The sequence below is a fragment of the Symsagittifera roscoffensis genome, chromosome 3 (assembly GCF_963678635.1).
Source record: "Symsagittifera roscoffensis chromosome 3, txSymRosc1.1, whole genome shotgun sequence".
Classification (NCBI taxonomy): Eukaryota; Metazoa; Xenacoelomorpha; order Acoela; family Convolutidae; genus Symsagittifera; species Symsagittifera roscoffensis.
The window spans coordinates 28,471,846-28,543,934 of record NC_087064.1 but is presented as its reverse complement, the minus strand read 5'-3'; the positions used below and the strand labels follow the sequence as shown (position 1 = coordinate 28,543,934).

Genomic DNA, 72,089 nt, shown 5'->3' with positions numbered 1-72,089 from the left:
TGGTTTTTTTAGTCAGTTAGAAGCAGCGTTACGCCGTCTCGACACGCTCAATAATCCTGGTAACCGTTTTCGCAGAGGTGAAAAGTACCCACTAGGTTTGAATAAAGCGCTGTATCTGCAAAATGATCTCAGCATCCAGATAGGCAAATTACAAATTTTCTCATACATTAGAGTATAAAATTGGGCTGAAAATTTAAAATCATTTGTTCTAGCTTCTTATAATGAGGCGAAAAATTTTTTGAAAAAAAACCTAAAATTTTTGCGCTCAATTTGGCTGCCGAAAAACTTGCAAGGACGGGGTATTTTTTTCCATTTTTGGGCTGAATTGAAGGATTTGAACATTTTTCCACTTCGAGTTCTGTTGGCGCCAACCAACAAGGTTTCTTAATCAGAAAAGAAGGGTACATAATTTTGTGTTTCTTCTTTGCTAGCTTTGCTTTTTGTGCTCGACTAAACCAATTTTAGTACCCAATTACACACACAAAAAGTACTCTTAATACTCATTGAATTTTTTGATAAAAATTTCAGATCCTTCAAAACAGTCCAAAAATAGCAAACATATCCGGTCTCAACAACGAGACTAATGAATAATACTAGCGTTTTATGTATGAATGAGTGTGCAAAAATTGATTCAACCGAGCACAAAGGGCAAAGCTAATAAAGAACAAACACAATATTACGCACCCTACAATACAGTACAATTATAGTTTTCCTGGTTAAGAAAATTTTTTTGCACCACTTTTGATATCACTAGATTTATTCAACAGGCAGACCACAGTTGAGGGGAAAAATCCAGACAATCGGATCAAAATCATTATCGGCACAATAATAACCAAGCGGTAAGAGAGACGGAAATACCTGGCAAAAACTCTTCATGCCGGTTTTTTCTTATATTCAAAACTAAGATAAACGATTTAAGTCCACCTTCCCCTCAGAACACAAGCACGCACCTAAAAAAGTTTTCTGCTTATCTAAAGACCAAAAAATAGGCTAATAAACCGATATAAAACAACCCAAAATCTGTTCAATAAAAAAAACAAAGCCGACAAAGAAAAGCAAGCACTTAATAGGCTGAAAATTTCATTTAAAACAGAATATTATTTCCCATTGACAAAAAGATAGTTCCTGATCAGATACAAACTTGGGATCTTCACTGTGTCAGTCGTAGTCTTTACCTTTAGGCTCAGTCAGTGTACAGTATTACTTGAAAGATTGTTAAATAGATCCCCCGATTGCAATATCCTTGCCAATGCCATCTTTAAAAAATAATATGCGCTAAACTTCCAGTTTTCAATAAAAGCAAACAAAAAATTACGCGATCGACTGATATGTTTTTCTCCGTGTGTTTTACAAGCTAATACATAAACAAGATTGCTTGTATCAGGGCGAAGCCCTGCAGGTTTCGACTGCCTTTTTTATGGCGCAGTAATAACATGAAAAAATTAAATGTAACAAAAGAAAATGAGAAAAATTAATCATAAAAATGCGATTTTTTTGTCTTGTGAAAATCATCCTCCATCATCCTAGTAACAAATAAATTATGCAAAATAAGCTTCCTTCAACCAATTCGGAACAATTTCCAGGGCGAATTAAATCTCCGCTTACGCGTTAATAGCGCGAAGTATATCGCGCGTTAATTGTCCCAAATTAACCAAAATGGCAATTTTTAAACCCCCATAACTTTACAAAAATTGAGCACAGGTGAGATATCTTTTCACGTTTAAGTTCAGAACAACAATACCTTTTCAATTATATAAAAAATTTCCGTCAAAATGGCTGGTTAAAAAGTCGAAATTTGTCTAAAGAAACCCCTCCCCCCTCGAGCACAAATATTCCGTTACTTTCGTTACGAAAGTCAAAACAACCGTTACTTTCGTTACGCAAGTCGAAACAAAAAGTCATAGCAAGTCGAACCAGAATTGGTGTTCATTTACACAAGTGATTCTAATCTAAACAAAGTTCCACACCAATAGAAACATAGATATCTCATATCAGCAAGTAACGTTCGTGCTTTGTACAACTGGCTCCTTTTACCAACAAAGCGTTTCGGTTTAAATGGGCCCTTAAAATGCCAGAAGAACAAATAAAGCGAAAAATAAAAAGAAAAACAACAAAAATGACCAACAAACAAGCTTTTGTTTTTTTTCTGGCTGTTGTTTCCCTGAGAAGATTATTTTTAAAAGGAGACCTGTTAAAAACTAAATCTACCTGAAACGGTTGATTGATTTGACTAAGAACCATAAAGAACAATCAATTGTCTAATCTGTCGTCAATATGTCGACTGGTCATATAATTATACTGCAACTTTTGGTTAATTTTGGGTGCGTAATCTGGTCGAAACCTCAAGCATTGATCACGGATCATGATGGGCCTCAAATATCCGACTTCTCTTCGGACACAGTCACTTCCACTATTATTTCCTTATAAACAATTTGATTGTCTGGAAAGTGAGCCATGGCTGTGCTACTTTTCTCTGAAATTTCCAAACCAATTTTTGTTTTCATGAGAATTGCTGTTCATATAATGAACGGGAAAAACTTGATTTAGGCAGATCAGAATTAAAACCGGCAAACAAAAAGTCAAAAATTTATTTAGTTAAGTACCCTCCGCTAACTATCTGAAATTTGCAGATAGTGTCCTCGAAAAGCAGAAATAACATTTCAAGCTAATTTTTATCAGATGTCTATAAGAATAAACAGAAGGCACGCAAGTAGCTCAGAATGTTCCGACCACAAAATTATTATCAAAAAATTTTAGTCAATTTTAGTCATAATCACTATTCACAACTGAAAGTAATTTGACATGATGATATCATTCCACCCTGGGATGCCTAAAAGCTTATTTCTTGTGAAGTATATTATGCAATAAATTTATTCCAATAATATAATATTCAAAAAATTTTTGAAATTCTTTTATTTTTCAATTTTTCGGATCTACTTAACAATATCTTCCCTTTCTTAACAAGGGTGGGGGTGGGGAGATTGTTAAAAAGATCCTATTTTTCATTCGATCAAAGTAAAATGATATATTTTTTCGGTTTGAAATAATTGTCACTATCAATGACAGTCAGCCGCGAAAAGCTAGAGTTTCTGGGGGTGTAGCGATTAGCATGTGCGCCTATTAGCATGCTCTAACTTGGTGTGCTTTAGACAAAAGACAAGTAGGCCTACAATTTTAGGTAATTATTTCGCAAACCACTTGATTTGTTAGAGGAGAGTCAAAGTAAATCAAGTTAACACACCCCCCCCACCCAGACAGACCAACTAAATATCTTCCACCCCAGTATTTCATTCATATTGCTTTAGGGAGCGGGGGGCGATTTTTTTAGTTCGGTCCGTTTAAAACTTCATTTTCGCTTAAATTAAATTTCGGCTAAGAATACACTGTTGAACATTACTAATTTAAATAAACAAAACGTTGAAATATCGAATCTTCAATCTACATTCTTTAACATGGGCATGCACGCATGCTAATCGAGACACATGCTAGTAGGACGGTACCCATAGTTTGTTGACTCGCGCTTGCTGACTGAATTGCCGCTGTTTATTTGTTTGCCTGGCGTCTATGCACTGGAAGAAAACTATTTCTTGCTGCTCAATTGAGAGTATTGGAACGAAAAAACGGTTCAATCAATAGTTGCGAATGAATTTGAGCCATCAGCATCAATTTCAATTGAATTTTTCTGTCGAAACTTTCTCAACTAGATTATTGGCACAATTCTTGCAACATATGAAATTTTATACTTTTCTTTCTTCAGAAGTAAGATATTTTTTTTTAAAGCAGAAATGAAAATCATACTTTTTGGTGTCCCTGATTCCACCTCATCTGGCGCTTAATTGAAGCATCTGGAATCGAACGCACTCCAAAACAAAGTTCTTTCACACCTTCTTTGGTCGGAACAACAACAACTCACCTATGTTTAAAAGAAAACCGAGGACCAGCGCAGCTGTGGTGAAGTGGGGTAAGGCACGCGTCACTTAACACGAGAGGGCGTGCGTTTGAATCCTACATCGGTCAAGGTTGGAAGAGTGTCAGTTTTATCTGCCTCCTCAAGGTGGGTCCGGCTGCCGCTAAATTGAATGACAACCCCCTCCCCCGCGGTTGAGCTTGAATTGAACAGGACAACTTTTCTATTTTCAGATGGTAAAAAAATTGAATAAGAAGTGGCATGTCTGGAAGGAAAATATGCTTTGCATTGATTAAATCGTTTTCCTTTGTCTGCGTTGATTGTTCACAGTTGAGTCGTCACAAAACTCGGCCCTTTTCGGACGTCTAGGAGGAGCGAAAGATGCAAAAAGTGTGGTTTTTGTTTGTTTTTTACTCTTCGAAGCGTCTAAAATCTGACTTTCTGGTGGCGGAAAACTACATTTGTCAACTCATCGCGAAAAAAATTTTTTTAGCCAATAGCTAAAATAACTCATTTTAACGGCCTTTTGTCGGCTGATTTTGAAAAGAAACCAGCTGCTCCTTTTTTAACAGAAGATTTCTGAAAGTGCACTGTAAAACGCGTTGGAAACTCAGATCTCAAAATCATCCGTAACTTCTAAAAACAATTCAGGCATGCTTACACAATATAAGCATATTTAATGATTGATAAAGGGACATGCAACTTAATGAAATGTTGAATAAGGGTTTTTTAAGCTAAGCAATAACCATAATTTGAGGTCTACGAAAATTTCTAGCAAGAGAATGCAGAGCGGATTACATTTTCTGAATAGCCTAACCCGTGGATGGTGGCTTTGGTTTTCCGATAACTCAGCTTGATTGCTGTCATCGACCTAGGCGCTATCTGCAGTTGCTACGTGAACATTTGACCGTTCCGCTCAACCACGGGAGTCTCACTTAAGTCCGGCATTTCCGACTTAGGCAGTTTTTAACATTCAGGTCGCTTGTATGTAATTCCGGTCGCTTTTGCTTTTTTTCGCGGACTTAAAAAGTAAACTCTCATTAGTTTTTTGTGAGGTTGAGCAATTGATCCACCAGTTTGCGACACTTGAGTCTTCTAAATGGCTGGTGGTATCTGCGTCTTTTGCTTTTTGAATTTTTCTGTCGAAACTTTCTCAACTAGATTATTGGCACAATTCTTGCAACATATGAAATTTTATACTTTTCTTTCTTCAGAAGTAAGATATTTTTTTTAAAAGCAGAAATGAAAATCATACTTTTTGGTGTCCCTGATTCCACCTCATCTGGCGCTTAATTGAAGCATCTGGAATCGAACGCACTCCAAAACAAAGTTCTTTCACACCTTCTTTGGTCGGAACAACAACAACTCACCTATGTTTAAAAGAAAACCGAGGACCAGCGCAGCTGTGGTGAAGTGGGGTAAGGCACGCGTCACTTAACACGAGAGGGCGTGCGTTTGAATCCTACATCGGTCAAGGTTGGAAGAGTGTCAGTTTTATCTGCCTCCTCAAGGTGGGTCCGGCTGCCGCTAAATTGAATGACAACCCCCTCCCCCGCGGTTGAGCTTGAATTGAACAGGACAACTTTTCTATTTTCAGATGGTAAAAAAATTGAATAAGAAGTGGCATGTCTGGAAGGAAAATATGCTTTGCATTGATTAAATCGTTTTCCTTTGTCTGCGTTGATTGTTCACAGTTGAGTCGTCACAAAACTCGGCCCTTTTCGGACGTCTAGGAGGAGCGAAAGATGCAAAAAGTGTGGTTTTTGTTTGTTTTTTACTCTTCGAAGCGTCTAAAATCTGACTTTCTGGTGGTGGAAAACTACATTTGTCAACTCATCGCGAAAAAATTTTTTTTTAGCCAATAGCTAAAATAACTCATTTTAACGGCCTTTTGTCGGCTGATTTTGAAAAGAAACCAGCTGCTCCTTTTTTAACAGAAGATTTCTGAAAGTGCACTGTAAAACGCGTTGGAAACTCAGATCTCAAAATCATCCGTAACTTCTAAAAACAATTCAGGCATGCTTACACAATATAAGCTTATTTAATGTTTGATAAAGGGACATGCAACTTAATGAAATGTTGAACAAGGATTTTTTAAGCTAAGCAATAACCATAATTTGAGGTCTACGAAAATTTCTAGCAAGAGAATGCAGAGCGGATTACATTTTCTGAATAGCCTAACCCGTGGATGGTGGCTTTGGTTTTCCGATAACTCAGCTTGATTGCTGTCATCGACCTAGGCGCTATCTGCAGTTGCTACGAGAACATTTGACCGTTCCGCTCAACCACGGGAGTCTCACTTAATTCCGGCATTTCCGACTTAGGCAGTTTTTAACATTCAGGTCGCTTGTATGTAATTCCGGTCGCTTTTGCTTTTTTTCGCGGACTTAAAAAGTAAACTCTCATTAGTTTTTTGTGAGGTTGAGCAATTGATCCACCAGTTTGCGACACTTGAGTCTTCTAAATGGCTGGTGGTATCTGCGTCTGCTGCTTTTTGAGTTGTGAATCATTCGTTAACTGCAAATCATTCGACTTCTTTCAGTTTTTTGCTCTGGGTTTCAAACTTTTTTCTCTGTTCACCTGAGAATTACACCATAGACATCTGCTAGCTGTCTACTTTTTGCCCTTTCACTCAAACTTTTACCACATACATTTCACAATATCATCCATTTAAAAGTTCCTCTTGAAGTTTTCTGCATTTAAAAACATATCCAATTGAGATGAGTAACGAGCATCTAACACACACTGGCTAATTTTGGGCACCAAAAAAAAGTTTCGCGTTGAAAAAATAGTATTCCTGTGTCTGCCTTGATTGTTCAAAATAATCACAAAACTCGACACACCACTTTTGATAAGAACAAATTAAAACTTTTACCCAAATTCGGCGGACATCCCAACCTCGTTTTTTCCGTAACCTAGAAAATATTTCCACAGACACTGCAGTAGCTGCAGAGCGCCATTGCTAAAATTGATGTTATTATCAGCTGCTGCATTGTAAAATTGACAAATTTGGTTCCAGTTTTTGTGGTTTGACGAGATTGTTATCACTATGGCGATTTCCGGATTTTATGCGAGGGATCTAATGAGACAAAAGACGTCTTGAAAAAAAATTGAATCGCTCAGTGGTTTCGGATGAATAGCAAAAAGCCAGAGATTTTGCTATTTATGTTTATATAATTCACTTCTATAATTTGCTGCTCCATGATTCCCTGTGAAACTGTTTGTGTTTTACCGAAGAAACTGAAGTCTGAGAAAATTTTTATTGGTTAAAAAACACCCTGGATACATTGTCACGGAGGGCAGTAGCTTCTTTTTTATATAATTTCTCGTGACAAGTAACTTGATTAAATGTAGCAAGCTGCTGCTTTTATAATTGGTCAAAAAATCTGAGGAAACATCTAATTCTCAGTTTACTGGTCTTTAATTGGAGCTATTTACTGCCTCTAGTTTGTGTACGCAGGATGCGATTATGGTTTTTTGCCGAGCCTTCAATGCCAAAAGGTCAAACGACTCTGCGGCTGATCATCATTTGTATTTCTTTTATGTATGTAAGTTTGATACAATTGCACAGTTTGTGAGCTATATTGCAGGGGACACACTTTGCTCGTTTTTTAATTTTCGGACAGTCTAGAATGAACCTTAGGGTGTGTGGTTTCCTGCTGGTCTTTTGGTCCTCCAGGGCGTTTAAAAGCTTATTTTTCAGTAGTGGAAAACTAAATTACCAAATCATAGTGAAAAATTGCTTCGTTATTCAACGATTTGCTAAAATAACTCAATTCAACTTCATTGTGTCGGTTTATTGTGAAATATAACTACAAATTGCTCCCAGTTTGAGCAGAAGCTCTTTGAAAGCGCTCTTTTAAACTGAGTCGAAATTCAGACGTCGAGAACATTCGTGCTGCGTGCAAAGTTCAGGCATGTTTGAACAAAAAGAGCAAATTTAATGATTGACTGAGAGTTCTGCAACATGCTGAAAGCTTCCATGTTGGTTTTTCAAGCTGTGCAATAACTATATTATGAAATATACCAAAATTTCTTGCAAGATTAAGCCAAGTGGAAAACATTTTTTTTTCAAATAGTCTAACACAAGATTGGTCGCCTGGATTTTCCAATAACTAGCCTTTTTATGTTTTTGATATCGATGCTGTCATCATTCGAGGCACCATCTACAGTTGCTAAGAGATTTTTTGACAATTCCGGTCAGCCAAGGGGGTCTCACTTAATTCCACCAACTTCAGTTTAACTGGTTTAAAAGGCACTTCGATTCATCGGTACACTGAAGCAGGGGCGGATTTAGGGGGGGGGGCGGGGGGGCGGACGCCCCCCCCCCCCCCCCTCAGGGATTCGACCCCCTGCCGACCCAAAGGGTCCCCCCTTTGATACTTTTTCAGAAATCCATTTTTGGCCGACCGACCCTAAAATTTTTCTAAAGGCGCCTTCGGCGCCAATATATACTAACTTTGAGGGGGAGCGCATGCCAAAAAAAACGCTATTTTTTTGTCAAAATTTTTCAAAAAGTGCCCAAAAACGGCTTTTTTTTTTTTACTGTTTTTTCAAAAATTTGCCTGCGGCGCAGAAACCTTTGCCAAAATAGGGGCAAAACAGTGCTTTGGGAGAGCTCGAAAAATCAATTTGGTCGACCTAAAAAAAAAAAAAAGGTCGTCAAAATTTTGGAAAATTTTTTAAAAATCCGCCCCCCCCCCTCGAGAAAATCCTAGATCCGCCCCTGCACTGAAGCTTAGATTTTGATAAAAGGTCTGATCGGATGTTGCTTTGTTGTGGTTTTTCTAATCTGATTATTTTCATGGGTTTTTTTAGTTTGTAACAATAACGATAAACCTTTTGGTCGGCTCCTTTCGTGTGGATTGTTTTCTTTGTTTTTAATTGAGCTTGCAAGCAATCATCTTCTTGCGAGCCTGTTGAAGTTTGTTCTGTACAGGTGTTTGGGCGAGTTGTCCGGGGTCAACCTTTTGGGCTCAAGAGCTGGTACGGCTCTGGTTTTTGTCTTCGCGCCATGAAATTGACGGGGAAAAAGGGAGTCTCACATAATTCCGGCGTTTCCAGCTTAGCCAGTTTTTCAACAATCAGGTCGCTTGACATTCACGTCGCTTTTGCTTTTGTTTCAAGTTGAAATTTGGTTTGTTCAGATTATATTTTAGATGTTCTCCTTGCCTCGATATTTTGACGCTCCTAATTTTTAGTTTTGGCTTCTTGCTTTTTTGCTATTTTGATGTCTGGATTGTAAGTCCTTCTCTCTACTTTCATTTACGAAAATTAGTTTTGTTGTGAGGTTGATAGGTATTGATCGACCAGCTTGCGACACTTTAGTCTTCTCAATGGCTGTTGCTATCTACTTCGACAGAATATTTGACCTCTTCTAGTTGTCTACTTCTTGATTCGTCATTTTGAGATCAGTTGTTTCTAATATTTTTGTGCAGCTCTGTGATCGTCTCAACAAAAAGCTTACTTCTTGCTGTCCTTGCTACTTGCTTGATCAGATTATCAAAAGTTGCCTCCAGAGGACCAATGTTCTGTCTTGCGCTTGTTAGTTAAACAACTTTTATTAACTTTTCAGTTTGCTTCAGTTTTTCAAAACTCTTGTGCAATTCTTGTGTTTTCTCTTGTGTTTTCTTTTTGCGTAAAATTCTCGCTGAGCAGCCTCGAAATCTGGTTTCTCGTTGCTTCCCGCTTTTTAAGTAGTGGGATTCTGAAGATTCCGAAAACTTTTTTTTTTAGGTTTTCTTGAAATCTTCAATCTTCAAAATTGTTGTCTGAACTTTGAATATTAGGAAAAACAGACAAAAATTTTGAAGATTTCAAGAAAACCTACAAACAAAAAAGAGAAACTTTTCGGAATACTCAAAGTTCAATTTGAGTTGAGAATTGTAGTAGGAGGACAGTTTTTTCATTTGGCGTTCATTTTTGCGATCTGAAAACTGATGATATTCAAACTTAGAGCAAAAAATTTCGCCTAGTTTGTCGAATATATGCCATGTGAACATACCAAAAACCTTCATCTCATGATATTTCTTTTCAGAAAGTTTTTAAATTGGTTATGTCACTTTTTCGTTTGATTTTTTTGAGAAAGCAAAAGGTGATCAAAGTTAATTGTCTGAGTTGTCAGATTAGATGTTTTGGTTTTTTTTAGTCAGTTAGAAGCAGCGTTACGCCGTCTCGACACGCTCAATAATCCTGGTAACCGTTTTCGCAGAGGTGAAAAGTACCCACTAGGTTTGAATAAAGCGCTGTATCTGCAAAATGATCTCAGCATCCAGATAGGCAAATTACAAATTTTCTCATACATTAGAGTATAAAATTGGGCTGAAAATTTAAAATCATTTGTTCTAGCTTCTTATAATGAGGCGAAAAATCTTTTGAAAAAAAAAACCTAAAATTTTTGCGCTCAGTTTGGCTGCCGAAAAACTTGCAAAGACGGGGTATTTTTTTCCATTTTTGGGCTGAATTGAAGGATTTGAACATTTTTCCACTTCGAGTTCTGTTGGCGCCAACCAACAAGGTTTCTTAATCAGAAAAGAAGGGTACATAATTTTGTGTTTCTTCTTTGCTAGCTTTGCTTTTTGTGCTCGACTAAACCAATTTTAGTACCCAATTACACACACAAAAAGTACTCTTAATACCCATTGAAATTTTTGATAAAAATTTCAGATCCATCAAAACAGTCCAAAAATAGCAAACATATCCGGTCTCAACAATGAGACTAATGAATAATACTAGCGTTTTATAAATGAATGAGTGTGCTAAAATTGATTCAACCGAGCACAAAGGGCAAAGCTAATAAAGAACAAACACAATATTACGCACCCTACAATACAGTACAATTATAGTTTTCCTGGTTAAGAAAATTTTTTTGCACCACTTTTGATATCACTAGATTTATTCAACAGGCAGACCACAGTTGAGGGGAAAAATCCAGACAATCGGATCAAAATCATTATCGGCACAATAATAACCAAGCGGTAAGAGAGACGGAAATACCTGGCAGAAACTCTTCATGCCGGTTTTTTCTTATATTCAAAACTAAGATAAACGATTTAAGTCCACCTTCCCCTCAGAACACAAGCACGATCTAATAAGCAGAACACAAGCACGCAGGCTAATAAACCGATATAAAACAATCCAAAATCTGTTCAATCAAAAAAAAACAAAGCCGACAAAGAAAAGCAAGCACTTAATAGGCTGAAAATTTCATTTAAAACAGAATATTATTTCCCATTGACAAAAAGATAGTTCCTGATCAGATACAAACTTGGGATCTTCACTGTGTCAGCCGTAGTCTTTACCTTTAGGCTCAGTCAGTGTACAGTATTACTTGAAAGATTGTTAAATAGATCCCCCGATTGCAATATCCTTGCCAATGCCATCTTTAAAAAATAATATGCGCTAAACTTCCAGTTTTCAAAAAAAGCAAACAAAAAATTACGCCATCGACTGATATGTTTTTCTCCGTGTGTTTTACAAGCTAATACATAAACAAGATTGCTTGTATCAGGGCGAAGCCCTGCAGGTTTCGACTGCCTTTTTTATGGCGCAGTAATAACATGAAAAAATTAAATGTAACAAAAGAAAATGAGAAAAATAATCATAAAAATGCGATTTTTTTGTCTTGTGAAAATCATCCTCCATCATCCTAGTAACAAATAAATTATGCAAAATAAGCTTCCTTCAACCAATTCGGAACAATTTCCAGGGCGAATTAAATCTCCGCTTACGCGTTAATAGCGCGAAATATATCGCGCGTTAATTGTCGCAAATTGTCCAAAATGGCAATTTTTAAACCCCCATAACTTTACGAAAATTAAGCACAGGTGAGATATCTTTTCAAGTTTAAGTTCAGAACAACAATACCTTTTCAATGATATAAAAAATTTCCGTCAAAATGGCTGGTTAAAAAGTCGAAATTTGTCTAAAGAAACCCCTCCCCCCTCGAGCACAAATATTCCGTTACTTTCGTTACGAAAGTCGAAACAACCGTTACTTTCGTTACGCAAGTCGAAACAAAAAGTCATAGCAAGTCGAACCAGAATTGGTGTTCATTTACACAAGTGATTCTAATCTAAACAAAGTTCCACACTAATAGAAACATAGATATCACATATCAGCAAGTAACGTTCGTGCTTTGTACAACTGGCTCCTTTTACCAACAAAGCGTTTCGGTTTAAATGGGCCCTTAAAATGCCAGAAGAACAAATAAAGCGAAAAATAAAAAGAAAAACAACAAAAATCACCAACAAACAAGCTTTTGTTTTTTTTCTGGCTGTTGTTTCCCTTAAAATGCCAGAAGAACAAATAAAGCGAAAAATAAAAAGAAAAACAACAAAAATCACCAACAAACAAGCTTTTGTTTTTTTTCTGGCTGTTGTTTCCCTGAGAAGATTATTTTTAAAAGGAGACCTGTTAAAAACTAAATCTGCCTGAAACGGTTGATTGATTTGACTAAGAACCATAAAGAACAATCAATTGTTTAATCTGTCGTCAATATGTCGACTGGTCATATAATTATACCGCAACTTTTGGTTAATTTTGGGTGCGTAATCTGGTCGAAACCTCAAGCATTGATCACGGATCATGATGGGCCTCAAATATCCGACTTCTCTTCGGACACAGTTACTTCCACTATTATTTCCTTATAAACAATTTGATTGTCTGGAAAGTGAGCCATGGCTGTGCTACTTTCTCTGAAATTTCCAAACCAATTTTTGTTTTCATGAGAATTGCTGTTCATATAATGAACGGGAAAAACTTGATTTAGGCAGATCAGAATTAAAACCGGCAAACAAAAAGTCAAAAATTTATTTAGTTAAGTACCCTCCGCTAACTATCTGAAATTTGCAGATAGTGTCCTCGAAAAGCAGAAATAACATTTCAAGCTAATTTTTATCAGATGTCTATAAGAATAAACAGAAGGCACGCAAGTAGCTCAGAATGTTCCGACCACAAAATTATTATCAAAAAATTTTAGTCAATTTTAGTCATAATCACTATTCACAACTGAAAATAATTTGACATGATGATATCATTCCACCCTGGGATGCCTAAAAGTTTATTTATTGTGAAGTATATTATGCAATAAATTTATTGCAATAATATAATATTCAAAAAATTTTTGAAATTCATTTATTTTTCAATTTTTCGGATCTACTTAACAATCTCTCCCCTTTCTTAACAGGGGTGGGGGTGGGGAGATTGTTAAAAAGATCCTATTTTTCATTCGATCAAAGTAAAATGATATATTTTTTCGGTTTGAAATAATTGTAACTATCAATGACAGTCAGCCGCGAAAAGCTAGAGTTTGTGGGGGTGTAGCGATTAGCATGTGCGCCTATTAGCATGCTCTAACTTGGTGTGTTTTTGACAAAAGACAAGTAAGCCTACAATTTTGAGTAATTATTTCGCAAATCACTTGATTTGTTAGAGGAGAGTCAAAGTGAATCAAGTTAACACCCTCCCCCAGACAGACCAACTAAATATCTTCCACCCCAGTATTTCATTCATATTGCTTTAGGGAGCGGGGGGCAGGTTTATTAGTTCGGTCCGTTTAAAACTTCATTTCCGCTTCAATTAAATTTCGGCTAAAAATACACTGTTGAAAATTATCAATTTGAATAAACAAAACTATGAAATATCGAATCTTCAATCTACATTCTTTATCATGGGCATGATAATCGACACATGATAATAGGACGGGTACCCATAGTTTGTTTACTCGCGCTTGCTGACTGAATTGCCGCTGTTTATTTGTTTGCCTGGCGTCTATGCACTGGAAGAAAACTATTTCTTGCTGCTCAATCGAGAGTATTGGAACGAAAAAATGGTTCAATCCAGGGGCGGATTTAGGGGGGGGGGCGGGGGGGGCGGACGCCCCCCCCCCCCCCCCCCCTCAGGGGTTCGACCCCCTGCCGACCCAAAGGGTCCCCCCTTTGATACTTTTTCAGAAATCCATTTTTGCCGGACCGACCCTAAAATTTTTCTAAAGGCGCCTTCGGCGCCAATATATACTAACTTTGAGGGGGAGCGCGCGCCAAAAAAAACGCAATTTTTTTGTCAAAATTTTCAAAAAGTGCCCAAAAACGGTTTTTTGACTGTTTTTTCAAAAATTTGCCTGCGGCGCAGAAAATTTTGCCAAAATAGACGCAAAACAGTGCTTTGGGAGAGCTCAAAAAATCAATTTGGTCGACCTAAAAAAAAAAAAAAGGTCCCCCCCCCTCGAGAAAATCCTAGATCCGCCCCTGGTTCAATCAATAGTTGCGAATGAATTTGAGCCATCAGCATCAATTTCAGTTGAATTTTTCTGTTAAAACTTTTTCAACTAGATTATTGGCACAATTCTTGCAACAAATGAAATTTTATTTTTTTTCTTTCTTCAGAAATAAGATTATTATTTTTTAAAAGCAGAAATGAAAATCATACTTTTTGGCGTCCCTGATTCCACCTCATCTGACGCTTAATTGAAGCATCTGGAATCGAACGCACTCCACAACAAAGTTCTTTCCCACCTTCTTTGGTCGGAACATAACAACTCACCTATGTTTAAAAGAAAACCGAGGACCAGCGCAGCTGTGGTGAATTGGGGTAAGGCACGCGTCTCTTTACACGAGAGGGCGTGCGTTTGAATCCTACTTCGGTCACGGTTAAAAGGGTGTCAGTTTTATCGGCCTCCTCAAGAAGGGTCCGGCTACGGAAAAATGAATGACAACCCCCTCCCCCAAGGTTGAACTTGAATTGAACAGGACCGGTGGCGACAAAAAATAAAAACTTTTCTATTTTCAGATGGTAAAAAAATTGACTAAGAAGTGGGATGTCTGGAAGGAGCAAGGATGCCAGGGCTTCGAGGAGAGCTCGGACGAGGAAGACGAGGACGCTAAACGAGAACCCGATGAGAAGTTCAAAGCACGAGTCGCCTCACTCACCCAAACTGCCATCGAGTGGCGCCTCAAACGACAGAGCTCACGTCAATTCAGTCGGAACGGAAGCGCCATAAATCTACAACAGCAACACCATCAGCATCAGCATCAACAGCAGATTAAAATGAATTGCAGTAACAACTTACTGCAACCCCCAATGACCATGAGTCCAAGTGGAATGTTTATTGTAGACAAGGCTAAGACTACCCAAGTATGATCAAACATCAAACTAAATGTTGTTGTTTATATTTTGTGACTTATAGATTTCATAGATCTATAGAATGATTTGCGTGATATTAATATGCATGATACTATTAAATTTACAAGTCAAGACAGATATGCGGACATCAAAACTTTTTCAGTTAATTTCGAACTGCTGTCTCTTTGGAATCTAGAGGGGAACCTCAAAAACTGATACAGTATGACAGTCAACCTGTAAATTAAAACAAAACTTCGGCTGTTGTCGGTAATTTTCTAAGTTAACACGAACAAATGAACAAAACTATCTGGTTGCTTTGCAAGACGATCAGACAATGTTTACACCAAAATCACATCTGCGTAACAAAAAAAAATAAAAGTTTTCATCGAGCTTAAATTATGACTGGAAAGGGCCTGCTATGATATCACTCGACCTTATCAGATGACTATCAGTAAAACATAGAATTCTGCAAAAAAAACACAAGTAAATTTACTAAAATTTTTTTGCAGCTTCTCTGGTCAGAGCAAAAATTAAAGTTCAGAAGTCAGGCGACGTTAAGAAGCTTCGCATGGGGTCGAGTCATAGATCATTTTTCAGATCTTTTTTATAATTAACAAGATTAAGAAAAACAATTCCAGTGTCAAAAAGCTCGGAAATAGGTTTCTCGAGTTTCGGATTTAACAACTGCCTTAAAAACACAAAATTCAAAAAAAAAATAGAAAATTAGACTTGATTTGCTTCAGACCACAAAGTATTTTGATTTTTCTGCGTAAAATTAGGTACCAAATCAACATGTCATTCGAGGTTGAGTGATAGATATATCATTTTGATAGATAAACTCTTTCAGTCATGATTGAGTCCATATTAGAAGGTTCGAACGATTTATCTGAGTGTGGGAAAACGGTCGAAACGTCTTTGAAACTCTAAGCTTCTTAGCTTCAATGGTTCAATAACTAGCATTCAAGCAATGGTTCTGTTCAAAAAAAAGATTGTAGTTTTTGCAACTATTTTAGTGACGGAAATTTTATTCTCAGGTCATTACGAGGCCAAACTGTGCTTTTTCGGAAATTTAAGCGGATTCTGCAACAAGTACGCTCTTTTTGTTCTTCTTTTGGTCTTTCGTTTTCTTTGATCGTTCCGACACAAATTTAACATGTTTAAAGACTTGTTTCTGGAATCTAGGAACATACAGACAAAAAAATGTGCGCCTATCCAGTGCACAGTTTGGCCTCGTAAGGGTTGAATTTTTGCTCGGTCAAATTTTGACTTTTTAATTTTTTATCTAGTTTTAACGACAATTTTTTATAACATCCGAAACATATTGTTGTCTTGAGCTCAATCTTCAAACAAGTTTCTACTTGTTATTTTTTTAAACTGCTAGTTAAAATTAATTATCGCCGGAAAAAACGTTCATATAACACGCGTAAGCCGCAAGGTAAGCCATTCCAAACTGAATTGAGGACAGCAATTTGGTCTTGTTTCAAATTTCGTAACGAAGTAACGGATTATTTGTGCTCGGGTGATTTTTTCTTCATCAAATTTCGATTTTGTAACTAACCATTTTCGACGGAATTTTTTTTATATCATTCAAAAGGTATTGTTGTCCTGAGCTTAAATTAAAAAAATATATATACTTCACCATTTTGTTTCTATTACTTGTTTAGTATCAATTAGCCCGTAAAAATTAGAAATTTTTTTTTTCTGCTATTAGACCTATTCTGCTCTTAGACCATTCTGCTTACTCAGCCTCCATTTCGCGCTATGAAAGTGTAAGCGGAGATTTAAACCGTCTTGGAAAATCGTTCTTAATTGGTAGAAGGAAGCTTATTTGCCATAATTGATTTATTACTAGGAGCAAATCTGTCACTTTGTACTTTATATGGCGTGTGGAGGGATGGTTTTTACAAAAAGTCTCAAAATTAAAAACTATTCGTTTTATTTTTTTACATTTAATTTTTGCAGAGAATTGCATCAGTCCTAAAACTGACAGCATTAAAAGTATTACGTATAATAAATTTCTAATCATTCCAAATTGAGTAGCCGCAATATAAATCTTTCCAACTTGAGTTGAGGACATTGAATTGGTCTTATTTATCTTTCAACACTATTATAACTCAACCGCAATTCCGGTCTGCAAAGAAAATTCTGAATTTTTTTTTTTAAAACGTTTGAATCAGTTTGGCTTTCAATTTGGATCTCAAGAAAAACTTGATCAAAACTCCAGTTTCGTGATTAGTTGAAAATTGGTTCTATTAGCATTAGTACAAGTAAATTAATAAAAGTATGGAAATGGGAACTCGATGCACCATCTTGAGTATTAGAAGGATTTGATAGGATGTTTTTTTCTGATCGAAATTTTAGCAATCGTGTTTTAAATATATCATGCAAATGACCATTTTGGTTCCATCGTCTAATAATTAAAAAACTGACATAAACCAAAAGATAAACCCCCCAAAACAACTAAGATCTAACAATTGAACGTCTAAGCATTTAAAAAACAAACATCAAGCCAGACTTTGAAACTCATATCAAGCAGGATGCCACACAAATTTTTACCACACAGATCATTTTTGTTTTGATTTTTTCGAAAAAAAATAACTAGCTCTGTGCTAGTGCGCAACTACTTCCTAACGGAATCAACCTCAATTTTCGGTGGTTATTCCTACGCTCAAAAAACTGTGCATTTTGACAAAGCAAAGAGCTGTGAAAATTTACTGCTTGAAAAACTTACTTTTCAATTGTTTTTTACACGGCTAACTTAAAAAGAGAGAAAAGTAGACAACATAATTCTTTGATAGCTGTGATTTGATTATTTAATAAGAAATATTTTGCCTTCTGTATTTGAAACAAAGGATGAAGTGGGATCTAGATGCACGTATCTTGATTATTAGAAACATTTGATTGGTCGTTTTTTCAGATCGAAATTCCAGCAATCGTAACTTTAAATACTTTACGCCCATCGCAATCTAAGAAGTGAAAAACTAAAAACCTAAAAATTGAAGCCCTCAAAATATAAGAACTAAAAAAATTAAACCTAAACAATAAAAAAGCAAACAAAGCCAGACTTTGTCATCTGCATCAAGTTTCCATTTCAATTTTTCGTTATCAAATCTGAATAGAAAACAAAAATGTTCTATTGACCTACTAAATCATCCGTTTGGAACCAAGTTTTGCAAAACTATTTACGTTCAATTTAAACCATTTGTAGACAACTCAGAAGAGGCAGCTTAAAAAAAGTTTAAAAAAAAGAAAATATATGGCAGAAAAAAATTTCCGGCCTTTCCTAATTACGCGGGTATTTTTTTTTACTTTTCAAGCAATATTCTGCACCCATTGAGTTATTTTTTAGATTTTGATAAATGGTTTTAAACTATTTGAGGATTTAAATTTTCAAGACAGTCTGTTTTTTAATTCATTTTTCAAATGATTATTTTCTCATTGGCATTCGTAGCAATCTTTTAAAAAAGTTTCAATATTTTCCGTCATTCTTTTTTACGTCAGCCATTCGAAATTGTTCGAGCTCAGCTGAAAGGCCTAATTGGTCCTATTTGCCAAAGTTTTTTGCTTTGCTGGAATTCTTTTTCAAAAACTGTTTTTCTTGGGCAGTTTTATGCAAAATTTGACCCATAATTCTCTCCATAAAAATTATTATTCAATGGCGCCATTATATGACGGCTTGAGATAATTTAAATGTTGGGCAAGCCAAATTGACAGACGTATGAAAAAGTTTTATACAAAACAAGCATTTTCCAAAGTTTATAGGTAAAGGTTTTCCTATTGTTTTCAGTTATGCAGATGATACCATTCTACACACCGCATTATTGTGCACAATGTGTGAAAAAATATTACCGTTTTTTCGAAGACTGTTATTTTATGCCATGGCTACTTTGGCAATATTGTGCTGAAATGTTACTAGTAATTAAAAACGCTCTTGATTTCTTTTCAGAATTAAAAGGAAGTTATCGAATTAAGAATTAAAGGCGCGTATCTTGATCATTACGAAGATTTTGATTATTTGAAGTTTTATGAAGTTTAATTGCACCATAAAAATGACTGACCACTTTGACTTGAAAAGATGAATTATAAAAAATGTGAACGAAAACTTTTTCTTAATAATTCTAAGGTAGCTAATTAACTTTTGTGGCTTCGTGCCTTCGCTCAGAAATCAAATTTCACATCTTAAATCTTTCTTCTTAACAAAACTTTCTGATTCTCGCGAGAGAAAGTAAAAACGTTTTTACTGTTGCAATTTAGTATTGACTTCTGTTTGGCATGTGATCGAAAGGCTAAAAATGGGCTTCGTGACTGATTTTCAAATGAACGATGACACGCAGTTGGTTTATCAATGAAAATTACATGCAACGATTACAGTAATAAAAGATGGTTCGAGTAAGATGTTGCACAGTCAAAAAAGATTCCGCGTTTAGGAAAGAATTGCTGCTAACTTGAAGTTTAAATTTTATCTCAATGTCAATGCTATAAAAAAACTGAAAAATATAACTACTGGCTATAAGAAAAAAGATGGATGGGGAAGAATATTGCAGTACAAAAACGCGTTTAAAAAAGCAGATAATTCCAAATTGAAAACTTACCTTGATATTTTTGTTTCAGAAAGTTTAAGTATCTTTAATAAAAGAGAAGTTTTAACTGATTATGAATCAAAATGGTTAAACAATGCATTTACTCAGTACTAAGCATCAAATGCAAAAACTCAAAATGGTTGTAGAAATCATGTGAAATTGTTATCGAACATCTTTTTGACTATTTTGAGCGAACTAGGCGGAATTTTGTAAATAAATAGCCTTAAGCGTTTCTCGTATTCATATGCATGAAGTAAGAAAAATCAAAATTGTGCAGTTTAACCTCGAGGAAGAGTTTGATCACACGCACACACATTCACACAAACAATTTTTTTTTCATTTGTCTGTATAGAGGAATGTAATTTTTGAAAAATTTAATTTGAATTAACTTCTTGCTTTTAGCGGCTAAAAAAATTATTCAGCTTTTCACGAACTAAAGATACTCTTAGAATTTAAAACTAAAAACCAGCTGATAAACAAAAGCATTATACTAACGCTCTTGAAAGCGGTTTCTTAAAATTACAGCAATGTGATCGAAAATTGAACACTCGTTTTTTTTATGGTAAAACTTTTTACTGCTAATTTACTGCTATAGAAGAGGATCGGTCGAAATAAGTAGAATAAGCGGTAACGCTTTTGGCTTGAGGAGACAATTTTTTTTAAAAAAAGACAATTTGAGCGTTTAAAATTATACACTTTTAGTTTTGTGTTCACTAAACACGCCTTGTTGAAAGCATAATCATGAAAAGAAGATGCTGCTCGAAAACCACCTCGCAAGCTTACGTAAGCGCAAAACATGAATTTTTAATTCCTAGGGTTAAATTTGCTTTTACCTGACTTTTTCCAGCCTTACAAGTAAAATTGAAACTTTTGTTGTAATTTGTGCGTAATCTCTTTGCACTTGTAACTCTCAAATCAGGGTATTCGTTACAATCTAGGGACCCCAATAACGATTTCTACTTGTTTTGGTCCTGCTTATCAACCTATCCCCTTCGTGTACTTTAATCTCGAAATCGTTCTCGATCTTAAACGTTTGAAAAAATTTCGTTTTCTCGATACGTCTTGGTTAGAGGAAAATTTGTTCTACCCAAAATGCATTTTCGTTTAGATCAAAAAGGCGGTGAAAGTTCATAGCTCATTATTTCAAAAATAACGAGAGACTTTTTAATTAGAAAAAATTACGCGGAAAAATGCGTCTTTAAAAATTTTAAATCGAAATCTTTGTGTACAGTGCACTGTTCGATGCACAGTTTTAACAACATCAAGGCATACATGTTGCACGCAAATAAGATGCCACGACAAAAAACGACAAGAAAGTGAAAACATTCAAGAAAGACAGAAGTGACTTAAGCTCATGAACACGAAAACTTGGAATTATTAGTCTTGACAATTGTTATTAGCTCTTGAAACAAAACAAGGAAAATAATTAAATAGAAAAACTTGAGATAAAACAGATTCCACATATTTTGAGTTTACATGACACTCAACTTTTCCACGAGCCTAAAATATGGTGGAAAAATTCCCCGCTCTACATCAAAAGAATTCGCCCGGGAGTATTTTGCAATCTCAAAACATTGAAAAAAAACATGTTTTTTTGGTTGGTTACTTTTTCCCCCAGTTTACTTGGAACTTAAAGTCCTCATCACGTCAATAGTTCGGGTTACTGACGCAACGTTTCACGTCCTCATTACTTAAAAAAATTGTCTCTAGTGTCAGGGAGACGTATACAAATATCTACAACTCTGATATTTTAATTGTTTCTGAAACTTGAAATTGAAAGTTTAAAGTTACTTGGTTTCTCTTCTCGTCCTAGTTTGAGGTTTAGGAAGAAACAGAACACACTCAAAGCAGAAACAATCAACACAAAAACATTCGACAGCTCAACAACAGCATCAACAACTCCGAACAACACAACCGACCTAGATTTCAACGACAGAATGCCTATGAAAAGTACACCCGGACAGTGCAAATTTTTAGTCAAACGACTAGAATTACTTCTCAGCCGAATTTCAAAAGCCATCGCAGAAGAATAAACCGAGTTTGAACTAGCAGAAATCAAAACACAAAGTTCTTCAATTCTAAAGCAGCATGAGGAATCGACGGCTTACCTCATCGACCATCCGACAAAGACTCACAGCCAGATGACCTGACGCCAACATTCACTGGAATTTAACACAAATTAGACGACCTTGTCAGTGATCACTACTCAAACGAAACATCATTGCAACAGACGCATCATCTGCAGCAACCAACAGCTCCCAATCCAACAACAAAGCGCTCGTATCGAATTTAGCGCTAACTCAACAGCAGTAACCTCGACTCAACAGCTACAGCCCTCGTTTTCAGCAGCAATAATGTCTACATTAATAAAAACAACCAGAATTTGCCAAACAATCAACGGCATCATGCAAGAATTATTACGCAATCGAGTAGTTTTGCCGCATTACCAACTCCTCCGACCAATTTCACTCCTCAGACTCTCATCAACACAGCAGTTTACACTGCGCCAATTTTATCTTCAACAATTAAACAACCATCACGACAACCGAAGATCAAACTTGACAAGTACGACGGCGATCCGATGAAATGGAACATGTGGTACAGCTTATTCCAAGCTACTGTTCAGGATCAACCAATCTCCGACGCAGAAAAGCTAACACACTTGCAAACATTGAAAACAGGACGCGCTCATGAAGTTATCGCGGGATACTCATGCAACAACGTTATTTATGCAGCTGCTCAAAATTTCATTTACGATTTTGAAGACCAGACATAATTCTCAACCACATTGGCAGACCACAGCAACTCCACATACCTCCGACTCAACATAATCAATCGCTTATGAAAATTTTATCTTTCTTTGGCAATCTTCGAAACATTTCAGACACTTGGATTCACGAACGACCTGAACTCCACCAGTTAAAATAATTGTGCAGTCAGCAACCTTCACCATTCTGAGAGACTACAGTGGACACAACACTTCATCAAAAATAGCATTTAGCAGTCCAGCCTCGTCGATTTCAGTCATTGATCATACAATTCAGCTTAGCCTGAGACTACTTACTCCAGGAGAACTTCACTTCTTCATCTAGCTAACCGTCTTCATCTAGTCAACAAACAAACAGTGAACGTCAAAGCAACAACCATCGCGGCAACGAGCCCCAAACACGCAACGACAGACTTTCGGAGAACACAAAAGACCCAAAAGAAGACGAACTCCTTGCGCTTTTTGTGATTTGGATCATCACCCCTCACACTGTCCTAAGTACAAAGATTCGACAATTGACGATAAGCGAAAGTTTATACATGCAACAAACTTTTGTCTAAATTGACTAGGACAACACATGGTGAAGGATTGAATTTCGAAGGGAACAGGCAAAACTTGCAACAGACAGCATTATAGCAGCGTTCATCAACAGCAAAACCCGAACAGGGCTCGAATTTTTTCTTCGGCGTAGCAACTAGCTTCAGACAGACCACACAATTCAATCAACCGACAACAGAAACGACTCGAAGTTTCATTACTGCTCTATGCACCTGTCACAATTCGCAACAAACACGAATATATTAACATTTATGCTTTTCTTGACAATGGAATCAATGAACGTTATTTGCTACAGTCGACATTTAACTCTCTTCAGTTAGACAAAAGCCTCGAAACAGAAGAACTCTTCATCGATGTATTTCATGATTCGAAACAAATCAACAAATCAAAGCACGATCTGTTGAATCGACCATTCACCCGTTTGATAAACTCATAGAGCAGTTTTTAGTAAAACGTGCTAACGTGCTCGGCAAGCTAAGCCTAGAAGATGCAGTTGTTCAACCCGAAAAACTCAACAGCATCTGCAGCAGTTAAGATCTTCTAAAGGACATCAATTTTCCAGATTTCGACAACAACCTCTTTTCAATTCTCTTTGGAACCGACATTGAACTTCTTGCATCTCAAGCAATAATAAAAAGACCAGAAAATATACCACATGCAATTTCCGCACCTCTTGGCTGGACAATTGGTGGTCCAACAGCCGACATACTTGGGATTTCCGTTTTCCGGGCCTAATCTTCTCAAATCAACGACATCAACGAAGACGCACACCTTTCTGAACTACTAGGGTCTACCTGGAGGATGGAAACTTGCAGAACCTTTCCGGAGGTAACTCTCTCAAAAGACAAAAAACACGCCCTTGAGACCCTTCTGCAGACCATCACCTAAACGGAAGGAAGATATCAGATAAGACTTCTCTAGAAACCGAACGCCTGCCTTCCCAACAACTACTTTGCTACCGCTCAACCATTCAAGAAAAAGAAAACCCACCTTCCCAGCGACCCCGACAAGCTTGCAATGTACCAGAACACAATCACAAACGATTTGACCAAAAACTACATTCGCAAACTTCCAAGCGAAGAAACTCCCTCAGCAGGATTGATACTGCCAAAACATGGAGTGACGAACCCAAATAAGCCTGGAAAACTCCACAGAGTTTCAAACGCAAAATCGAAATTCAATTGCGTTTGCCTCAACGACACGCTTTTATCTGGACGGGACCTCGTAAGCAATTTGTGCGAACTTCGCTCTCCAAACTTGTGGCGACGAAAACAAAAACGATTACCAAAACATCAAAGAACATCTCGACAGCAACTTCTACATCGACGATTTCTACGAGTCAGCCAACACCGTGGAAGAAACATTACATTTATCTTCTTATCTACGAAAGGCACTCGCCACAGGAAGTTTCAACCTGACTAAGTGGATCACTACAAACCCAGAGTTTTTAAGTGCAATACCTCAGCAACACTGCGCCATGTCTCACAACGTGCTGAATGACACCTCCAACAAGACGAAACATGTATTAAGAATCGAATAGAGCATTTCCTCTGATTCGCTGGTTTTTCAGCCGAAGAAACTTCAGGATCTGAAAAGCAAGAGCCAACCCAGCGCAACCTTATGCGTACTTCATCCTCCATATTGAACCCTATTGGCTTCGCCGCCCCTATTACAATTCGCCTCCGAAATCCACAGCAACATATATGGAAAAAAGGACTAAAATGGGACGATCAAATTATCAAATAGGACCTCACCGAGCTCTTTGATGTTCTCCAAGAAGCCGACAACAATCAACCTTTCTACGTGCCTCGCCATTATTTCGCGGAGCCGATCTCAGAAATAACCTTGCACATCTTTTAAGATGCCTCATACGCAGCTCTTGCTGGAGGTCACCCAATCTACTCAGTGGAAACACTGCCCAGATTACATCAACCCCGCTGATGATGGAACTCTTAGAATCCCCTTTCAGAGTTCAACATTAACAGCCGTTGGTACAATGGACCAGATTTCATTCTTTAATCAGAAGATGCTTGGCCCAAATCGCCCTTTGAATTAGCCGCCCCTTTAGACATTGGAAAGCGACAGACAACATGATTGCGTTTTCAATGATACCGATAATTTTTTGACTTATTAGCAACATTTGTGCTATGTGACAGATTTCCAAGATCCCATGACTAGCAAGCAGCTCCTGCATCAATTACAAACGCTTTTCGAAGGAGAACCGCCTTCTCCGCTTAACAGCTTTTGTTCCTATGGCAGCCACTCTGTTTAGAATTTCAACCTGCGAATCTTCAATTGATCAATCAGTATCTCAAATCCCTCATCAGTAACATCGTCAACACTCTGTTTCAGTTTCCACCCTCTGCAATCTCGTCGGCTTCGACAACTGAAGAAAATCAACCTCAAAATATCACCCTGATTGCAAACGACACCGATAGGACTCTTTTCCGAACGAGTTGAAAATTCTTCAGAAAAAAAATATCGTTGCTACCTCTAGCAGAATCTTATCCCTCTTGCCCTTTCTCGACGAATCGAACATCATGCGAGCCAAAGGAAGACTACAAAAATCAAAACTTCACTATTGTTCAAAGCATCCCTTTATTTTAGATAGAAAACACCCAGCAATTTACCTCCTCATACAACAGGTTCGCATTTCCAATGAGCAGTCCCCACCCGAGCACACACGCAACCAACTCCAAGCTGACTATTGGATTCTCTCAAACAGATCTCAAATACATAAATGTACAACATTTGTTAAGACTGCCAACTCCAGCTCGCCTATGGACTCCAACCTGAAAAATGTCTCCTCTGCCACCATGTCGATTTCCATCAGATAAGTTATTCCCTTTCAGCAAACTGGTCTCGACATTTTCGACCCTTCGGGTCAATCAATTTGACCACCTGTAACAAACGGTACGGATTGATTCTAACCTGCATGACGACTCGCGCAGTTCATCTGGAAATGTGCCATGACCTATCGTCCGACGCAACTCTAACAGCCCTCCACTGTTTCTTTGCAAGGAAAGGCAACCCTTCAGAAATTCGTTCTGACAACGCAATGCACTTTACAGCAGCAGAAAAAGAACTGATGACCACCTTCGACAGCTCCTCGATAAAACCAATTTTTTGGATAACACCAGATATCTTGAAACTTCCACCCCGCCTATGAACCACATTTTAGTGGCGTCTATAAGCGTCTCATTCGTAGCGTCAAAAACCCTCTATACGCCATCATTGGATCTAAAGCCCTCACAGATGATACTTTCAACACCTTGTTGTGCGAGATTGAACAGTTTTTGAATGCACGACCCATCACGACTGTATTGTCTTCTCCCTGCGACATCGAAGCCCATACCCCTAACTATTTCCTTCTAGGAGGAATGTTTGCCATCATGCCTCCAGGAAACTGTAAGCCATCAACATTGACGAAGAAAGGGAAATTTGTACAGCATCTTTGGAACCGCCTACTGAAAGAGATGCCAACAATGATGAAGAAACGGAAATTTGTAAAGCATGTTTGGAACCGCCTACTGAAAGTTTGGAACCGCCTACTACAGCATGTTTGCTTCCCCGACCTCGAAAACTCCAATGTTGTGAATACCAACTTCAATACCAACCCGTCTTGAATTTACAAAATGTAACTCCTGGTGGACTATGGCTCCTATGTGGCATAGATACCTCAAGCCCATCATGTAAAACGACAACACAACGTTAGAACCCGCCGTGAAAGAGTTAAAATCCCAGCAATACAACTCTCCTCTATTTGTCCAGACTTCTACACTCAATAATCCGCGCCAAAGAACAGCGATCAAACTGAAGCATCCTCTCCAGCGCCAACATCTTGAAAAGTAAAAACGAAAGAGCCTGCCAGCTTTGCCTTCCTAATCGAATTTCTACATACAGCAACGACGATACCCCGATGCTAGAAATACGTTTTGTATGACAACGACACCTGATACGCAACAACAGCTTTTTTTGCCGGGAGCATACTCCCATTATCTTTACTACAACTTTCGAGTATGCTCTCAGCTTCTCTACACAGAAATGTGAACGCAACCAGATTTCTTCAACCTGTAATTATTTGGATAACGACAACGACTAGTCGATCTTCTTCGACAAGTAACAGCAAAAAAACAACGACCAGCCGATCTCCTTGATTCATCATCAGATCTGACTTTCACTCCGGAACATTATTAACTGCAACAATCGACCAGCTCTTTCAATCAGCAGACTTCAATTTGCTTTTCGGTAGCCGAACTTTTAAACAGTGTCCTCAGGACAACAGAGAAACCTCAACTTGATATCCTACGAACCTCATCTCGACAGCCGACGACTTCAACTTAGACAGCCAACCCGACAAGCTAGCACACTCACCTTGACATAGCTTAGGACTAAGCTAAGAGACACCCCACCCCAACTCCTCCCGATTCTTCATTTTTATTTTGCGATTGCAAAAAGGGCCGACTGTACAGCGCACTGTTTGATGCACAGTTTCAACAACATCAAGGCATAAATGTTGCACGCAAATAATATGCCACGACGAAAAACGGCAAGAAAGACAGAAGTGACTTAAGCTCACGAACACGAAAACTTGGAAATATTAGTCTTGACAATTGTTATTAGCTCTTGAAATAAAACAAGGAAACTAATTAAATAGAAAAACTTGAGATAAAACAGATTCCACCTAGTTTGAGTTTACACTTTGTAAAAGAGACTGTTAACTTGTTTCCAGCCTTTGACAGGGTCATCTTAAATAATCTGTCATTATCAGCTAATTAGGCCGTGGCCAATATGATACACGTTGATACCTAACTTTAAAAAACAGCTGTTTTTGCAGTTCACTTCAATAAGTCAATGTGTGATAACAACATTGTTTGAAAAATTTTGTTTAGCGCACTCGCGGTCTTCCAATTACATCCCAAACGTGGGTGAAAAGCTATTGTCTAGGATAGTTTTTCGATGAAATCTCAGGGAAAATTCGCAAGTTAAGTGATGAAATAACTTTCCCAGTTACGTGAAAAATATGCCCTTTAAATTTAATTTTGAGCCCCAAACGCTTTCTCAGCATTCGAAAAAACTTAACGTTTGCTATGGACTAACTTACTGCTATAAAAGAGGATCGGTCAAAGTTTGAATGCATTTCTAGTTATCGCTCCTCGTTAATGTAGCTTATTGATGGTTAAATTAACAAGAATAATAGTTGATGCTTCTGCGATTCAGAGGATCCGGCTTGTCTAAGCATAATACGTTTCGATGCCTTTCCTTTCTTTCCTAATGTTTTGGTCGAAACTATTTGCACAACAATCGGCTATTCTTGATTTTTGTTCCGAGCATTTGAAAAATGGGGACAAACTTTGTATTCGGGTGTTTTTTTTTCAGCTTTTTTCCTTTTTATTTTCCACGCAAAATCAGGTACCACAAACAATTACCTTAATGGGTCGAGTGATATATCATATTAAAGCCCTTTCAATCGTGATTCGAACGACATTGAAAAAGTTTAAAAAATTTTCTCAGTGTCGAGAAAAACCGGTTTGAAAATTTGATCTTTGGTCTAATTTCGATCTAACATTGTGATCAAGCTACATAATCACACGATCATGATCAAGCTCACTTAATGCCGTGCATACTTAGTTGTACTCAAATAAAAGTTTGGAGTTTTTCAGCATCATTTTGTAAGCAAAGGTTAAAAGTTCCAAAATTTTCTGATAAAAAATTTTAGTTATTTTTTTTTCGTTTTCCTAGTCAATTTTCTTTTTAAAAAATGTTTTCCGAATGGCCTTTTTAAAATGACTGTCAAATATTCCCAAGTTTTTTTTTTCGTTCAGACTTTTTTTTATCACACCATGCGGAAAAAATGACACTAATTAAAAAAATTGTTTTTGTATTTTTCTAAAACTGTGGTCGGAACATTCTGTGCTACTTGCACAGCAATCAGATATCCTTGTTTTTAATCTATTTGTTGGTCTACAAAGTTTTTGATTAACCATTCACCCAAAAAAAACACTTTCTGAATATCTGCGTTGATTTCCACGCAACATCAGGTACCACAAATAATTCAGTGATATATCATTGTGAAACCCTTTCAATCGTGATTCGACCATTTAAAAATTTTTCACACAGTTTCGAGAAAAACCGGTTTGAAATTTTCATTTTTGGTCTAATTTAATTTCATTTTCAGCTCAATTTGCAGAGGATCTATCAAAGGCTATCGGGCCTATCAACCCATAGTCCGTTTGCATGATTTTCCTCTTTCAAACAATTTTAAAAAAAATGTGGGAAAAAAGACGTTTCGTGACTTTTTTTAAATGAAATCTGTGCCTAGATTGTATTAAATCCGCAGTTTTTTCTCATCATTGGTCTACAATTTTTTGATTAACCACCACCCCCCCCCCCCCCCCCCCCGCCCAAAAAAAAACATTTAATAATATCTTTTTTTATCTAGCTGTGTTTATCTACGTTTTTTTCACCATTTATCTCCAAAAAGCACTTTCGGTTACCTTTCTTCCTATTTCGATTTTTGTCAGCTCAATTAGCGAACAGAAAAACAAAAAACAGAGACGCAAAAATTAACTTTAAAATAATGAGTACAAAACTGATAACAGTTCACAATAATTAGAGCTACATTTCAGTCAACGGTTCAAATTTCAGCAAATTTAAACAAGCGAATTTTAATAACTGTTGACATAAAATTTTGTGTTTCAGGTGTGAAAGTAATAATTAGGAGTAGGAAAATAAAAGAATATCCATTTCATCAAATATCAAATCATATCGCCAGAGGATAAGAACGCAAATGACTCCATGAATCTCTTTTGTTTTGGTTTACTATTCAGTGGATTCGGTTATGGGATTCAGACTACATATAGTATCACAGCTAATACAGCTTTATTTCTTCATTCCAGTCTAAAACAATTGTTACTGCACTTCATGGGTTTTTGCACTTTGTTTTAACACAAAAAAAAAATGAGGAACAGTTAAAGACTTGGTAAACAAGAGCTTATTAACTTTTGAGCTTGAACTGATATCCCTTACAGGGAAAATAATTCACAGCATTGGTGGTGACAAATAAACTATCTTTTTGATAGTTATCTGACCACCGAAGAAAGACATGGAAAAACGCTTAAAATTAAGATATTTTCCAATTGTTTAGACGAGAAAATTCTTTTTAATCCAATTGATTGCGACCTGTTAAACTTGCTATAAGATGATGATATCGTGTTATTTTGAATTATTCCACACAAACAAACCAAACTGCATCAAAGAGTTTTACTGCATAATATCCCAATAAATCTGGGAACGACCTGAAGTTGTCTGTCAAAAAAAAATCAAAAAAGAACTATAGTAAGGACATAAATCTAACACCATTTTAATCAGTTGTAAGTTTTGTCGGCTGATGTGATAGACATTCTGAGAAACTACATTGTACGTATAATGGTAAGCAAGCATCTGAAATTTCGATTCATTTCTTCTCTCCTTTTTTTCTCTTCCTATTCGACATTCCAGGTCCAATCCAACCAAACACACAGAACTGCAGGCTTATTGGTTAACGAGTAATAAATGCACGCACGTTGAAAAGAGCAACTGTCATATAGTGAGTATACTAAAACAAAACAAAAGCTCTACTACTCTCAATGCTCAAACAACAAAATTTGACTTCAGTAAGAAAAGCACTTACCAAAAACCAAAATCAACAGATATTAGTGAATAGGATGTAACGTCTCTCTGAATGGGGTTTGCAGCCAGAGCTTCAATATCTGAAACGACAATTATTTAAAAAAACTGCAGATTTATTGATCATATCCAATTGAGTGGACAAAATCAAACGCAAGCTATGGCTTTACTCTCTAAAATGCTTATTTTTAAGGTCCTTTTGGACAATTTTTAAGAGGTCCTTTTTGGACATTCTTTTTACTAAAAAGGTCCTTTCTGGACAAGTTTTAACGAAACTTTACGCCGACTGATAGCAAATTATCGATCTGCCCCAGGTTATTGTTCCAATCATTGAAAATGGGCAGGAACTTTGTATTCGGGTGTGTTTAGTTTTTTGTTCCGACTTTTGATACGAAAGTAACGGAATATTTGTGCTCGGGGTGGGTTTTTTCTTCAGACAAATTTCGACTTTTTTACTAGCCATTTTTGACGGAATTTTTTATACCATTCAAAAGGTATTGTTGTCCTGAGCTTAAAATTGAAAAGATATTTCACCTGTGATCATTTTTCGTAAAGTTATGGGGGTTTAAAGGTTGGCATTTTGGCCAATTTGGGACAATTAACGCGCGATATATTTCGCGCTAACGCGTAAGCGGAGATTTAATCCGTCCTAGAAATCGTTCCAAATTGGTTGAAGGAAGCTTCTTTACCATAATTGATGTGTTACTGGAAGCGAAATTTATCACTTTGTACTTTAAATGGCTTGTGGGGGGATAATTTTCACAAAATATCTCAAATTTTTTTACAAACTGTTTTTCATTTTATTTTTTTTACATTTAATTTTTTTCATGTTGTTACTGCTTCCTAAACCTTAAAAGGCAGTCGGAACACTCAGTGCTTCGCCCTGATACGAGCAGTCTTGTTTCTTTTTGTTTTCCACGCAAAATCAGCTGCTACAACTAATCATCGGAGAGCATAGAGTGATATCTCATATAAAAGCCCTTTCAGTCGTGATTCGAACGATATTAAAAAACTTCAAAAAATTTCATCCGTGTCAAGAAAAACCGGTTGGAAATTTTTAATTTTTGGTCTAATTTCGAGCTAATTAGTAAGGTAGTTAGTAATTTCAATAGCCTATTTAAGCTTATTTAAGGCGTGAAAACTTAGTAATTTTGGGAATCAAAAACTTGAATACTCAAAAAACTTCCGCAAAAAATTTTTCAACCAATTGACCGTTATTACTATGACTCTCAAATATGCCTAATTTCTAATTTTCCGGTCAGATTTTTTAATCAAAACATGCAGAAAAAAACGACACCAACTTGAAAAACATTTTTGGATTTTTTAAGACTGGTCGGAACATTCTCTGCTACTTGCAGTAACCGGCTATCCTTGTTATGTGTCTGAAAATGCCAGTTTTTACAATTTGTAATAGGTTTTTTGCAAAGGTGCGAAAATTCTCACACTGAACAATGCAATTTTCTCGTTTTAAATGTTTCGAATCGCAGGATCAAATTTTCCTACTCCGCTTTATTCGAAAACTGTTCACTCCTTAAGAAAGCCTATTACAAATATTAAAACTGGCATTTTCAGATTCGCAATTAACTGGTAAGTATTTCAAATTAAAAACAGACTTTCCGAGAGGGCACTTCGGATTATCGCTAAGGTTGAAGTAAGATTTTTATTACAATTCAAAGCAAATATTGTCCTTAAAATTAGGCCATTTAGAGTGTAAAAACGTAATTTTGCGTTTAACTTTGTCCACTGGTGTATATTATTGTTAAACGTGAAACCATGAATTTCACGGTTTCATTGGCAAATTCAAAATGAGCCTTGATAAATCATGGTTAATGAATGCAGGACTCATGAACGTACCTCGGCTCCTGTTGCTTCGTGGGGCACTCTCCGGCCCAGTGATCTGGCTGGTCACAGATGAAGCAGTTGCCACGTCCACGTCCACCGCCGAATCCTCGACCACGTCCTCGAAACCCGCCTCCTCCTCCTCCTCCTCCTCCTCCTCCTCCTCGGGGTCCACCGCCGTCCTGTCTCGGGGCTCCATAACCTCCTCCTCCATAACCGCCGCCTCCAAAGCCACCACCTCCATATGATCCCTCACCGCCTCGACTGAAACCACCGCCACCGCCTCGGCCACCTCCGTAAGATCCTCTCGCCTTGGGACAATCACGCTGCCAGTGACCAGAGAACCCGCAGTTGAAGCAATTGTCTCCGCCGCCTCCTCGGCCACCAAAGCCTCCCGGTCCACCGCCTCGTCCTCGTCTCGGTTTGGGCCTCTCAACTCGAATCGCTTTACCCGCAATCTCGCTGAAAAAATAAATACTATATATATTTTATTGAACAAAGCTTCCTTTAATGAGTCTTAAATGATACTGCATGGCGTTTTCAGCATGACCGTAGCAAATCAGTCCCAGTTTCAGGATGCATTCATTAAGTCCTTGCATTCCATAAAGCTCCAAATTTCCACCATAAACTCTATATATTTATTCACTGTAAAAAAATACAAGCTAAATTAAACAAACACTAACGTATTGTTGAGCTTTTGGATGGCCTCTTCTGCGCTGTTGCTGTCCTCGAAGTGGACGAACGCAAAGGTGCTTCTCAGCTCCACGTCAGTCACGCTTCCTTGGCCTCCTATTGACTCGAAGTGGGCCTTAATCTCATCCTCCTCTACGTTATCCGGCAGGTCTCCCACGTACACCTGGACGGCAAAAAGTTCAAATTATTAAACCTAATTTTAGCTCGAAGGCCATTGGTTGGAAAAACTCCAATAGTTATTGTAATCTGGAGCACATGTCTACTCAAGCAAACAATAATTTCTAAAAACTATTCTATATTGAGTCAATCAGTTGCGTGTCAGAAATAAGCCAAAAAAAGCACCTTTTTAAGTGTCAGAAATAAGCAAAAATAAACTTGAGTTCACCTTGTTGGTTTGAGCCATTTTTGGTTCAACTTTTCTCGTACAACCTCAACTTGCTCCTGATAACACCAAACAGTCGCTGTCCCTGCAGTAATAGCTCTTTCTCTCTTCACTCAGCAAAAGGATCTGTGACAACTGCCAACAAGTTCTAAGTAGCCCGACGGATGGTGGTTCACGAGGCCTCACACACAAGCGGAATCTGAAAGTGATCCAACCATGCATCAAAAAGTTTATTCACACGAACCAATCACTTTTAGAATCATTTTATGAACGAAAGTTGAAGCCAGCTGAACAAACTGAAAAAGTTCTCACTTAAGTTCCCGGAAAAAAAGATGAACGCTAAAGAAATCAAAAACTAACAGAAGATTCAATTAGTGGTTTGGTAAAAGAACAAGTCTTAAGCATGTGCCAGGTTTGATAAAGGTTGAACAACTTGTTATCAGGGTACTCAAAATGGTTTCAATATACGAAAGGTTTCAGAAAAATTAAACTCGCGATGTGATGCACTGTTTTTTCACCACTGTTCAATTGACCTAACGCTTGAATATAAGTAACACATCCCAAAGTTGAAACCTTAATAATTTGTTTACGATGGTTAGATATTGCGATCGCAGAGCAACGTGGAATTTGTAAATAATCATTTTTTTCTTTAATCAACAGACTTTCTAGCAAACAATATAACAAATAACTACAAGTTTTATATCTCAATCAAATATCTGCCGAAGCAAATTCGACCACAAACTTCCCGAAGGAATCTTTGATGCTGTTCCGATTCTCCTCTTCTTCCGTCTTGGACAAAACACACGATCGCCAGTCAGCCGCTCGAGGACAATTCAGCACCTCCGGGTCGCATATGAACTGTCTGCCAAAATTTATTGGGAAATTCGATATTCTCAACGGTATGAAAAACTCTTCACCAGACGGAAACTCTACGTGAAAATAATTACATCTATCGCTCTTTTCGTAGGCGCTTTTCAAAGTACCTGGCGCTTTGATAGTTTCAACCGCTATTCCATTGATTTTATTAACGTGCGACTGAAACGCGGGCAACAAATTCTTAGACACAGATCGCCTAACAGGCACCACTTGTAACACAAAGTGAACTTGTGTATAAGACCTCTCAAAAATGACGCAGTCTTTTTCTTGGTTTTCAAAAAATTTGAACACCTGCGTTTTCAATGTTTCCAAATCCTGCTGCAAATCTTCCGGCAACATCGCCGCACTTTTATGATGATCAACTGGTACTATTAATAAATGATCCGGATGTATTGCACCTTTGGCCAACGCCAAGTAGAAAGTACTGCTTTCGTTTACATGAACGATCAAGTGTTTCTCACATGCTTCGGTTTTCAAACAGAACCAACATTCTCTCTCGATTTTGTGGTTCAAAGATGTCTTCGGTCGCTTATTTTTAGGACCATTTTCATTGAAACTATCCTCCGTTGAACTTGACCATCTGAAACTAGCATTAGTCTGTTCTGAGCTTAAAGATGAATTGTGATTTCCACTATTTGGTTCGGTTCCCTTCAATAAAGATGCTGTATATGGACATTCAGTTTGGATATCACAAGCTTCTAGTTTATTCAAATCAATTCCAAAAAGATACGCCCATTTTTGCGAACTCTTACTTGCCACATCAGCTAAAGTTATAAACCTCGTATGGTTACTTTTCTTCATTGCCAACACATTCTCGTTTCTATACGGATGTCTCTGATGATATTCGCCCTTAGGGTTTGGACAGAAATGATATCTCGGACAAACTGCTTTAGCTAGTTTCGAGAGAGTCAAACTTGCGAATTTCTTCGACTCCAACGGATCGATGGTGAAATTGTACACTCCCATTGGAAAAGAGGATGTAAGTAGGATGTCGCATTTTGAAGCTGCTAGTCGTGTTAGGGCGTCGCTCAAATCAGTGGCCATTTCTGTGTCGTTTTCTTTGTTAACTTCCTCGGTCCAGTATATTACCTTGATGCCAGACGCGGTCTTGAAGCAGTTAAGACCTAAACAAAGACGTCCAATTTCATCTATGTAGAATCCTATTCCGATACTTATCTTATCGGATCATTACAAGATACCGATAACACAACAATATTATTCATTAGGAACGCTTGCATCAAAGCAAACCCTGCCTGGAATCGTTCAGCTCAAATGAAGAAAATTCGAGAAATAAGAATATGAATAAACTAAACTTTTTACAAAAATCACACACATTGAATGTCGGCTGCACCAGTTGTACCAGTTTCACGATGTTAAATCAAACTAGCGTTTAACGCACCTTCGGTGCTTCGAAATTTTACGACAGCTCATGAAAAACCGCATATATAGGAAACAACATCTGCAAACTTTTAGTGTACTCTGACTGCACCCAATTACAGGGTTGGTAATTTCGAACTTTTACATTTTTTTAGTTCCCATTTTAAAAGCGTCATCTCGAAAACTTAATGGGCCTCTGGAGAACTTTGGAGGCCAGATTTGCAACCACTAAGAGCACCCTATTATAGGGTTAGGAATCCCAAAATTTTGTGAATTTTTTTAAACCTAAGTTTCCGAAAAAAAAAATTGAAAAAAAAAAAAAAAAAAAAACGTCTTATCTCGGAAACTAAAAGGATTTGAGCATTCATATTGAGAGGCAAGATTTGAGACGCCTGGGTGTACGATGACAATAAGGTTGTATCTTCATCAAATTAGTATTTTCAAATTTTTTGAATTTCTTTGTAGATAAGTTCTTCGAGAAATTTTGAAAAAGTCAAAAAACGTCAGATCTCGGAAACTAAAAGCATTAGAGCAGTCGCGTCTAGCAGTCGCTTGTGGCAAGATTTGCAACTCTTTAGAGTACCCTGACAACACCGAACTATAGCGTTGGAACTTTCAAATTTTGAAAAAATAATTAATTTAAACTTTCTGAAGTTTTCAGAAAACTTTTGGAAAAATCACAAAAAACGTCATATCTCGAAAACTACAAAGAATTGAGCAGTCATACTTGGAGGCAAGATTTGTAACTCTTTACAGTAGTCTGACAGCACCCAACTACAAGATTGAGAAATTCAAATTTTGAGAAATAATTAAATAAAATTTTCTGAAAATTTTTGAAAAAATCACAAAAAATATCATATCTCGAAAACTACTAAGAATTGAGCAGTCATATTTGGAGGCAAGATTTTTAACTCCTTAGAGTACTCTGACAGCACCCAACTACAGGGTTGGGAACTTCAAGTTTTGTAAATTATTTTGTTATTTGAAATTTCTGAAAATTTTTGAAAAAATCTCAAAAATCGTCTTATTTCGTTAACTAAAATGATTCATGCATTCAAGATTGGAGGCCAAATTCGCAACCCTTAATTCGATATTGGGCTGCTTAATTTAAACTCGCCAAAATAAACACTAAAATCAAATTGGAAAATTGAAAAAAAAATCTTAACCATTGCAATATACGATATAGCTTAAACCTGCAAAAATAATACGTTGAAAAAGCTTAAACATGGCGAGATAGTGAAGCCCGCATTTAAATATATAATAGATAATAGATTATCATGATGCAACGAAAATTATGCACATGATTTATTTCAAAAAAAAATCGAAAGTATCACTCAATCATTCTTAGATAATAAAACTGTCCGTTCATGAGCTTTATGTATATAATTTGCTCAAGTTTTCCTTGCGTTCACTCAACCAAAAACATCAAAACTGTTTTCTAAATTCTTTGTTTCGCACTGAAGTCTATGCATAAAACACAAGAAAATTCGATCTCTGTACATTTGTTCCCCTTTATGCAAAAAGAAAGCAAAATCCTGCTCCCTCACTAAAAGAGGGTCAAAATTATTGATTTTTTTTAGTGAAAATGATTTGTTACCAGTTAGTGGTGGAAAATTGTCTCTGCCTGATGAAAGTGTTTCGTTCACAAGTTAAGGACAATTATATACCTGGTAACCATGTTTTAATTCAAAAACTTTTCAATGGAAAATAAATGAAAAGGATATTCCTATCTGAAAATAGACTAGTTTTATCTGCAAGCCGAAAACGTAAATTTTTCAATTTTCTGTTTTTGAAGAATATTATTTTTTCCCAATTCTGTGATTTCCCCTTCCTTGAAAAGTTAATATAACTCTAAATGTTTAATGCATTTTCCCCTGACTTTTTGATTTGAAACCGTGTGGTCAGATGCTACATGACACAAGCAAGAGACTGGGGGTTAAAACTGAAAACATGGACTCTCAGAAGCTTCTGGTTTTTGAGAAATCACGACTTTTTTCTGAACTTCGGAAAATCAATCTTTAAAAAAATAAATAATTAAAAAGTATGAAGATTTCTATTTTTTTATCACAATCAAATTTTCAATTGTGACCACAGACTTTTTTGTGCTAAGAGAAACATATTGCATTTATAAATTGGAAACCTGTTTTGGAACTGCATTTTTTACGAAACTGCGAAAAGCCAACAAAATTAAAGGATTTATTTTATATTTACATTTTTCATTATTAATATTCTGCTATCAAATTGTGTGCTCTCATGTGTAATAAAAGTGCTTTTCCTCGTAAGATGCATGAAGAAAACGGGAAAATGATGCGTTGTAAATAGTTTTTTTTCTCTGTTCTTGGTAATAAATATTTACTGTCAATGTTTGTTTAAATTATCCAGGGTAGACAATATGTAGGCATGGAATATGCCTTTCGTCTATCCCCTCCACTATGAAACTAATCAGCTATTGATACAAATTATGTTAAATTTAATTTGATATTGGAGATATAAATTTTCTTTTTCTTCTTCTTCGTGTGTCTAGCAACACTTCAAATTGAACAAAAATATAGCTTGTCTCAATTCTACTTTGAATGATGTTGAGAGCGTATCAAGTATCTCACCTTACTGTAACGACCCTATTTGTGCCAAAAAAAACGTCTCCGCCGCAGGCGAGTTTTTGAAAATAGGCGGGATTGTTCCATTTTTGGAAGTTTGGACCAAAAAAACTGTTTTACACTAAGAGCACAATTGTTTTTACAGATTTATTGAATAGTTTCAGAGTTGGATTGCAAACAGCGAGAATATTCTGCCCAATGAATGCAGCGGTTGATGACTGATATAGAAGAAAGGATTGCACAACTATCGGAAACTACAGACCTTCAATTGGTAACTATTTGATCCGATTTACGTCTGCGCCGCATATTATCGCCCATTTAAATGAAAAGTCGACAGGAGATGATTACCAGTTTAAGGAACGGTGTCTCTTTTTTAAAAGGGAAGTTAACGAGATCGAAAGATATTCTTCAAGAGATTGTATAATGGTATAATCATAAACAATCTACCATTGTTGCACGTTACAGACTACAGGCACGACGTGATTGACTTTCTCCAAGAAGCAATAGGCGTGCAGTTCCCCGAGATTTCACATTCACCTGCCATGCCCTCGGTCTAATTAAAGAAGTCCCCCCTCCCCCGGACCGTCATTCATTGTTCAGTTAGTATATTTTGAGACCAGATCTGGGCCTGAAAGCAACTTGTGCGAGGTTTGATGAAACTATTTCAACGCATTTTAGAGTTCACTGTTTGATGCACAGTCTGAACAATGTCAATTTATATATATGTTACACGCATATATACATGCCACGACTAAAAACAACAAAAAAGTGATCAACACGCAAGAATGACAGAAGTGACTTGACTTAAGTCTCGTGAATACAAAAACTTGGGAGGATTATTCTTGAAACAAGGAAACTAATCAAATAGAAAAACTTGACAGATAGTAGATTTCATTATTTTGAGTTTATAACGAACTCAACTTTTCAACGAATCTATGATTTGGTACCAAAATTCCCTGCTCTACATCAAAAAAAATCGCAAAACATTGAAAAAAAGCAGAACCAATTAACCCCACAACACCATTCGACAGCTCCACAACAGCATCAACCCATCGAACATAATCTGCTAACTTAAGTTCCGAACTTAATTTCCAATTGACATAAAATTCAACGACAGAATTCCTACAGAAAGCACACCCGGACAGTGTAAAACTATTAGTCAAACGACTGAACGGACTTCTCAGCCAGAATGCCAAAGCCATCACAGAAGAGGAAACCGACTTTATTTCGAATTAGCAGAATTCTAAACAGAAGCTTCTTCACTTCTAAAGCAGCTTGAGAAATCGACGACTTACCTCATCTATCCGACAGAAGACTCACAGCCAGATGACCTCATGTCAACATTCACTGCAATTGAAGACAAATTAGATGACTTTGTCAGCGAGCACAGTAGACTACTCAAACGAAACATCAATGCAACAAACATTGCAACTTCTGCAGCAATCAACAGCGCCCAATCCAACCATCAAAATGCACCCTCTTTAAGCTGCCCCTAACATTTAAAGCGCCCTTATCGACTTCAGCGCCACCTCAACGATATTCGCCTCGACTCAACAGCAACAGCCCTCAATTTCAGCAGCAAACACGTCTACATCAACCGAGAACAATCACAAATTGCAAACACTTACAGCAAGATCGCAATCGGAGAGTTTGCCGCATTACCATTTCCTCCGACCAAATGCAAGCCCCAGACTCACATCAACAAAACAGCTTACACTGCGACCGTTTCATTTTCAACGACTACAGTTACAAGTTTGACATCACGATTACCGAAGATCCAATTGACAAGTATCCGATGATATTCCAAGCTGCTGTTCAGTCAACTTATCTCCGACGCCGAAAAGTCAACACAATTGCAAGCATTGAAACAGGACGCGCTAATAAAGCTCTCACCGGATATTCGTGCAACAGCGCTAAGTATGCAACTACCCTTCAAGAACTCGAACTACGATTTGAAGACCAGACATAGTTCTCAGCCACTACATCAACAGACTACAACAACTCCGCTTGCCTCCCACTTAACATAAGCAATCGTTTATGTAATTTTCAGCTTTCGTTTGCAATCTTGAAAACGTTTCAGACACTTGGATTCACGAACGACAGAACTCTCCCGTTTAATTGCAGACGGTTTTCCTCACAGCAGCAACTAGCTCCAAACAGACCACACAATTCACTCAACCAATAGCAGAAACGCTTCACAAAACCATTACTGCTCTATCTCTGGGACCCTCGGGAAAAACAGCAAGTATATCAACACACATTTTCTTCTTAACAACTGACAATCGACATCCGACTTTTTTCAGCTGGACGAAAGCCTCGAAACCAAAGAATTCGTCATCGAGAGACTTCTTTATTCAGAACAGACCAAAGCACGATGCGTTGAATTGATCATACACCCGTTTGGAAATCTCAGCAAGCAGTTTCTAGACAAACGTACTTACGTGCTCGAAAAGAAAAAACTATAAGATGTTCAACACGGCAAACTCAACAGCATCTGCATCAGTAACGATCATCTAAAAGACATCAATTTTCCAGATTTCAACAACAGCCAGGTTTCAATTTTCATTGCAACAAAAAAAGACCTTTTTACATCTGCAAAAAATGACCCAAAAACACCACGTGCAATTTAAACACCTCTTGGTTGGACGCTTGGTGGTCCAACAACCGACATGTGCGGGAATTTAGAACTCCGAGCCTACACTTTTCACATCAACGAAGTCAACGATGACGCAGACTAGCGATGACGCAGTCTACGATGACGCAGACTTTCCAAACTACTTCAAGCAGGGAAAGTTAGGGAACCTGTTCGGAAGTAACTCGCTTCATGAACAAAAAAACACGCCCTTGAAACCTTTCGGCAGACCACCACCTACGCGGAAGCATGGTGCGAAGTTGGACTACTGTGGAAACCGAACGCCTGCCTTGCCAACAACTACTTTGCTTCCGCTCAACAATTCAAGGAGATGAAAATGCGCCTTCTGAACGACCCCAACAAGCTTGCAAGGTACCAGCACACAATCACAAACGATTTGACCAAGAACTACATTCGCAAACTTCTAAGCGAAGAAATTCTCTCAACAGGATGGAATTGAAATCTCCCAACACGCAGACATTGAAAGCATGAACAAGCAAGTGTCCGTCTGACCCGAAGTTTCTCAGATTCATCAGCCATTCAGTCAGATTTTTACGAGTATACTCGTTTCGTTTTTGGTGCTAAATGCTCGCCAACTTGCGAACTTTGCTCTTCAAACTTGCGGCAACTTACGACAACAAAAACGAATACCCGACATCGAGGAACTTATCGACCTCAACTTTTACATGGACGATTTCTACGAATCAACAAACTATGTAGAAGTAGCAATACACTTATTCACTAATCTACGAAGCGTAACAGCAAAATAAAACATTCAACCTGCCAAAATGAATTATTACGAACCCTGCAGCTTTTAAGTGCAAAAACTCACTAACACCGCGCCCTATCTCACGACAAACTGACAAACTCCAACGAGACGAAAAGTATATATGGAATCGAATGGAACATTTTCTCTGATTCGCTAGTTTTTCAGCCGAAAAAAGTCATGATCTGAAAAAGAAGCCAGCCCAGCGCAACCTTTTGCATATTCCTTCCTTTATATTTGACTCTATTGGCATCGCCACCCCTGTCATTATTCGCCCCCAAATTTCACACCAAAACATTAATGGTTTTAAATGATACGATCAAATCACCTAAGAGGACCTCCCTGACATCCAAGAGGCCGACAACCGTTAGCCGCTCCACGTGTCTGGCCATTATTTCGGAGCACCGGCACCAGAAAATTCCTTGAGCGTTTTATCAGATGCCTCGTACCCAGCTCTTGCTTCTGTTGCGTACTTAGTCCTTAGAACGGATTCCGACACAAAGCCAAAAAAATACATTCGCTTCAGGCATGGCCCGTGTAGCCCCGTTGTAAGAACACACCATCACAAAATTGAACTCCCTACAGCTCTCTTTGGTGCCCGCCTTGCTAGTTTCGCCGTGGAAAGCGACAGAAAACATGGTTGCAAATCTAGTGATATCGTTTGCCTAGCGAGCATCTTTCACGCTATGTGACAGCCTTTCAATACCCCACAATTAGCGTCTCCTGCATCAAATACGACCACCTTTCAAAAAATAACCACCTTCTCCGCGCAACAGCGTTTGTTCTAATTGCAGCCGCAAGTTTCAGAAATTCAACCTGCAAATCGTCCATCTTTCGATCAGGACCTCAAACCCCTCATCAGAAACCTCGTCAAAACACCCTGTATCAAATCCTACATTCAGCAATATCATCGCCTTTGACAACTGAAGAAAACCAACGCCATGTTATTAACCTGAACGCATTGAATGCGACATTGAATTAGCAATGAAATTTCTCATCGAAGTACTAAAATCGGATTCTTCTCTGATCGAGTTACCTGTTCTCCAGAAAAAAAATTTCGTTACCAGCTCGCATATGGACTTTAACCCGACATGTCTCTCTTCCTATTATGTAGATTTCCATCAGATAAGCCAGTCTCCTTTCAGGAAACTGGCCTTGACGTCAATCAACTCTACCAAAAACAAACGTTCCATGACCTATCATCCGACGCAACTCTGACAGCACTCCGCCGCTTCTTTGCCAGAAGAGGCACCCCTTTAGAAAACCGCTCCGACAACGCAACGAACTTTACAGCAGCAGAAAAAGATCTGATGACCACCGGTAACAGCAGCTCAGTGAACCAATTTTCGGATACCACCAGATATCCTGAAAACTTAGTCCTGCCTATGCACCACATTTGAGTAGCGTCTCGGAACATCTCATTCGTAGCGCTAAAAACCATCATTGGATTTAAACTCCTTTCATATGATACTTTCAACACTTTGTTGCGCAAAATTGAACAGTTTATGAATGGAGGACCGATCACTACTGTTTCATCTTCCCCAGCGACATCGAAGCCCTGAACCCTAAACATTTTCTTCTAGTTAAATGTTTGCCAGTATGCCTGAAAGAGTCAACTCTCAGCCATCAAGACTGATGACTCAATGAAAATTTGCACAGCGGCAATCAGACCATGTTTGGAAACGCCGTCATCCAAACTCTGCTTCCCAAACAAAACTGGACTATGGCTCCTAGGTGGCATAGATTCCTCGAGCCCATCATGTAAAACGACAACACAAACTTAGAACCCGCCGTGAAAGAGTTCAAATCCCAGCAATACACCTCGCTTCAGTTTGTCCAAATTTCTACACAACAATCCGACGATACTCCGATGTTGGAAATAGATTTTGCATGACAGCATGATCTGATACCCAACAACATCTTTCTTTTGCCGAGAGCATATTCTCAAGTTTTCTACGACTTTTGTTTAAACTCTCATCTTCTCTACGTGTAATTGTGTACGCAACCCGACTAGTTCAACCTGCAATTAAAAGGATAATGACAACGATTACTCGATCTTCGTAGAGACAATGATCAACTATATCAACGAACCAGCTCCTTTAAGCAGCAGAGAACAACGACCAGCCGATCTTGTTGACTCCGCAGATCTGAACTCCGCAACAGCAGCCATCTCATTTGAACATGATCGACTGCAACAACCGACCAGATCTTTCTACCAGCAGACTTCGTTTTAAAATTACGTGAGCCGAAACTTTGAATAGTAACCTCAAGACAACAGATAACTCTCATCTTGACAGTTTAAGAACCTCATCTCGACAGCAGACGACTTAAACAAAGACAACCCACTCGACAAGCTACGACACTCTCTCGACATAAAATAGGATTAAGCTAAGGGACAACCCACCTTCTCCCGATTTTTCATTTTTATTTTTCGTTCCAAAATAGGGCCGGCTGTACAGTGCACTGTTTGATGCACAGTCTCAACAACATCAAGGCACATATATGTTGCACGCAAATAATATGACACGACTGAAAACAACAAAAAAGTGATCAACACGCAAGAATGACAGAAGTGACCCGACTTAAAACTCGTGAATACAAAAACTTGGAAAATTATTCTTGAAACAATTCAAAAGAGTAACTAGAAAGATATGTGATTCCAGTATTTTTGAGTTTATACGAGAGATTCTGACCTTTTGTAGTAGTTAGTACATAGTTGAAAGATGCCCGAGGGAAAAAGAGCCCAGCCTGAGGGCACAAAGTGCCTGATGGCGGCTCTTTTGCCCGAGGCCATCTTCAACTATGTTCTAACTGCTGAAGAGTATGTTTTTGCTCTTTCTGAGGGAAAGATGCCAGAAAATGGTGAAAGAGCCCGGAAAATTGTGAAAGAGCCCGGAAAAGTGCGCGGAAATTTCTTTTTTCATTCATGCATTCTAATATTTCATTTTTCATTGATGCCGTGTCGTGAAAGAACATATGTGAAAGAGCAAAAACATACTCTTCGAACTACATGAAAAACTAGGACTGAAAACAACCATGAACAATTCTTCTCTCCAAGTTTTTATTAAGCGAATAAATGGCAAACTTTTTACTTATAACATTACCGATACGTAAGACGCCGTTTCGCTGATGACAACTGGAAGGGCATAAATTATCCAAAAAAAGAAGATAGTAATTAAGAAGCAACTCCTTATTTAAAGTGACTCGAAACGATTTGCAAACATTAATTCAGACAACTCAGCTCCTGCTCATATATTAGTACCAACGGGGGACCCTTTAGCTGGTGAGGGGCTCGAATCCCTGAGGTATACCTCATTCCCCTAGATCCGCCCCTTGGTACTAGACTTTTTTAACCTTAAATAACAAAGCAAAAAAAACTTGATATGAAGATCCCGGCAAAAAACTTGATGTCAAGTTACCTGTTGATATGTGGATATTATCACCAAGTTGCTCCTTATGCTCGCCTAAACTCTCTACTTCTTTCGAAGACATGAGCACATTGATCGGACAGGGTAGTTTGTTGCCCTCGCTTATCACCGCCTCAATCAGCTTTGATGTCATCGGAAATCGATTACTGAAAAATTCTCCGATGACAAACACGTCCAGACTTTTAACTTTCTCGCATGCTTTCCAAATTTTAGAAAATGCTTTTCGAAAATCGCCAGCTACGTTACATATTACAAGTATGAACACTTGATTTTCTGATTTACCGCCGTCCATTTTGCAGCGAATCTTGTTTTTGTCACGATGTTTTAGTTCTCAGACCAACATTTAATCTAAAAAACATAGTACGTTTTGAAGTCAGTCAGGCACGAACAGCACTGAAAAAAAATACATGACAATTTTATTTTGTTTGCTTCTATATGCAAGCTATTAACTAGACCAATAGATGGCATCGAACTCCGAAAAAATCGAGCGAATTTCAGTTTCGAATTTGAAATGTGACATCTGCTTAGAAATCAAACTCAGTCCTGTCGCATTACCATGTGGCCATTCTTTCTGTGGAAGGCCACGTGACTGCCTTGAAGGTCTGTTCATATCGGCCGGATATCCGCGCTGTGCCATTTGTCGCAGGCTGTTCAAAGTTACACGAGATCAGTTGAAACCCTTGTACGGATTGAAAGAATTCTTTGATGAAGTGAACGAGGCAGCTTCTACATCAGAGACATCTCATAAGAAAAGGTAAAATATGAAAAAAATGACGAAAAAGAACATTGTTCAAAAAACAATTTGATCAAACAAAACTGGGACACAATTGAAGCCATAAAACTTAATTGTAACAACAGCACGTTGGCAAGCCTGCAAAAACTTATACAGAGGATAAACTGAGCTTCGCGCCACTTGCGATACTAAAATGAATGACTATGATTACAATCAAAAGAAAAAAAACTAAAAAACATCAAAAATCGTTTTTAACATTAAAAATTGCAACGAAGGCCCAAAATATCCGAAAACAATTATATGTACCATTGAAAATTTTACACGCTTTCAGAACGATAGAAAGAATCCAAATATTTAAAATAGTCCTTTCAGAGCAATTAAGCCGACAAAAACAAGCAGACAGACAATAATCTACTTTAGCCGAAATATTTCAATTTGCAAAAAAAATCAAGTCTATACTGGAATCGAACTCCCGGGCTTTATGGTCTCAAGCATGGGTGTTACAGCAACATCAAATTACGATTTGGCAGGATTTTTAAAATGCTAAAAAAACTTAAAGCAACTACAATGAAAAATTTTTACAGCAAAAAAAAAACAATTCTTAGATGTGGCAACTAAACTGACAAAATATTAGCGGACAAATACTAGACCGACAGTTTTATCAGAAACAAAAAATTTCCATTTGAAAAAAAAAACAGGTTCTGGTCAGATTCAAATCCGGAACCTTTGCCATCCCAGGCGTATTCGTTACCTGCAGGTTAAATGTGCAGGAGACACTAAGAAACTTGAATTCCTTATGATCCAAGGTGATTACAAACGTCCATATGAGTCCTGTGAACAAAGTATTTAGGGTAAAAAGTCTAGTACCATCGGGCAAACTTAGGGTGGGGGCGGACGCCTCGATCCTCCCTCAAAGATTCGACACCCTCGCCAACCGAAGGGTTCCACCTTTGGTATTATTAAATAAAATACATTTTCGGTTGACCAACCGTAAAATTTTCTAATGGCTCCTTCTGGGAGCGCTCGGAAAACCAATTTGGTGGACCTAAAAAAAAGTTCGACAAAATATTCTTCTATTTTTCGAAAGTCCGCCCAGTTCGAGAAAATCCTAGATCAGCCCCTGCTAATACCTGATTGCAATGCCCTTGCTTATCACAAAGGTAATTATCGCAAGGGCAATAAGTGTTCAAAAAATCGCATCTATTTTAGAGCGCATTCAACTTCTTCAAACGCAAAAGAGTGCTGCCAAAAGCACTCCAACTATCAGCTGGAATTCTACTGCTATGAATGCAAAATTGAAATCTGCGGAAACTGTTGGGATGAAGATCACGGAAATGTAGCCTCACATCGTGTTCAACGAGTGGACCATGCAAAAAAGAGCATTTTGACTGAAAATCTGCAAAACATCAACTTCGGTCAGAGAGAGAATGAAGCTCGTAAGAGAATTGCGAAGGTACAGGGAACTATTTTATTACTGGAAGATCTAATGAGAAGCATGACAAGAGAATATACCCATTTGGTTCAAGAAATGATCACTTGTGAAGATGTTTTGAAACTCAGTCAGTCAGAGTTCCATGCCTTTTTGGAGTCTGAAATTAGTCCCAGCAATCAACTACAAAACCAGATCATAGAGATGCAGCGCCCGGGAAGTTTAACTGGTTGGAATATTTCAGAAAACGACACAGCAAAAAGCTTCGAAATTTATCGGAGAATGCAACAACTTACAAGCAATTCAAATAGTTCAGACGATAGCGGGCCCAGCTCAATGACTTGGTCGAGTTATTTTGAAAATATGATGGACAAAGTCAGATCAAACATACATAAAAACTAAGCGAAGTAGTGTAAAAAGAATATCGTGTTACTTTTGTTTTTTAGAAATCAATTCACTAAATTGTATTTTATTTTCGGGTAGTTCTAGTGGATCGATGAAGCGCTCCCACTTCACAGATTCGTTGAAATAATCGGCTGAAAACTTGACTCCCTCGGGAAGTGTTGTCTTGAGTTGCATCATAAGAATAGGAAACATCACTGCAGGTATGGAGTTGAATGAAATCACACGAGAATACTCGGGTATCTCCATACTTTCCGTCACCTAATAAAATGCTACATGCAAATAACATGAGTTGGGACATTAATTCTGCTTCTATTCAGTTTTAAAAATCATACTTTTTCGTTTAAGTTGTTTATATTGTCCAGTCTGAAGACTTTGTGTGGAAGAGGATATGACTCCGACACCTAAAACTATACAGCTTGATTCTATGAAAAGATTCAATAACCATTCCAAACTCACAAAAAGGCTACGACACAGAAATTAATCACGTAAATCAATTGGACGAAAAACACAGGCTCTTCGAATGTTTATCATGACTCGTAATAGTAGCAATTTTTATTCGAACTTTCAGCAAAAACTGAAATCTTAAAACCTATCATTCACTGTAATAAATCTCTGATATGTTGTAAGTCAATTTTCTGCATTAAAAACTCGACCATTCATATTATTTTCTTGACCGCCTCCAATATCATTTCAAAAAGGGCTTATAATCATTTTTGAAGCACGCACGCACAACAGCTTAACAATTAAGTTAAATTCAGCACCAAAAAAAAACAGCAACGTTTACTTCCTAGTCATTCACCAAGTAATCCGTAAGAGTTGAACTTCAATATATATCACTTCTATTTCTTTACGAAAAAAATACTTCACGAAAAGACTTCGGATTGTTAGAAAATATCAGGTGTTCAAGTAAAAGGAACCCATTCTTGGATGAAACCTCTGGTACAAGCTGTTAAAAAACAAAATCTTACCGGAAGTCTCAAAAATCGCAGTCGTTTTACCAAGTAGGTCTCAAACGCTTCCACTCTTTGAAGATCATGGGACATTAAGCGTACAACAACAGATCGATACACAGGCAGAGAATCATCATAAAATTCATCAAATGACATATTCTGTAAATGTGACCTGTCCATAATATTTTGTTCGTAGAGATATTGAAGAGCAGCTTTCTGAATAGAACTATCGTATCTCGAATCCGCCTCAGACGGTCCCTTCTTTTTCTTTCGTTTGCCGCGCACTGAACTAATTGAAAAGCTGCCATTAGACAGGAGTGATGTCTCTGGGCCAGCTAGTGCCATAAAAGATCTCAGATGGAAAGAAGAAAACTTTCCAGGGAAACAAAGTCGTCCCAATTTTTGAAGGCATTCAGCCATATCATCTGAAAAAAAAACTTCCCGACTTCTTGAACCAGCCAGATATTATAAAGTAACAAAAAGGAATTTCAGGGAAACGAAACGAGGTTAAAAAAACACTTTTTAATCGCAAAATGATACGCAATAACACAGAGCAGGTGTACGTCATGCGATTTTTGTTTAGTATATTTATTTACAGCATAATATGATAACATTAATAATAAATTTGTCTTTCAAATAAATTTAAATTGTGTAAAGGTTGCGAAGATATATAAATCATAATTTAGTTAGCCTGGTTTACACCAAAAAGATTTCATTGTACAAATTGCAGATTGTAACAGTCGCCTACTTCGGTCACATATGAGGCTTAAGAAAAAAAGGCCCTATAACCATTGGCTCAAGAGTCAGGGACACTATCTCTTGTGTTTTTCTACCTCAAGAACGGTCGGAGCCAATTCGGTTCGCTTGTGACATGAGACTAGAACCGGTTACAGCTTAAAGGCTACTACCAAAATATCCCCCCACTCTAGAGAATAAGAACGTCCCCATACTTAGGTCTCGAGATACCCAAAATACACGAACGCCGTTAAAAACAGGGTCGGAACAATCCGTTAAGTTACTTTTTATTGGACAGTGGAACTTTCATCCATTTCAGATGGATCAACCTAAAACTCGCCTTATCTCAACATAACAATCACACTCGAGAAAACTAAATTTGAAACTCACATGTCGACGCACTCGAGAATAAAGAGTAATTAAATTGATGAGCAACTCGAGAATTAAATAAGATAACTTGATAAGTTCAATACTAATCAGTTTTAACAAAGGAAATAAGTTTCGACTCTAGAATTGAAGTTTTAGTCTGAACCATTGGGACACACCAGCTGTCCACCTTTCCGTTGAAGAAATTTTTGCTAAAAAGTAAATTTCAAACATTTTCGCAACTATGTGCATCGTCAGGATTTTTACAATAAACTACTCTAAATGACGATAAAACATCAATTTACAAATGTTATTTACAATAAATCACACAATTTGGTTCTAAACCATCATGATAAAAAATTAGCCAATCACAGTTGACCTCTAAATTACTATTAAGATTAAAATACTTTTAACCTCTAAAATTAATTAAATATTTTAAAATTAATTTGAGTAGAGCCGTTGAAGGTTCACTCTGGTTCAGTTCGAATAATTGCACTCTTCTCTCGTGATTATCTCCCCTCCTATTTCAGGATAAGACGGCTCTACTCGTGTCTTATTTCGAATAGAGCCTGTCATGCTCAGTTTTCTCGTACCAACTGAAAACAGAAAGTGAAAAATCAGAACGACCGAATTTACAATTGCTGGAAATTACTCAAGAAAAACAGCGGGAAATTGCTATATTTGCTGAAGTTCTGGATAGAGAGGATAATGGAGATAGACCCTGTGGAAAGAGAGAGACCTAGTCTGGGTTTGATTCTCGAGAGGACACCGGAAGTAATAAGTGTGCCACGCTCAAGTAAAAGAGTAGAACTAAGAATGGGTAACGGGAACGGCACGTTGACCACGAATCTGGGAGTGGTGTGGAAGTTGCTCAGGCCCTCCTGGTGTCCACATCCCCATGCGAGCCTGATCGAGGAAGTCACTGAGCGAGTGAGATTGGCACCGACAGAGGATGAAGATTTAGCGACCTTGAGTATAGTACATAGACTGATCCTGCCTCAGATGAAGGAGTCAAGTGAGATGACGAGTGGAACAGGGTCGGTAAAGAAGATGGAGCCGGGCAGTTGTCTTGACTCGACGTGTGGGAATGGCGAGCACACCTGTGATGGACGATCGTGCGTCAGGATACAGTCTTTCCAGAAAAAAGACCTAGTCACCTGGTTTGAAGATATCACCGAGAGGGAGAAAAGTGAGATACAGATAGTGGCTGAGTGTTACGCGAGTACCACTGTGAACCTAGCAACAGCTCTGGGGTTCTTCTCGAGAATGTGTAGTCTCCAGTCATTGGAGAGGCTAGAGTCAGAACACCACTTGGTGACCGCGTTAAGCGTCGAGTCATGGCCCGGAGTGTTGCAGGTGACCCAGAAATACATCAAGAGTTGGAAGGTTGGACTCGAAGCGGAGATGGGATTTCCCATGAGCGAAGCCTATAGAATGCCTCTAAATGCGAAGTCCCTAGTGGGGTCAGTGATGGCCAACCTATGTGGCAGCCACTATCCATTGCACATGGCGATGGTAGAAGTGTTCAGCCAGAGGGTATTGATAGACAAAGCCTTCTCAGTGCCCAAATGTGTAAGACTAGCTCGGATGTCACATCATTCACACAGGCTGTTGAGGAAGGTCCGAGGGACAGTGCCTAAAGAACAAAGGGATGACTTGAGTGAAATCTGGGGTGAAGAACTTCTGGGCTTGGAGAGCGAAAATACGACAGACCTCGAGAGACAAAACATGATGGGGAAACCCATGGTAGGTGCCCCAAACTTGGAAGAAGTCGACGTGATACACGAGAAGATGATGGAACTTGAGCCTCTCCTAGAAGCCTCGGGAGAACGCAATGTTAGGAGCATCGACCTCACACACGGGGATTGTCCGTGCCACTGTCTGGCGCTGACAGTGTGGTACCCAGACCAAGCCAATCTCTGCCTGATCTGGGATGTAGAAGAAATCAGGTCGTTGGGACTACCCGAGCATCAACAAAAAGTGACCATCTTGGTGGTGAGCACAATGCTGGCTCTACGATGGATGAAAGAAAACATAGCAAAGTATCGAGAATCGAAGACGCCAACAGCAGAGTCGATTCACGCGATAGATTACAGCAGGAGACTTGAGTTGTTCGAGACAGCATGCAAGGTGTTCGCCATACCAATGGAAGTCAGACACGTGTGGAGCCGTTTGAGATTCTTTCCTTGGTTTCGCGCGACGTTGACATCCTGGTTATATGTAGCGACGAAGGATCACATGAGGAAACATCAAAAGGAATATCGACAATTCCAGGCCGAGATAGGAACAGATGCCTTCAAAAGACCTCTGCTGACCCATCGAAATGCGATCACGACGGGGTGGAAAAGAGTGGGTAGAGTATCCAGAGACAACACTAGAGCGAGGGAATCAATACTGGAGGAGGACCTGGCGAAGAATGTAAGCCTGAGTCTTCACAATTCCTTCTGTTTGAACCGGGAGTCGAAGGCGAAGAGCTTACAGAATCAAGCGAAGAGATTGCAAGAGCAAAGGGAGTGGATGCGATCCTATGAACAGCTGAAGGCTTGGGAGGAGATCGTGATCAGCTCCGATGACGAAGAAGCACTATTGGAACAGATCACAGTGTCAAAAGTATCTGGATCGGGTACCTCGAGGGCAAAGAACGCAAGGTGAGCCAGTGGCTCAAAAGGAAAATTCTAGAGTCTTGAGTCTTGAGAGGGAAGGGGCTCGAGGGTGAACTCGGATGAAATCTGGGTTCACGAAAAAGAAATTTTAACGAATAAGATAATGTTATTAATATGCTAGATCTATTATATAAATCAAAATGCTGCATGACAATTTCCTGATTGAATAGGACAAAAGAAATTTTAAATCACCAGCTTAAAAAGCGGGAATTCATAAGGTGCAGGTGTGTGCAGATTTTGATTGCTGTTTAGCGATAGTGTAAAAATTTTATATGGTCGTGAATTTTGGAAGGTAGATAAACTTGAGTCTGCTGCATACTTCTGTAAATGACCACTGGCACTGTATCTTGAGTGACACTCGGGCTTCTGGGGATTCACTGACAACGACAGCACGCAATGAGGACATCGATCTTGAGTCCGGGGAGTATGTGCCAGTCGGTCATGTCTGGAAGTTTGACCTTGAGAAACACGAAAATACGTAATTTTGGAGTGGAATTTTAATTTTCAAAATTTCGAATAGAGCCTGTCATGCTCAGTTTTCTCGTACCAACTGAAAACAGAAAGTGAAAAATCAGAACGACCGAATTTACAATTGCTGGAAATTACTCAAGAAAAACAGCGGGAAATTGCTATTCGCAATTTCCAGATATAAAATAGGACACGAGTAGAGCTGTCTTATCCCGGAATAGGAAGAGAGATAATAAAAAGAAGAGAGAACAACGATTCGGAACAAACTAGAGTGAGCCTTCAATGGAAAGGTGGACAGCTTGAGTGTCCCAATGGTTCATATAAAAACTCCAATTCTAGAGCCAGAATTTACTTCTGTTACCAAAACTGACCAGTATTAAACTTATTTAGTTATATTATCTAATTCTTGAGTTGCTTACCAATTTAATTACTCCTTGTACTCGAGTGCATCAACATGTGAGTCCCCAATTTAAATTTCTCGAGTGTGTTTTATGATTGTTATGTTGAGATAAGGTGAGTTTTAGGTTGATCCATCTGAAATGGATCAAAGTTCCACTGTCCAATAAAAAGTAACTTAACGGATTGTTCCGACCCTGTTTTTAACGACGTTCGCGTATTTTGGGTATTTTGAGACCTAAGTATGGGGACGTTTTTGTTTTTTAGAGTGGGGGGATATTTTGGTAGTAGCCTTTAAGCTGTAACGGGTTCTAGTCTCATGTCGCAAGCGAACCGAATTGGCTCCGACCGTTCTTGAGGTAGAAAAACACAAGAGATAGTGTCCCTGACTCTTGAGCCAATGGTTTTAGGGCCTATTTTCTTAAGCCTCATGTGTGACTAAACTAGGCGACTGTTACATAGTGTTTTTATGGCGCTCCGGGGTGTTTTTACGACATCATGACTACGGAGTCGAACCCACTTGACACAGCTCCGGGCTGCATGCCCATTCTAGAGTACCGGTGGTACGGTTCAGCGGGAACGTGTAAACCTTCCGGTTGTACCGTGATAGCTTTTTAAGAAAACTTGAGAAAACTTCCTGGTACGCTCTCCGAACGAGGCCTAGCTAACCGAGTAAGGGGGGTAATTAGGGGGACAAAAACACGAGCAAAAAGACAAAAAGCGAAACAAAAACAAGAAAAGAAGTATAGAAAAAGAAACAAAAACCATAAAACGAAAAGACAGTGACTTTGATGCCAGATCATTTGGATCAAACCTTTATATTAATTAAATAGTATACCCATACTGTTTTATAAGACCGATCGTTTCGATCAATCTAGCAATTTAAACCAGTGACTCTGAAAAGGTGCCCGAGTGGGGGCGTTGTTAAGGGTTTTCAGACAGATTTTAACCTAGCCGGACCACTAGGAGATTTGACTGGAAGAGCTGACCAGTCGAGTGGGAAAGTGGTTCACAAGGATCGAACCTGACCACTGGGAGACTTGACTGGAAAGGGAGTGGGAAAGTCGAGTGGGAAAGTGGCTCACAAGGATCGAAACGGACCACTAGGAGACTTGACTGGAAGAGGTGACCAGCCAAGTGGGAAAGTGTGCTGCTGTCAAGTGCAGAACAGAGACAACCAGCACAGGATTACCACAAGAGGACGCATAGGGGTGTTCTCAAGTTGGGCAACGGATATCGTTAGAATCCACATTACATTATAGGAGATAAGTGTAAAATTGGATAAGCGGAGTCCCATTGTTTTAAGGAAGTTTTTGCACAAGCAGGCCTGGAAACAGGTCTACGGTTTTCTCTCGAGAGGTTTAGCACCCGGCGCTTAAGGGATTTTTCGGCTTAAGAGGGGGGCTAAAGAGGGGGGAGGTTAGAAGGGGGGCTGGTTAAGTTAGAGGTTAGCGGTTATAAATTGTAAAAAGGGGGGACATTAGAGTAACTAATTGCTCGGCATCGTCGACTTAGTTACATTAGATATTTACACGCGTTGGTTACAGGAAGCGGATATCCAAAATTAGAATCAGGTTAAGGTAGGTACCCTGGTCGGATCGGTAGGGGGGAACGGACATAGACAGTTTTTGTGATACCCCATAAGATCGCTAGCAGGGGGGAGGAAAACGCGTGGCAATCGGGTACCAGACATTTTTTCGGACAAAGATTGACATCAGTCAATCTTGAATTTCAGGAGAATTCACCCATCTGTTTTTGAGATTTTTTCCAGTTTAAAATTTTATGTTTTGGAAGAAAATTGTTGTTGGTATTTTAACGAACAGGTGATCACAAGACACCTGCGGGGAAATTAGAGTTTCAAATAGCCTGAAAAGACTGGATCAATATTTGGGTTTCGACCATTAAGATAGGGATTTTGGGAAAATTTTTACAAGAGCTCAAGTGGTGGTAAAAGATACAGTGGTTCAATAGTCCCTACAACGAAGAAGAAGAGACCCGATATCCAGACACTCAGTGACGAGTCTTGGGACAGTACCGAAGAAGTCTTGGGGCAACACAGTCTTGGGATAGTCTTGGGACAGTGCAGCCTTGGAACAGTCTTGGACCAGAGCAGTCTTGGTACGAAACAGTCTTGGGACATTGGTCTTGGGACAGTGGTCTTGGGACATTGGTCTTGGGACAGTGGTCTTGGGACATTGGTCTTGGGCCATTGGTCTTGGGACATTGGTCTTGGGACAATAGTCTTGGGACGTTGGTCTTGGGCCATTGGTCTTGGGACGTTAGTCTTGGGACATTAGCCTTGGGACAATAGTCTTGGGACGTTGGTCTTGGGCCATTGGTCTTGGGACAATAGTCTTGGGACGTTGGTCTTGGGACGTTAGTCTTGGGACGTTGGTCTTGGGCCATTGGTCTTGGGACATTAGCCTTGGGACAATAGTCTTGGGACGTTGGTCTTGGGCCATTGGTCTTGGGACGTTAGTCTTGGGACGTTGGTCTTGGGACATTAGTCTTGGGACAGTGGTCTTGGGACATTAGTCTTGGGATACTAACAAGAAGCACTGGGACAACACTGAGTAATAGGAAGGGGGCACTAAAAGAGTACTAAGTCAGGTTGAAGTAACCAATTGTAAGATCATATTCCCTATCCTATCCTAACACATAAAATTTTCAAGAGCTTAAGAAAAGTTGTTTTCAGCAAATCGTTGATTTCTTTTTAGAAAATTTTTTTTTTTCAAAAGAGGTTTTAACTTTAGAGTAGAATTTTGTAGATAGTAATACTGTAAATAGTAACAATTGTAAATAATGAGGCGGAGCAGGGTACCGGTAGCTGAGAAGAGATCTACCGAAGCGAAGACAAAGTATAACTCGTCGCTACGTAAAACAACATCAATGGGTCCGAAGATAACAAAGAAGAACTTTTCAGTTAGTATGGTCAGCACGAGGAGTACCACGGAGAACAAAGCAAAAGAGGGCATAGAAGAGGAACGAGTAGAGCCCACCATCGAGATTGATCTAGAAACACCTGATCAAAGTGTGGATGAAGCAGGAAAGAAGACGACAGAGTCAACTCCAATGCCTAATGCGGAAGAACCTAACCCGAATCCCATAGAGTTCTCACCGATAGACAACGCGGAAGACACAACAGGCAACACGCAAGAAACAGTGAAGGATGAGTCTCAAAAGAGAACGTCTTTTACTGAAAGATTAGCAATGATGGTCGGAATGAGATCGAAGGACGCAGCAGTGGAAGAGACGAAGGTTGAGAAAAGCAAAACATTCGGAACAGTATCCACGAGAACGACAGAGATCGATCAGAACGAGGGTCAGAGAAAATCGGGACCAGCGATCAACTACAGGACAACAACGGACCATGGAACGACAACTCTTGAGTTAAGCGACTTGATGGCGAAACTAGATCAGATAGATGAGAAACTGAAGCACAGCGAAGAGGATAGAAATGTGATAAAGAAAGAAATATGACACAACAAACATGAGTACTTGGACAACTATTTCCATCTAGCGAGAGCGACGGAGGAAAAGCTTCAGAAGATGTCTGACAAAGTAGAAACCACTGATGAAGAGCGAGAGAAGAACATCAGAAAGGACATGCAGGAAATGAAGCAGCGATATGACGCAGTGAATTGCCAGTTAGGGAGTTTGGAAACGAGAATGGATACGATGAGTAGGGAACAGGCTGAGAGCTCAAGTGCAATACAGACAAAGCTAGACGCTATTCTTAGGAATTCAACACAACAAGACAGGCCAGCTGCAGAGAGGACACAAGGTAATAGAGTGGAATTCGTGGAGCCTCAAAGGAACAAACGACAGTCAACACCGTTACCAGCAACCAGGGAGGCCGCTATTACGGCACCGGTGGGGGCCAGGGCCATTATAAAGAATGGAACAGTGAACACAACTAGTGGTCCAGGGGACTCCACGACTCACAACAACGTGGGACCGGATGCCATGACTTGGGCAAGCACCTGAGAAATGATCAACAGGACGCTAGAAGCCTTCGCCACGAGGAACACCGACTCGAGTGACAGAGGAGGCAACAAATCCAGGAAAACCTTCAAGAAACCGAAGGAGTTCAAAGATGATTCAGATGGATGCATTGACACCTGGGTAGAAGTCATGAGGTTGCACTTAGAACAAGACAACTTGAACGATGAGAGGCAAGCATGCACAGCGATACTGAGCAATCTGGAAGGTACGGCATTGAAATGCGTGGTTGCGAAGAAAGAATAGGAACGCGACACAGCGGACAAAATCTTTGAAATATTGTTAATTAGATTCGGCTCAGGCATGAAGGGTCACCAAGCGATGATGCGATTTGAGAAGAGGAGACAAAGGGACGATGAATCGATTGACAGGTTCCTAGATGATCTTGAGAGCTTGAGAAGAAGGAGTGACCCGGAAGAATCTACCAATCGAAGGAACTTCAGTATCGCCTCAAAGTTCATTGATGGGGTGAAGAGTGATGACTTGAGAACGATGTTAGCAACGTACTACACATTATCGAAAGACAGTGCACCAACTCCAGAAGAGATGAGGCAGAAGTCAAGAGAGTACATGTTGACGAAACCCAAGAAATACTCGTACTCAGACAACAGGAACACACAAGGGGGAAGTCAGCCACAGAGGTCGTCATGGTACAAGCCCAGAGATGACATGGACAAACGCAGGTCATGTGCTAACTGCGGGTCGGCGGATCATCATGTGGCGGATTGCACGACATACAAACAGGGCATGAAGAGTTTGGGATATGCACCCGATGAAGAAGATATGAGCCAGATGGAAGAACACGAGTTCTATAGTGGCTTGATCATCAAAATAGGTGCAAGATGCTTCTTCTGCAACCAAGAGGGGCACTTCAGGATGGACTGTCCGTTGTTTTGGGAAGCGGTCAAAAACCAGAGTCATCCAAAACACAAGTTGGCGCTAGCAGCAGTGCAGAACCAAAGAAACAGACAAGATGAATTTGAGAAGAAAGACCTAGAAAGGCCAAATGCGGAGCTACCGACGAAAACAGTGAAAGCTGTATCACAATGTAATAGTGCAGTAGAGGCCACGGCGAAGAACGCACAAGAAATAGATTATGAGAAGGCGGCAGCGGAGGCCATCAAAAAAGTGAAACAAGACCTGGCAGCGAAAGAAATAGAACAACGGTTGAAGCAAGAGATCCAAAGACAGAGAATGAACGAAACATTAAATTGCGCACAAACAAAACCAGAAGCTGCTGAGGGGTCGACAAAAAATGGAAACTGCAACACTGTAAAAATGGTTACAGGAAAACCATTTGGCATAACAAAGATTGGGGCAAGAATAATGTCAATAATCACTATGGGCGGCCATGAAGTAACGAGAAACTTGAGCGAACCAAGTGACCAGACAATAATGCACATTGGTGTGTACGCAGATTACTTGGGTTGTATAAGCCCACAAACGACTTCTAGAGCATTGAGGGCAATACTCACGAGAGGGGGTAGCAAGTCGGTACGAGTTGATAACAGGTACACAGAAGCTTATGGTCCACATGAGGTGATGCTAAATATAGATGGAATCAACATCTATACGAAAACAATGATAACATGTGATGAAGACTTAATTGGGCAAATCTACGTGGGGAGAGAAGAGTTGAAAGTGAGATCGATCGGACAGACGATGGACTATCGAGCTGTTCGAATTTCCCGGAACGGCCCACACTAGATGAAATACAGAGTGATAAACCGGTCCTACCGGAAATTGAACACTTAAGAGGCAAGTTAACGGACGAACAGCTCGAAGCCATCAAGGACGTACTAGAACGGAACGAAGAAGTTTTTTCAAGACTTAAGACAGACATCGGGTGTTGCAATTTTGTTGAGCATGAAATAGAACTTGAGGAAAACGCAATACCGCACAGGGAGGGGGCGAGGCGCATGACCCCACACAAATCGGATGCGTGTAGAAAGGAGATTGAAACGCTACTAGAGTATGACATGATAGAACCATCCAAATCACCGTGGGCGTGTGGAGTAGTGAGGGCCAAAAAGAAAGGCGACCAATTGAGGTTTTGTTGTGACTTTAGATACCTGAACTCCGTCACGGTGAAGGATGCATATCCCATACCTAGGATTGATGAGAGCCTCTCGAAGTTAGGTGAAGCAAAATTTTTTACGACTCTTGATTTAGGCTCGAATTTTTGGCAGATACCGCTGAGGAAGCAGGACAGGGACAAGACAGGGTTTGCCTGCGAGTTGGGTCTGTTTCAATGGAAACGGATGCCGTTTGGATTTTGCAATGCCACTGCCACGTTTCAGCGGTTGATGGCACTCGCGCTGATAGGCGTGACGAAGAAGTATGGCAATCTGGTAATATGCTATGTGGATGACGTGGTAATAGCGACACCCACACTAGAGGACCACATTGAGAGACTTGACGAAGTATTTGCGTGTACGAAAAGGTCGGGGCTGAAGTGCAAACCATCAAAGTATGAGATACTCAAGGACTCGATAAAATACTTGGGCAGGATGGTGGACAGACACGGCATCAGACGAGATCCAGACGCAAAAGAAGCAGTTCTAACTTGGAAATCGCCAAAAACGGAAACCAATTGATGAGCTTCCTGGGTTTTGCAAACTACTATAGGAAATTTGTCAAAGGCTATGCAGACAAGGTTTATCCGATGCAACAGTTAATGAGGCACAAGGGCAAGAAGTTCACTTGGAATAACGCAGCAGAAGAGTCATTTCAGAGAATAAAGAAAGAGTTGTGCGAGGCACCAGTACTAGGGATGCCAACAGAGAAGGGGATGTACGTACTGGATACGGACGCGTCGGTAGTAGCGATATCTGCAGTCCTCCACCAAGAACAAGAGTGGAACGGGAAGACAGTCTTGAGACCGATAGCGTACGGGAGCAAAGTCCTAAGTGACGCGGAAATGAAGTACGGAGCACCGAAAGCAGAGATGTTCGCGGTGGTTACCTTTGTCGAGAAATATAGGGCATACCTAGGCAGCGAGCCATTCAAGTTGCGAGTCGACAACCGGGCATTAAGCTGGCTGAACACGTACTCAATGGACCAAAGTTACATTGGGAGGTGGATAGTTCGCCTGGACGGATACAATATGATAATTGAGCACAGAACTCGAGATAAACATCAAAATGCTGACAGCTTGAGCAAGAAGACGAAGTTCTACGAGAGACAAGAACAGAGGGAAGCAGATAGACCTGAAATCAAAGATGACTTCTCTTTCATGGACAAGGAAACGTATGACAGTCTTCCTCTCACGAGATGGTTGGACAAATCAGGCAAACCGATAGAAAATCACTCCGAGTTACCAAAGGAAACCACGAAGAAAACAATCTTAAGAAAGAACCGAGGGATGCCTATAGGAATAATGCTTAAGTCAAAGATCGTGAGGGAGACGCTCAAAGCAAAAGGCTACGATCTCAACCAAGTAGAAACGGGGGAAGCACAAATAGACGAGGACTTAAAGGGGTTACTCGAGAGACTAGCAGATGATAAGCCCGTGAGTCAAGAAAACTGTAGAGAGGAACCTGAGGTCACAATACTGCGGAAGAACGGAACAGCTAGTGATAGAAACACCTCGCAGGTGACTAATCTAGATGGGAAGGAAGTGGTGCAGTCACTGGTTGAAAAGATCCCAGCTGAATTACTTGAACAGACTAGAGTCAGGAGAAAGAGAGTGGAATTCAAGGAAGAAGCTGAATACCTGGGACCAGGTCAAGAGTCCTAGGAGCGGTCCACGTCCACAGAAGAAGAAAAACTGAAGGAGAAAATTTGTCCGGGGAGTGTAAAATGTGGGATGTGGATTCGGAAGCGAGTAGTGACAATCAAGATAGTCTCTACATGATATTGGCAGAAGAAAAGATTAGACACCACGACAGGGAACTACAAACAGATCCGTCCTCAGGAACCTTCAACTTGGACATGCAGGAGATACGAGGTGGTGAAGAACTTGAAAGGATTGCAGTTTCGAGGAAGCCATTCAGGGAGCTATCATGCAATTCGAATGTGAGAACAAATCTGGTGCCGGAAGACGACATGAAGGTGGTGAGAAGGATAGTATGCGTGAAGCTGAATGACGACGTCCACAACCCTGGGGAGACGAATGGGCAGATCATGGCGCTGAAGGAACACGTCAGAGCGAGATACAGGCTGTCGGACCTGGTAAGAGCCCAGAAGAATGACAAGATGACAAGCAATCTCTCCAAATGGATCCGAACGGGGTCTAAGGAGAAAGGGGAACCTGAGGAAGACAGCTACAAGATCCTGAGCCAGTTCTACAAAGAGAGGAAAGAGTTACTCTATCACACGGCTGATGGGGTTGTAGCATGCAAGAGAAAAGAAGAAGACAAGATATTACACAAGCACAACCTCATCATACTACCACAATTATATCAGACAGAGGTGCTGTTCAGATCACATGATCAAATGGGGCACCAGGGGATAGACAAAGTGCAACAAAGAATACTTCACAGGTTCGATTGGCCAGGATTGAGGAAAGCCTGTGAGAGGTGGGTGAATGCATGCCTGGCATGTTTGCAAGTGAAAGACCCTAGGAAGATGAAATTCCCACTCAAGTCGGTGGAAAGCTCGGAATTTAACGAAGTGGTGCAAATAGACCATCAAAAGATCTGTATGACGGACTCATGAAATAACCAGATACTGGTTATAATTGATCACTTCACAAAGCTGGCAGAGGCGGTGCCGTGTCAAACAGCTTCGGCAGAGGAGACTTGTGACCACTTGATAACCCATTGGATATCAAGGTATGGTTGTCCAATGACTTTTCAGTCAGACAACGGCAAAGCCTTTGTGGGGGACTTGACTAAGGAATTAATGAAGAGGTCACACATAGCTCAAGCACACTCAACTACCCACCACCCTCAGACCAACGGACTGGTAGAGAGACAGAACAGAACGTTGGTGAACATGCTAAGGGTATACTGCTCTAGATACATGACGGACTGGGATAAGTATCTGCCTCAAGTCGTAGGGGCATACAACAGTACTCAACACTCAACTACGGGAATCAGCCCATTCATGATGTTGACAGGCAAAGAGAGAGCGATGCCCCTGACGTTCTTTTACCCGGAGTATGAAGGAAAGAGGACGTCACCTCAAGCTTACGTGAAAGAGGCGATCAGGAGACAGCAGGAAAATAACGAGCTGTGCAGGAGGAACACTGCGCAGGCACAAATGAGACAGCGCAAGAAATATGATGAAAAAATATTACAGGCGAAACCATATGAAGTGGGCCAGTATGTGTGGGTTTTCCAGAATGTGATACCGCCCAAGGGGACGAAGAAACTACTCAAGAAATGGAGAGGACCATTCATGATAACTGAAGTACATCAACAAGGACGGTTCTACCGCTTGAGTACTGGGCGAGCAGCACATTATGAGAACCTGAAGCCTCATATCCCATCCCCAGAGGACCGGTGTGTACCAAAAGACATGGAGGGACTAGAGTACCTACTGGTGGAACCAGCATGTGAAGTGAACGAGAAAGGCACCAGAGATAAAAATGATGGCAATGAAAACTTGAGTTTGGATGACAACGAAAAAATAGACGCGGACTCTGAAGCTGTGGAGGAAGATTGGAACGATCCGGATCAAGGTGAGGTGCCGAAGTGGACAGAACCAGACTTGTCAATACCAGCGGGGACAAGGAGTGGCAATCGCAAACGCACAGGCATGAGGTACAACAGGTACGGGGACGATTTCCTGATCGACAAGATACAGCCCGATAACCTAAGCAAAGAACTAATAAGTGTGGGCGAGCTGGCGGCGGTTGGTGAATGGCAGATCATCGACGATAATGAACACTACCCACAGGAAGACTACTCGACGCCGGAGCGAGAGACGGATTTAGAACAGAGCGAGATAGATAGGAGGGAAAATACGAACCTGAGGATATTAGAATGGATGCGCGATGTCAAGAACGAAAGCGAGGAAGGACAGAGCATACAGCAAGTTGACATATCAGCCGGGAAGTACATGAAAACGAAGGATCCTCTTTTCGGCTGGACGGCGACAGAGAGCCCGCTCGACATTCCGCCAGATAATTCAGACCCAGCATCATCGACGGGGACGTCGATAAATATTTTTGTCCGGGGAGTGGGGGTAGGACTTACCCACACCGAAAATTTGATGATAAAGAAACTCAGAGAAGTGAGAGAAAAGTGCGGACTGGAGCTGGAAGGGGAGGAGGCCGAGCCTACCATAGGACGGAATTTCAAAACGAAGTTTGAAATACCAAACGAATACTCAGAGAATATCCTGATAACGGATAGTGACTTCATTCTGTCAGACAGGACTAGCGCAATCTGTATCACGGCGGACATGAGTTTCAAATCAAGACTGGAAGCAGACTTCAAGAGAGAATACCAGAACGTGGAGTTTCTGTTTAGACAGAGACCGGGACTGGGAGGAATGGCCGCGCTTCCAACATCAGTAGCACAAGTCCCGGGCAAAAACCTGTGCTTCCTAGTGACGAGGGTCAATGACAGGAACACGATCGATCCCGAACACGTGATGTTGGCACTAACAAGACTACGAGACTTCATGATTGAAAGAGGGATAACGGAGGTCTCAATGCCGGTGTATGACCCAAACAGGGGGAAATTGAGCCCAAGGGAATTGTACGCTATCCTACACGTGGTCTTCGCAGAAACTGAGATAATGGTGCATCTTCACAAGAAATACTACTTCAGCATCGCCTGAGTCGGGTAGGCGGGGGTCTTGAGTTGGGCATGAGGAAAGAATCTCGAGTTAGGTGTGGGGGTACAAAACAGGTAGAGAATTTTAGAGGTGATTGGCATGACAATTAACATTTTAAATGATTGATGGTGCTAAAACATAAAATGAATCTGCATGTTTTTAGAAAATTTCCAATTGAACTATTTTAGTAAGACGGAAAGGAAATGGTTTTAAATATAGTAGTAAAGGGGGGTTTTTAGGTTAGAAACACAGCCTGTTAGTCTAAAAATGGGGTGTTATTTTCAGATTGATTTGTTAAAGTCAAATTGACTACTCAACTGTATTCAATTGAAGAAAGAGAACACAAGTTGAACGACATCTCAAGAAGTAAGATAAAAATGAAGCGAGGTTCAACGAGCGGGCAGACCTGGGAAGTGGACGTCGGTAATGAATGGGTCTCAAATGAACACCAGGCTACCGGGAAGCAAGTGACTAGCGATCCTCTTGAGAAAAATAAAACGAGGAACACCGCCCGACCGTGGTGGGTGGCCCTGGAAACATTGCAGGAATTGGAAGACTGCCTGAAGAAGCTCGACAGTGGAGTATCACGCAAACGACGCAACTGGGCTACCCAGCAGAAGGCTGGTATCAATAAATTAGAATTGGGGAGCCAGCTGAAGAGAACTTGGCAGAGCTTGTTAAAGGATCATTTTGAAGAACCGATGAGAACATCATCATCGGCATCGCCGTTGATGGCGAATCCCTTTATTAGGACCGCAGGACAACTGATGTTTGCGTGGAGCCTGTTGGGAATATAGTTAGAGACACTAACTTCGTACGACAAGTTGAAGTTGGGAGGCAAGAACCTAGAGGTATATCGAATGCTGATGCAGCATGTTGCTAGGGACAACTCAGGCTTGAGCCTGGCAAGGAGGAAGGATGCTACCTGCTTCTTGAGATGGACGATGTCGATGATGACTGACAGTACCATCCTAGCATGTCACCAGAGAGCAATTGGAAGCAAGACGCTGGAGAGGAGAGTCTCCACAGTAATCTTGAATGTGTACCAGAGTACTGGGATAGAAAAGGAAGATGGTTCTAGGCAATCTCTGGAGAGCCACAGGAAGTTAGATGAGATACGGAGATTCTACAACAAGAAGTTCGAGGAGAAACACGACGTTCACCGTAACCTGGCTCCTCCAGGAGAGTACTCGAAACCCAACAAGAAGGGAGAGTATCAGTATGTGTCTGGAGTGATGGGGATGGCATACAACCCTTTCCTAGACTTAGAAGCTGGAGGTGCCTACAGAAACTATGAGGTGGCGGAGTTGCTGAAGTTCTGGATAGAGAGGATAATGGAGATAGACCCTGTGGAAAGAGAGAGACCTAGTCTGGGTTTGATTCTCGAGAGGACACCGGAAGTAATAAGTGTGCCACGCTCAAGTAAAAGAGTAGAACTAAGAATGGGTAACGGGAACGGCACGTTGACCACGAATCTGGGAGTGGTGTGGAAGTTGCTCAGGCCCTCCTGGTGTCCACATCCCCATGCGAGCCTGATCGAGGAAGTCACTGAGCGAGTGAGATTGGCACCGACAGAGGATGAAGATTTAGCGACCTTGAGTATAGTACATAGACTGATCCTGCCTCAGATGAAGGAGTCAAGTGAGATGACGAGTGGAACAGGGTCGGTAAAGAAGATGGAGCCGGGCAGTTGTCTTGACTCGACGTGTGGGAATGGCGAGCACACCTGTGATGGACGATCGTGCGTCAGGATACAGTCTTTCCAGAAAAAAGACCTAGTCACCTGGTTTGAAGATATCACCGAGAGGGAGAAAAGTGAGATACAGATAGTGGCTGAGTGTTACGCGAGTACCACTGTGAACCTAGCAACAGCTCTGGGGTTCTTCTCGAGAATGTGTAGTCTCCAGTCATTGGAGAGGCTAGAGTCAGAACACCACTTGGTGACCGCGTTAAGCGTCGAGTCATGGCCCGGAGTGTTGCAGGTGACCCAGAAATACATCAAGAGTTGGAAGGTTGGACTCGAAGCGGAGATGGGATTTCCCATGAGCGAAGCCTATAGAATGCCTCTAAATGCGAAGTCCCTAGTGGGGTCAGTGATGGCCAACCTATGTGGCAGCCACTATCCATTGCACATGGCGATGGTAGAAGTGTTCAGCCAGAGGGTATTGATAGACAAAGCCTTCTCAGTGCCCAAATGTGTAAGACTAGCTCGGATGTCACATCATTCACACAGGCTGTTGAGGAAGGTCCGAGGGACAGTGCCTAAAGAACAAAGGGATGACTTGAGTGAAATCTGGGGTGAAGAACTTCTGGGCTTGGAGAGCGAAAATACGACAGACCTCGAGAGACAAAACGTGATGGGGAAACCCATGGTAGGTGCCCCAAACTTGGAAGAAGTCGACGTGATACACGAGAAGATGATGGAACTTGAGCCTCTCCTAGAAGCCTCGGGCGCAGACAGTGTGGTACCCAGACCAAGCCAATCTCTGCCTGATCTGGGATGTAGAAGAAATCAGGTCGTTGGGACTACCCGAGCATCAACAAAAAGTGACCATCTTGGTGGTGAGCACAATGCTGGCTCTACGATGGATGAAAGAAAACATAGCAAAGTATCGAGAATCGAAGACGCCAACAGCAGAGTCGATTCACGCGATAGATTACAGCAGGAGACTTGAGTTGTTCGAGACAGCATGCAAGGTGTTCGCCATACCAATGGAAGTCAGACACGTGTGGAGCCGCTTGAGATTCTTTCCTTGGTTTCGCGCGACGTTGACATCCTGGTTATATGTAGCGACGAAGGATCACATGAGGAAACATCAAAAGGAATATCGACAATTCCAGGCCGAGATAGGACCAGATGCCTTCAAAAGACCTCTGCTGACCCATCGAAATGCGATCACGACGGGGTGGCAAAGAGTGGGTAGAGTATCCAGAGACAACACTAGAGCGAGGGAATCAATACTGGAGGAGGACCTGGCGAAGAATGTAAGCCTGAGTCTTCACAATTCCTTCTGTTTGAACCGGGAGTCGAAGGCGAAGAGCTTACAGAATCAAGCGAAGAGATTGCAAGAGCAAAGGGAGTGGATGCGATCCTATGAACAGCTGAAGGCTTGGGAGGAGATCGTGATCAGCTCCGATGACGAAGAAGCACTATTGGAACAGATCACAGTGTCAAAAGTATCTGGATCGGGTACCTCGAGGGCAAAGAACGCAAGGTGAGCCAGTTGCTCAAAAGGAAAATTCTAGAGTCTTGAGTCTTGAGAGGGAAGGGGCTCGAGGGTGAACTCGGATGAAATCTGGGTTCACGAAAAAGAAATTTTAACGAATAAGATATTGTTATTAATATGCTAGATCTATTATATAAATCAAAATGCTGCATGACAATTTCCTGATTGAATAGGACAAAAGAAATTTTAAATCACCAGCTTAAAAAGCAGGAATTCATAAGGTGCAGGTGTGTGCAGATTTTGATTGCTGTTTAGCGATAGTGTGAAAATTTTATATGGTCGTGAATTTTGGAAGGTAGATAAACTTGAGTCTGCTGCATACTTCTGTAAATGACCACTGGCACTGTATCTTGAGTGACACTCGGGCTTCTGGGGATTCACTGACAACGACAGCACGCGATGAGGACATCGATCTTGAGTCCGGGGAGTATGTGCCAGTCGGTCATGTCTGGAAGTTTGTTCTTGAGAGACACGAAAATACGTAATTTTGCAGTGGAATTTTAATTTTCCAAATTTCGAATAGAGCCTGTCATGCTCAGTTTTCTCGTACCAACTGTAGCCGCTCGTGCAACTCTTTCAGTCGTGACGAGCTACCACTCACCTGACTACTACTCGGGGTTGAACTTGGTGTAAATCCAGGCAGCGCGATTATATCTATCAACGGGCGTATTACTTGTGTCTCTAGACCACGCAGGGAGGACGCTGATTCAGTTGGTATCCACACCTCCAACCCTTCATTCATATGTTCTTGAGCCGCGCGATCGAGGTTAAATCGTGCCTTCGATCTAGGAGCTTCATCCACCTCCATACGTGACTCTGGCCTTGAGCCGGTAACCACCCGCTCTTTGGGCCTAGCCCCTTTCTGCATGTCAAGCTCGCGTTGTCGTTGCTGGATCCTTTCAAGCTCCGACTTCAGCTGCTCACAATTCGCGGCATTCTCTCGTACTCTTTCTGCCTGTAGATGTTCAGCTCTCAACATATCCAGTTCCCTCCGCGCTTGGTCCTTTTCGACGACCGCTTGATCCCTCTCAAGTTTCGCCTGATCTCTCTCGAGCTTCGCTTGATCCCGGTCGAGGTTCGCCTTGTTCCTCTCCCGCTGAGTCCTCTCAAGCTCTCTCTTCATGATACTGAGGTCTGGATACGCTTCCCCCGTTTGTTGCGCCCGTGTCATTGATGGTGTCTTACTCGTGCTCTGGCACGTGGATCTGACTGATGGCCTGATCGGCAGTGGGAACTCCCCTGCACCATACTCAGTATTGTTACTCAAGCCAGGGTTCCTTGCTAAGTCGAACCCCCTCATTGCTCCATCCACGTTCCAGGACAGCCACCTGGTTTGCTCTTGGTTGGATTTTCCATCGGTGGTGTAGCCTACCATCAAAACCGCTTCTGTCGCAGACTCTCGGCACTCGCCCTGTTCCTCCAACTGGAGGATGGCATTCAGCATCACTGCCATTCTCTCATCCACTTGAGTGTAATCCAGGTCCCTCAGGCGTCTGTACAACTCATCAAGTGTGGGTTTTTTCAAAGCTGATGGCATGGACTTCCAGAATCGATCTGCCATTTCTGTAACTTCCAGGTGATCTTGAGTATTAGCAAAGCAACCTGAGTTGTACCTGAGCAAATTGAGTTTTACCTGAGCAACTTGACTTTTATTTCTTGAAGCGTCGTTCAATTTGCGTTTCCGTTTAAGGACTTCCTTTCTTCAATTGAATACTGTTGGGTAGTCAATTTAACTTTACCAAATCAATCTGAAAATAACATCCAATTTTTAGACTAACAGGCTGTGTTCCTAACCTAAAAACCCCCTTCACTACTATAGTTAAAACCCTTTCCTTTTCGTCCAACTAAAATAGTTCAATTGGAAATTTTCTAAAAACATGCAGATTCATTTTATGTTTTAGCACCATCAATCATTTAAAATTTTAATTGTCATGCCAGTCACCTCTAAGATTCTTTACCTGTTTTGTACCCCCACACCTAACTCGAGATTCTCCCCTCATGCCCAACTCGAGACCCCCGTGTACCCGACTCAGGCGATGCTCAAGTAGTATTTCTTATGAAGATGCACCATTATCTCAGTTTCTGCGAAGACCACGTGTAGGATAGCGTACAATTCCCTTGGGCTCAATTTGCCCCTGTTGGGGTCATACACCGGCATTGAGACCTCCGTTATCCCTCTTTCAATCATGAAGTCTCGTAGTCTTGTTAGTGCCAACATCACGCGTTCGGGATCGATCGTGTTCCTGTCATTGACCCTCGTCACTAGGAAGCACAGGTATTTGCCCGGGACTTGTGCTACTGATGGTGGAAGCGCGGCCATTCCTCCCAGTCCCGGTCTCTGTCTAAACAGAAACTCCACGTTCTGGTACTCTCTCTTGAAGTCAGCCTCCAGTGTTGATTTGAAACTCATGTCCGCCGTGATACAGATTGCGCTAGTCCTGTCTGACAGAATGAAGTCACTATCCGTTATCAGGATATTTTCTGAGTATTCGTTTGGTATTTCAAACTTCGTTTTGAAATTCCGTCCTATGGTAGGCTCGGCTTCCTCCCCTTCCAGTTCCAGTCCGCACGTTTCTCTCACTTCTCTGAGTTTCTTTATCATTAAATTTTCGGTGTGGGTAAGTCCTACCCCCACTCCCCGGACAAAAATATTTATCAACGTCCCCGTCGATGATGCTGGGTCTGAATTATCTGGCGGAATGTCGAGCGGGCTGTCTGTTGCCGTCCAGCCGAAAACAGAATTCTCCGTCTTCATGTACTTCCCCGCTGATATGTCAACTTGCTGTATGCTCTGTCCTTCCTCGCTTCCGTTCTTGACATCGCTCATCCATTCTAATATCCTCAGGTTCGTATTCTCCCTCCTCTCTATCTCGCTCTGTTCTAAATCCGTCTCCCGCTCCGGTGTTGAGTAGTCTTTTTGCTGGTAGTGTTCAATATCATCGATGATCTGCCATTCACCATCTGCCACTCACCATTCAGAGTCCGCGTCTATTTTTTCATTGTCATCCAAACTCAAGTTCTCATTGCCGTCATTCTTATCTCTGGTGCATTTTTCGTTCACTTCACATGCTGATTCCACCAGTAGGTACTCTAGTCCCTCCATGTCCTTTGGTATACACCAGTCCTCTGGGGATGGGACATGAGGCTTCAGGTTCTCATAATGTGCTGCTCGCCCAGTACTCAAGCGATAGAACCGTCCTTGTTGATGTACTTCCGTTATCATGAATGGTCCTCTCCATTTCTTGAGTAGTTTCTTCGTCCCTTTTGGCGGTATAACATTCTCGAAAACCCACACGTACTGGCCCACTTCATATGGCTTTGCCTGTAATATCCTTTCATCATATTTCTTGCGCTGTCTCATTTGTGCTTGCGCAGTGTTCCTCCTGCATAGCTCTTTTATTTCCTGCTGTCTCCTGATCGCTTCTTTCACGTAAGCTTGAGGCGACGTCCTCTTCCCTTCATATTCCGGGTAAAAGAATGTCAGGGGCATCGCTCTCTCTTTGCCGTTCAACATCATGAAAGGACTGATGCCCGTTGTTGAGTGTTGAGTGCTGATGTATGCCCCTACGACTTGCGGCAGATATTTATCCCAGTCCGTCATGTATCTTGAGCAGTATACCCTCATCATGTTCACCAACGTTCTATTCTGTCTCTCTACCAGCCCTTTGGTCTGAGGATGGTAAGTCGTTGAGTGTGCTTGAGCAATGTGTGACCTCTTCATTAATTCCTTAGTCAAGTCCCCCACAAAGGCCTTGCCGTTGTCTGACTGAAAAGTCATTGGACAACCATACCTTGACATCCAATGGGTTATCAAGTGGTCACAAGTCTTCTCTGCCGAAGCTGTTTGACACGGCACCGCTTCTACCAGCTTTGTGAAGTGATCAATTATGACCAGTATCTCGTTATACCCCGACTCCGTCATGCAGATCTTCTGATGGTCTATCTGCACCACTTCATTAAATTCCGAGCTTTCAACTGACTTGAGCGGGAATTTCATCTTCCTTGGGTTTTTCACTTGCAGGCATGCCAGGCATGCATTCACCCACCTCTCACAGGCTTTCCTCAATCCTGGACAATCGAACCTGTGAAGTATTCTTTGTTGCACTTTGTCTATCCCCTGGTGCCCCATTTGGTCATGCGATCTGAACAGCACCTCTGTCTGATACAATTGTGGTAATATGATGAGGTTGTGCTTGTGTAGTATCTTCTCCTCGTCTTTTCTCTTGCATGCTACCACCCCCTCAGCCGTGTGATAGAGTAACTCTTTCCTTTCTTTGTAGAACTGGCTCAGGATATTGTAGCTGTCTTCTTCAAGTTCCCCTTTCTCCTTGGACCCCATTCGGATCCATTTGGAGAGATTACTTGTCATCTTGTCATTTTTCTGGGCTCTTATCAGGTCCGACAGCCTATATCTTGCCTTGACATGTTCCTTCAGCGCCATGATCTGCCCATTCATCTCCCCAGAGTTGTGGACGTCGTCATTCAGCTTCACGCATACTATCCTCTTTACTATCTTCATGTCATCTTCTGGCACCAGATTTGTTCTCACATGTGAGTTGCATGATAGTTCCCTGAATGGTTTCCTCGAAACTGCTATTCTTTCAAGTTCTTCACCTCCTCGTACTTCCTGCACGTCCAAGTTGAAGGTTCCTGAGGACGGATCTGTTTGTAATTCTCTGTCGCGGTGTCTAATCTTTTCTTCTGCCAATATCATGCAGAGACTATCTTGATTGTCACTGCTCGATTCCGAGTCCTCATCCCACATTTCACACTCCCCGGACAAATTTTCTCCTTC

At 40.2% G+C, this 72,089-nt stretch overlaps 4 protein-coding genes and 1 long non-coding RNA gene across 5 annotated transcripts in view; 2 read left to right on the top strand and 3 right to left on the bottom strand.

Moving 5' to 3' along the window:
- Positions 1-15,154, top strand: part of LOC134842762 (hepatic sodium/bile acid cotransporter-like) — a gene marked incomplete at its 5' end in the record, with an annotated part of 54,537 nt that extends 39,383 nt beyond the window's left edge. Inside the window, 1 exon segment of the mRNA XM_063859240.1 lies at positions 14,696-15,154. Within this exon segment, the coding sequence (XP_063715310.1) occupies positions 14,696-15,046 (351 nt within the window). The 3' untranslated portion in view covers positions 15,047-15,154.
- A 14,331-nt stretch (positions 15,155-29,485) lies between these two features.
- Positions 29,486-33,711, bottom strand: LOC134842761 (uncharacterized). Its single transcript, XM_063859239.1, has 5 exons — positions 33,519-33,711; positions 33,124-33,296; positions 32,456-32,902; positions 30,606-30,684; positions 29,486-30,530 (listed from the first exon to the last, which is right to left on the bottom strand). The coding sequence occupies exons 1-4, from the start codon at positions 33,534-33,536 to the stop codon at positions 30,678-30,680; spliced, it is 645 nt and encodes a 214-aa protein (XP_063715309.1). The 5' UTR covers positions 33,537-33,711; the 3' UTR covers positions 29,486-30,530; positions 30,606-30,677.
- A 331-nt stretch (positions 33,712-34,042) lies between these two features.
- On the bottom strand, positions 34,043-45,921 carry LOC134842757 (CWF19-like protein 1). Its single transcript, XM_063859237.1, has 2 exons — positions 45,183-45,921; positions 34,043-35,515 (listed from the first exon to the last, which is right to left on the bottom strand). The coding sequence occupies exons 1-2, from the start codon at positions 45,481-45,483 to the stop codon at positions 34,224-34,226; spliced, it is 1,593 nt and encodes a 530-aa protein (XP_063715307.1). The 5' UTR covers positions 45,484-45,921; the 3' UTR covers positions 34,043-34,223.
- LOC134842758 (tripartite motif-containing protein 2-like) lies at positions 45,653-47,755 on the top strand. Its single transcript, XM_063859238.1, has 2 exons — positions 45,653-45,945; positions 47,134-47,755. The coding sequence occupies exons 1-2, from the start codon at positions 45,653-45,655 to the stop codon at positions 47,753-47,755; spliced, it is 915 nt and encodes a 304-aa protein (XP_063715308.1).
- Positions 47,756-47,766: 11 nt separating this feature from the next.
- On the bottom strand, positions 47,767-49,129 carry LOC134842759 (uncharacterized). Its single transcript, XR_010162543.1, has 3 exons — positions 48,727-49,129; positions 48,091-48,159; positions 47,767-48,016 (listed from the first exon to the last, which is right to left on the bottom strand). It is a non-coding gene; the product is annotated as an uncharacterized LOC134842759 (long non-coding RNA).
- Between the last annotated feature and the right edge of the window lie 22,960 nt (positions 49,130-72,089).

Bases quoted from the DNA above. Each gene is read 5' to 3' on its own strand.
- LOC134842757 (XM_063859237.1), bottom strand. From the start codon at position 45,483: ATGGACGGCGGTAAATCAGAAAATCAAGTGTTCATACTTGTAATATGT. The intron at 35,516-45,182 runs GTAACTTGACAT...GTCTTTGTTTAG, and splicing joins TAATATCCACATATCAACAG to GTCTTAACTGCTTCAAGACC.
- LOC134842758 (XM_063859238.1), top strand. From the start codon at position 45,653: ATGGCATCGAACTCCGAAAAAATCGAGCGAATTTCAGTTTCGAATTTG. The intron at 45,946-47,133 runs GTAAAATATGAA...CATCTATTTTAG, and splicing joins GAGACATCTCATAAGAAAAG to AGCGCATTCAACTTCTTCAA.
- LOC134842761 (XM_063859239.1), bottom strand. The intron at 32,903-33,123 runs GTTAGTGTTTGT...TTATTTTTTCAG, and splicing joins ATCCAAAAGCTCAACAATAC to CGAGATTGCGGGTAAAGCGA.